The 64,954-nt window shown below is 34.8% G+C and overlaps 4 protein-coding genes and 2 pseudogenes across 4 annotated transcripts; 3 read left to right on the forward strand and 3 right to left on the reverse strand.

The window, feature by feature from the left end:
• The first annotated feature begins 7,850 nt into the window (after window positions 1-7,850).
• Window positions 7,851-11,253, forward strand: LOC120216929 (uncharacterized protein At4g37920-like). The gene is made up of 6 exons (XM_039214205.1): window positions 7,851-8,064; window positions 8,465-8,880; window positions 9,302-9,470; window positions 9,681-9,925; window positions 10,439-10,626; window positions 10,989-11,253. Exons 1-6 carry the CDS (start codon window positions 7,908-7,910, stop codon window positions 11,146-11,148), a joined length of 1,335 nt encoding a protein of 444 aa, XP_039070136.1. The 5' UTR covers window positions 7,851-7,907; the 3' UTR covers window positions 11,149-11,253.
• Window positions 11,254-37,297: 26,044 nt separating this feature from the next.
• Window positions 37,298-38,563, forward strand: LOC120216932. Its single transcript, XM_039214206.1, has 2 exons — window positions 37,298-37,776; window positions 37,876-38,563. The coding sequence occupies exons 1-2, from the start codon at window positions 37,420-37,422 to the stop codon at window positions 38,500-38,502; spliced, it is 984 nt and encodes a 327-aa protein (XP_039070137.1). The 5' UTR covers window positions 37,298-37,419; the 3' UTR covers window positions 38,503-38,563.
• Window positions 38,564-39,400: 837 nt separating this feature from the next.
• On the reverse strand, window positions 39,401-43,764 carry LOC120216931 (annotated as a pseudogene).
• A 737-nt stretch (window positions 43,765-44,501) lies between these two features.
• Window positions 44,502-46,564, reverse strand: LOC120216933 (protein GrpE-like). Its single transcript, XM_039214207.1, is given in 3 exon segments — window positions 44,502-44,884; window positions 45,529-45,882; window positions 45,884-46,564. Coding segments are annotated over 3 exon segments (633 nt in total). The 5' UTR covers window positions 45,956-46,564; the 3' UTR covers window positions 44,502-44,677.
• Window positions 46,565-47,198: 634 nt separating this feature from the next.
• On the forward strand, window positions 47,199-52,626 carry LOC120217017 (annotated as a pseudogene).
• On the reverse strand, window positions 50,537-55,571 carry LOC120217019. The gene is made up of 5 exons (XM_039214255.1): window positions 55,296-55,571; window positions 55,126-55,215; window positions 52,583-53,196; window positions 50,955-51,051; window positions 50,537-50,698 (listed from the first exon to the last, which is right to left on the reverse strand). Exons 1-5 carry the CDS (start codon window positions 55,344-55,346, stop codon window positions 50,537-50,539), a joined length of 1,014 nt encoding a protein of 337 aa, XP_039070186.1. The 5' UTR covers window positions 55,347-55,571.
• Window positions 55,572-64,954: the final 9,383 nt, after the last annotated feature.

Raw genomic sequence — 64,954 nt, forward strand, 5'->3', positions numbered from 1 at the left:
GGAAAATCCTTAGTGTGGATAGCTAAGGTAGTAGACGTAAACTTTGGTTGATAAAGTCGAATCACTGTAAATCACTGTGCAATTACTTTCAATTTTCTGCAAAAGCTTCCACCAAAATTTTTATTGCCAATTCACCCCCTTCTTGGCCGATTTCATCGATCGATTAACTCAACAATATAGGGTAAAATCCACGAGCAACGGTATAAGAATTTCACTATGAGAAAATAGGAATTACAACTTCTCTCGATCTACCAATGAGAAAACAATGATAATTCTCTCTTGATAAAAAGGAGAAAACAACTCTCAAGAAACTCTCTAAATTCTCTAGTATTGGGAGAAAGCTAGAATGATTTAGGATGGTTTTGAAGCTAAATGAGCTAGGGTATTTATAGTTGAAGCTTAAGGACTAATTTTTAAATACCCTAAATTACAATGACTAAAATTGAGATTTAATCATTGTCCAAATTCAACAATTGTATACTACCTTTTTGACAATTGTATTCGGTGGATTAATTAATTTTTTTTTCTTTCAACTTTTGTATGCTACTTTCGGTGCATGCTAAATATTCAACAATCTCCCACTTGAAGATTTGATTGGAATAATCATATCTTCACACCATTCTTTCTACCTTGTACCATCATGTTGCTTACCTCTCTGACAGGCCACAAGAAGATCGACACCAAGTAAATTTATCAACATTGATCGCCTTCGTCATAAAATCTGATATGTTGTTTTTGGTATAGATCTTCTACATATCTATTGTCCCTTCTTCCACCTTTTCACGAATGAAATGGTACTGAACTTGTATATGCTTTGTCCTTGAATGAAATGTTGGATTCCTTGCTAGATGCAAGGCGTATTGATTGTCACAAAACAGAGATACATACTCTTGATTGTGCCCAAGCTCCTCCAATAGCATCTTCAACCAAATTGCTTCTTTATTTGCTTGTGTAGCTACTACATATTCTACTTTTGTTGTGGACGTAGCCATAACTGACTGCACTTTTGAAACCCAGCTTACAGCTCCACTGGAAACTTTGAACACATATCTTGTAGTAGATTTGCTTTTATCCAAATCCCCTGCATAGTCAGAATCTACATACTCATTAATTAGTAAGTTTGATCCTCCGTAACATAATGCAACATTTGAGGTCCCTTTGATGTATCTCAAGATCCTCTTTATTGTATTCCAATGCTCTTTGCCTGGATTCACCATGTACCGACTAACCACTCCCACTGCTTGTGCAATATCTGGTCTTGTGCATATCATAGCGAACATTAAACTTCCCATTGCTGATGCATACGGTACTTGAGACATCTTCATCCTCTCTTCTTTACTACTAGGACACATACTGGAGGATAATTTGAAGTTAATAGGAAGAGGGGTAGAAATTGGCTTACAATCTTGTATGTTGAATCGTGACAAGATCTTCTTCAAGTAATTCTTTTGTGAAAGCCAAATCTTCATATTACTTCTGTCTCGGTGAATTTGCATCCCTAGAATCTTGTTTGATGGTCTCAAGTCCTTCATTTTAAATTACCTAGCCAGTTGTGCCTTTAATTCTTCAATATGATCTTTGTTGGGTCCTGCAACCAACATGTCATCCACATACAACAACAATATAACAAAATCGTTATCACCAGACCTCTTGAAATAAGCACAAGGGTCTGCATTAAGTCTGTTGTATCCAAGGCACGTAATGAAGGAATCAAATCTCTTATACCAACACCTCGGCGCCTTCTTTAGACCGTACAAAGATTTATTCAACCTGCAAACCAAGTTCTTCTTTTCTTTTTCTTCAAAACCTTCAGGTTGGAGCATGTAAATCTCTTCTTCAATATTTCCATGAAGAAAAGATATTTTAACATCTAGCTGCTCTAGATGTAAGTTCAATGTAGCACACATTGCCAAAACTAGTCAAACTGTTATTAGTCGAACCACAAGAGAAAATATTTTATTAAAATCAATACCTTCTTTTTGAGCATATCCTTTGACTACTAGTCTTGCATGATATCTCTCCACTTGATCGTCACCATTTCGCTTGATTTTAAAGACTCATTTGTTACCAATTGGCTTCCTTTATTGTGATAGTGGCACAAGGTCCCATGTATTATTTTTATGAAGGGCTTCAATTTCTTCTTGTATTGCCATCATCCACAATGAAGCATCTGAGTTGTTTATTGCCTTGTGGTATGTTGATGGCTCACCGTCCTATGTTAAAAGGCAGTATGCAACATTTTCTTCTATAACATAATTTGAGTGCCAATTGGGATGTCTTCTCACATGATCTGATTGACGAGTTATTGGAGCTTCAGAACTCTCTGGTTCTTGTTCATCATGTGATGGTTCTGCTTCAGAAGAATCTCCTTATTCAACCTCCTTTTCCACATGTATCTGTGTAGTCTCTGACTTTTTAGCACTATCATTGTCTTCTTTTCTTTGTAGTTTATCTTCTACAAAGATAACATCTCTGTTGATGATCACTTTGCGGGCAGTGGGATCCCACAAATGATACCCCTTTACACCATCAGCATACCCCAAGAATTTGCATTTCCTGGATTTTGGATCCAACTTTGAAATTTCTTGGGAGTTGTACATCACGTACAAAATACTTCCAAATATATGGAGGCTTGAATAATCAGCTGGTTTACCAGTCCACATCTCTATTGGTGTCTTTAACTCTATTGCAGTTGATGGAGCTCGATTCACCAAATAAAAGGCAGTATTGACTGCTTTTGCCCAGAATGATTTTTCTAGGCCTGCATTCCTCGACATTGCTCTTGTTCTTTCTAACCAGGTTATGTTCATCCGCTCTGCCACTCCATTTTGTTGAGGAGTGTTCGCCACTGTGAACTATCTTTTGATGCCTTCTTTCCTGTAAAAGTCATCAAATTCTTCGCTTGTGTATTCTCCTCCATTATATGTTCTGAAACACTTGATCGTATTTCCATAATCAAGTTCCACCCGCGCTTTGAAGTTTTTGAAAGTTGAAAACACATCTGACTTCTTCTTAATAGGGTACACCCAACATCTCCTAGAGTAGTCATCAATAAATTAGACAAAGTATTTTGCTCTGCCTAAGGATGTAACTGGTGCTTGCCATACGTCAGAGTGAACTAATTCTAGAACACTTTTGCCTCTAGAATTTGACGTATTGAATTTCAACTGGTGTTGCTTACTTGTTATGCAATGCTCACACAAATGAAGTGATGCATTTGTTAAGCCTGGAAGTAGCTTTTGCTCCACAAGGAATTTCATTTCTTGTTCTGACATGTGTCCAAGTTTCTAATGCCATAACATTTCAGAATCTGAACTACATGAGGCAACAGAGGCTTCTGCTTCTAACACAGTCTCTCCCTTTAGCATGTAAAAGTTTGTTGCTATCTTTTCGCCTTTCAGCACCACAAGCGCTCCACGGAACACCTTCATGATGTTTTTCCGTGTTTCAATCTTGCTTGCATTATTATCCAGTAATCCGTAGGATAATAAAAAATTTTTCAGGCCTTTCACGTGCCGCACATCTCGAACAACTTTAATTGTTACATCATACATCTTCAATTTGATAGTTCCCACGCTAACGATCTCTAAGGAATGATCATTGCAATTATACACAAATCCTCCTAAGATATGTTCATAATGATGGAATCATTCTCTTCTCGAGGTCAAGTGATATGTTGCTCCCGAATCAATGAGCCATATATCTGCATATCTCTTTCTACCTTCCACGGTGGTTGACGCTTCACAGCATAGAGCATCTCCATCATCTGAAGTGTTTGCGGTATTACCTTGTGGATTGGAGTTTTTATTTAGACTCCAACAATCATTCTTCAAGTGATATTTCTTTCCATAGTTATAGCACTTTAAATTCTTCTTGCTTCTCGACTTTGATATATAATGTTTGTGACTGTTGCTTTGGCCACGTTTCGTTGATCTCCCTCTCATCGTTGTCAACATTTCTGCTTGTTGCATATTTACTTGTTTGTCTTCTTTGTTTTTGAGCTGATTTTCTTCTTGTAGAACAACAACTGCAACGTCATCGAAGACTAGACTGGTGACATTACTGTTTGTCAAGTTGATGATGAATTGATCATACGAATCAGGTAGACTTTGAAGTAGAAGTTCAACACGTTCTTGTTCTCCTATTGTACATCTTAAGGATGTAAGCTGAGAAAATAAAGTGTTCAGTGTGTTTAAATGCTCTGTCACTGAAGTAGATTCTGGCATACGGAAAGTGTACAATTTCCTCTTAAGGGAAATTTTATTGTGCAACGATGTGGCCTCGTACAATTTGGTGAGATGGTCTCATATCTCCTTAGCTGTCTTATTCTCCTCGATGATTGACAATATTTCATCTGCTAATGCTAGATGAAAGTTTGCCATAACATTCCCGTCCATCTCGATCCATTTGTTGTTATCTGTGAAATCTACCGGCCTTTCACTGATAGCTACTAGACAACCGTCTTTCCTCAGGATAACCTTCATCTTCAAATTCCACAATGTGAAATTTCTCCCATTGAATTTTTCAATATCAAATTTCGTTGCCATAGCTTCTGTTACAGATATCTCCCACTATTTCACTATCGTGGATAGTTCTTTGGAACCTTCAAAGAATGAGTAATACCTTCTTACTTTCTTATGTTGGAGGATCCACCTTTTGGTGGCAACCAAAAAGACAATAAGAAGATATTACACACTCAAATTTGGCTCTGATACCATTTGTTGCGGAAGACGGCTATCGGATATAGCAAAATCACAATTGATAATTTGAGAAAATAAAAATGAAGATAAAAGAGACACAAAATTTACGTGGAAAACCCCTAAATAATATAGGGTAAAAACCACGGGCAACGATAGAAGAATTTCACTATGAGAAAATAGGAATTACTACTTCTCTCGATCTACCAAGGAGAAAACAATGATAATTCTCTCTTCATAAAAATGAGAAAACAACTCTCAAGAAACTCTCTAAATTCTCTAGTATTGGGAGAAAGCTAGAATGATTTGGGATGGTTTTGAAGCTAAATGAGTTATGGTATTTATAGTTAAAGCTTAAGGACTAATTTATAAATACCCTAAATTAAAATGACTAAAATTGAGATTTAACCATTGTCCAAATTCAACAATTGTGTACTGCCTTTTTGACAATTGTATTTGGTGGATTAATTAATTTTTTTCTTTCAACATTTGCATGCTACTTTTGGTGCATGCCAAATATTCAACAAAATCTGCATTTGAGCTTTCATGGGAAGTTGAAACATTGGTTAAATTATCGAATTCGGGTAAAAACATGAATCTTTGGATGGAAAACAAGAAAATTGGGATGGATTTTTGGTGTTTCTGAGTTTGGACTCGTTTTTTAAAGTCGAAAAATGAAATGAACTCTAAATGGAGGAAAAGGGAGGCCATTGAAAGAGTGTTAGTTGAGGTAGAATCACCGTCAAAGAAAATATTGGCTAAATCTTTTGCCTTCTTGTCACGACCTGACCGCAAAAATGGAGATCAAAGAAAATTGAGAAGGAATGACGTAATTTTTTAGAACTCGGGTGCAAACGGGTGGTGTAAAAAGGTTTAATTGTTTTTAAGTGTTTTTAGTATTACTTATTTGTTAACTAATCCCTTCATCTTTGCCAAATTGGAAAGTGAAAATAAAATTTAATAATAAAAAATAGAGGGCCATTCACTTCTATTCAAATTGTACTGTCTATTTAATCCATTCTCTCAACAAAACTTTGGGTAAACTATACTATTGACCATCAACTATAGTCCTTTTTATTTTGACCATTGTTTTTGAACTTTTGTCAATCGGGTCACTCAACTATTTAAATGCATTTAATTAGGTCACTTGTTGTTAACGGAAGTACTGACGTGACAGTTAATAAAATTAGTATAATTACATATTTGGTAACTTTTACTTATATATTCTATCAATTTAATCCTAATTTTTATAAATTTATTTTAATTCAATTTGATGGTCCTAATTTTTTAATGTTAAGATAAAATATATTTAAATATATAAAAATATATAAAAATAAAAAATATATTTTAAATATATGGATTTAAGATATATATATTTAATGTTAAGATGAGGATTAAATTTAATATGTGAATTTAAGATTAAAATAAAATTTATTTTTCAATGTTAGCTTGGGTTCGATTCCAAACAATTAGCTTTAACTTTCTTGACCTAAGATATAAGATATATATTTTATGTAGTATACTTTGAACCAAACTATTAGTTTGGCCGATTGGTTATCTTCCTTCTTCTCACCTAAGCGACATGGTTTTGATTCTTATCCCCTCTTCTTTGTGCTTTATTTTTCTTTCCACTTGAATGTGACATGTGTCACCCTTTAATTGATAGAAAATAAATATATTAAATTAAAATAAATCAATTAAAATAGAATAAATTTAATCATCAAATTGAAGGTGACAAATGGCATCATCTCATTGGAAGGTTAATTTTATTTTAATTTATTAAAATTAGGACCAATTTGATATAATATATAAGTAAGAGTGATCAAATATATAATTATACCAATTTTACTAATTGCACATCAACACTTTCATTAACCGTTAACGACAAGTGACCTGATTGAATGCATTTAAATAGTAGTGTTGAATCATGCTTTAAGATTTTGATTTACCAAAATAATTTTAAAGAATTTTTAAGATTAATTTTAATATGATTTTCAAGTTGATATTCGATTCAACCATTTGAATATAAAAATTTCTTTTAAAGTCAAATACTCTATTTTTACTCCTTAATATTTTGAAAAACTCAAGTCATTTACTGGAAATAATTTTCAAAGGTTTTTACAAAGAGTTTCGGATCCTAAGCGAGTCAAAAATCAATTTTTCATAACAAAGTATTGATACTGCAAGAACAATATCGATATTGTTCATGTAGTACCGATATAGATACTGATACCAATGTGTAAAAATACATTACAGTACCGATACTCCCTTTACATTTTTGACAAAACAAATTCCAATAAGTTATTTTCGTACCGATACTCTATGAGTATCGGTACGGGTATCAATACTCTAGCTGAAGTATCAATACTCTCCTCTTCTCAACGATTATATTTTTGTAATTAATGCAGAAAGTACAAATACTCCAAACCCTAGTACTGGCACTCAAGACTTCTAAGCAACATTTATTACGAGAAAATTCTTTCCAACAACTCTATTAATTTTCACAACAACCCAAACGACTAGAATTGAATAAAAGGGTATAAAAACAAGATTTCAAGTCATATGTGAAGACAATAGAATATAGAGAAAGCCAAAGCAATCAAATTGAGCCAAAAATCAAGTCAACATTCTTGAATATTCTTTTTTCTTTCAAAGAACACTTGTGTACTCCTTTGTTTTATTTGTTAAGTGATATTTTTGTTCTTGAATTATGCAACACATTCCTAGTGAGCGTTTTTCTAAGTTTGCTATTTGGAATTTCTTCTTAGGAATGGTAACCTTAGACTTTGGGTATAAATCTAAGTGTGTTGTAAAGTTACACCATGTCCTAAAAGGTTTGAACAAATTAGTGAATTTGTTGAAATCGTTAGTGTGGAAGCTAAGGTAGTGGATATAAACTTTATTGAGGAAGTTGAACCACTCTAAAATTTCTTGTGTCTAATTTTTCATTTTCTTGCAAAAGGCTTCCATAAAAAATTGGTTCGATTGACTCAACAATTAGATAGCACAATTGACAAAAATTTAAAAATGATGGTCAAAATGAAAAGAGGCTATAGTTGGGTGGTCAGTAGAATAGTTTATCCCAAAATTTATAGCTTGCAAGTTACAACAACGAAGTCTTTCAAATATCACTCTTCTTTTGCCGGTCTAAAACCTTATTCCAGAACCCTCCCAAAACCTTCACAAATTATCCCCGTTAATTATTTTCCCATGGAATTGGCTTGTTTAAATTTTCAAGCTTCTTCTTTGTGTCCTGTGAGATTAAAATCTTCTAAAGCTACAAGTCATGGATCTTCTTTAGCATCACTTTCTTCCGGTAAAAGTTCAAATTCATCTCGGATTCGTTGTCTCTCTTCAACGTTCTCAAGTAAGTTAATTCTTTTACTTATAATTTGCAACTGAATATTATTAATATAATGATTCCTTATCTGTTTTTATCTCTCTTTCTTGCGTTGTCCTGTGTAAATGATGGTTAAACCTTGAAACATTAATAATAGTGGTAATTAAGTGCTAAAGCTGAAGTATTCTATGATGATTAGCTCGATGTTTTTGTTTGTTCATTTGTATAGTCCCTGGTCTTATTGGGTATGTTTTGGTTTTTTTAACTTATATCAAGTTTCTTTTTATTTTGTTTAAGTCCTTTTAGTTTAAAAGTTTCAAGTAAGAAAATTGGGAACTTTTGTTAGATGATGATTTGGGAAAGCATTGTTTCTTGTAAAGATACATATATTATTTTTAGGATAATTGTATTAACTGATAAATAGCAGGTTGCGCTGCATTGGGTGTTAATCTGGTGAGGCGGAGGCAGCAGTTCTCTCTTGCCGCTGTTGTAGGCGACAAAACTGTGGTGTCAGATAATTGTGATGAAAAGAAGGTTTCAAGCCCGGATTCTGCTGGTTCCTTGCCTATTAATGATGAGGTCACCAGAGATGGGGACAGTGAGAGTGAAGGTAGTGTTGAGGGGTCTGATATCAATAAAATGATCAGAGTTTGTGACAAGTTAATTGAGGTTTTCTTGGTTGACAAGCCCACACCAACAGATTGGAGAAGATTACTTACTTTTAGTATGGAATGGAACAACATCCAACCTCATTTCTTTCAACGTTGTCAGGATCGAGCTGAGCTTGAAGGTGATCCCGGAATGAAGCATAAGCTTCTTCGACTTGGAAGAAAATTAAAAGAGGTCGGTTATTTGATTTATAATGATCTTTTTCAGGCAGTACCTGTTTTCAAAAAAAAAAAGTTCTGTTATTGTAGATTTTTGTATGAGATATTGTATCTGGAGAATTGTGCAGCTGCACATTGCTGATTCTAGATCGATTATTTGTATTTAAACTTTCTGGTTAACACCCTCCTACATTTGGACTTATAGAGAGAAGCAATGAGGGAGAGAAATCTGCCTGCTTCTACAGTTCTCACATGCTGAGCATATCAGCATATACATGTGCAATGAAGATTCCTAGGAATCAAACTTCTTATACCTTTGGATGGAATGTTAATTCTACATAGATATATTTGCAATAGTTAATAATCGAGGCAGGTCTGATGCATACTGCTCTTATTTTCAAGTTGGTGATGATGTCTTGGCGATTCCTTTTATACAGATTGATGAAGATGTGCAAAGACACAATGAACTTCTTGAAGTGATCATGGGTGCACCGTTGGAGATTAATGAAATTGTTGCCAAACGTCGTAAAGATTTTACGAAAGAATTCTTTGTACATATCCATACTGTAGCAGAATCATATTATGACAATCCAACTGAACAAAATGGTAAGGCCGTATGATCAAATCATTTAGTTAACCAAACTAATTGATAATTAGTAGTACAGATTTTTAGTGTGTGTCGGTATAAATTTATATGCCTGAAAATAAGCTGTGTGGTGGGTTTTTATGGCCTGAGATCGGAGTATTTGGTTAATGTACTTGTTACCTTATGCCTTCCAGAGCTTGCTTTTTAATTTATTTGTTTATATATGATAGCTGTGGCAAAGCTTGGGAACACTTGCTTGGCTGCTGTACAAGCTTATGATACTGCTGCTGAAAACATTGAGGCAATTAATGCAGCAGAGTTGAAATTCCAAGATATTATCAATTCTCCTTCTATAGATGTTGCTTGCAGAAAAATTGATAGTTTGGCTGAGAAAAATCAACTAGATTCAGCATTGATGCTAATGATCACTAAAGCTTGGTCAGCTGTCAAGGAATCTAACATGACAAAAGACGAGGTACTGTTGCTGATTTCAGGGAGGAAAAACCCTCCTGCTTCTGTATAATCTTAGGATGAATGAACCATATGTAGTGTTTTTTTATGACTTCGTGACTGCACAAAGAAAGAACCCTGTGATGATCTTATAAATTAATGGAATGACAATCAGATTCAGGGAAGAAAATTCTCCAATGGCCAATAATTTTAGTTTTTTATTCACTCTATCTTAAAGAAAATGGGAGATCGATAAAAAGCTTAATTGGTTTCAGGAGGTGGAATCATATAGTCATTTGTGGGAAGCCAACTGATGTATAACTTTTGAAAAGCAATATTGGCTGCCTGAATTATGAACCTTTACCCTCTTATTTTTCTTTTTGTTTTCTGTGTTGTGCATTCAAATTTTCGATAGGATTGCTCATTTGAGCACTTGCAGCCAATAGTTTTTGAAAAAAATTGAATGTTATGATAAATTAGCACGTATCTCAGATCAATGCTTTAAAATATCTTATGACACCTATTTTCTCAATTCCAGGTAAAAGACATATTGTACCACTTGTATATGACTGCTAGGGGTAATCTACAGAGGCTCCTACCAAAAGAGATTAGGATTGTGAAGTATCTTCTTACGATTGAGGATCCCGAGGAGCGACTGTGTGCGTTAAATGATGCGTTTACACCCGGAGAAGAACTTGAAGGGGTGGATGTGGACAACCTTTACACGTATGTCTCTTGCTCTGACTTAATTTTTGTCAAAATTTAGTACCATCTAGGAATTGGGCTTTGCAATGCATTGGCCTAATCTTCCAAGTCAGTTTTCCACCTTCGGTGCCCTGTTCTTTTTTCTTTTAAAGAAACTCACCTTGCGAGAGTTTTTAAATTGTTTTTTCCAAGGGAAAATGTGGAATGATTCATTAATATTCAAGTGCAAATCATAAGTTGGGTTGGTACTAACCCCTGAAATTGATGGCATTAATAACGGGTTGCTTGCCATTTACGTAAACATAATATCGCTTGATTTTTGTATTATCCTCGTTGTTGGATAATTATGTGCCTTTGTTTAACTCATCATAATGAAATTTCAGGACCCCGGAGAAGCTCCATACCATGATGAGAGCTGTGGTGGATGCTTATAATTTCAGCCAAGAAGGCACTCTCTTAAGGGAAGCTAGAGATTTGATGAATCCAAAGATAATCCAAAAGCTGGAGGAGTTGATAAAGATCGTGGAGAAAAATTTCATGTGACACGAGCTAAGTTGTACTTTCAATAGCTTTACATATATTTCTTTGTCCTGGAATGATAATCTTTAATGTCTGACTTGAGAATCTGAATACACGAGTGATAGCTCTAAATTTTGGGTTAGCTTTTCTGCTAGATAGAATGAACTAGATTACGTGGTTCATAGCTCAAGCATTAATACCGTCGTACCTGAAAGCATCAAACTGATGTTACCTAAATATAAATATTAGCAATAGAAGAATGCAGTCTCTAGATGTGAATGTTGAACAACTATATAGGAGAGGTACCAACGGTCTCCTCTTTAGATTGATTTTGTGGCAATCCTATAATTATTTAAACCGGATTTTATTTGCGTTACTGCTAATCATTTGATACATTGCTTCATATATTGCTTGTTAAGAGCTTTATGTGAATACCTTGTAATGCAGGAAATTATTTGGTTTCATAGTTAAGCAATATTTGAAGAATATCAATTTCCGAGGGTTATTAGATTAGAATATATGAACTCGTTCCTTAAAAAATATAAACAAAAAACTTTGTTAATAGTTTAGGGTAACAAAAAATTATAAAGTTCAAAAGATTTGGGTCATTTGAATTGTTCACATCATCTTGGCCGTAAGAAGGGTCTTCTTCTTCCTCCTCCCCTTGTCCATACCCCCCATTATCATTGTTGTCTCCATCTTCTCCAGCATCAACTACTGCTTCAGATTCATGTCCAAAGAAGATCACTTCCCTAGCTTTCACCTTGCGGGGTTGCTATCAACAGTTGAACCAGATTCTGAATTATTAGACCAATAAAGATGGAAATCAAGTGATTCAAAGTTCTGAACTGAAACAAGATTACCGACCCATCAAAGATGGAAAACAACGCTCGTATGTTTCATGGGTTCCTTCTTGGGACATGTAAGGCCCATTATGAGTTTCTTCTTGCTTGCTTTAGATTAGATTAGTAACTGGTTGGGTTTGCCTTTCATCCATGGTCATGCAAACCCAACCCCAATCATCATCTCATATTTATATATCTATGACAAATTATAAAGTATACAGTGCAAACCGCAAACAAAGATGAAAATGCCAAATTTGTATTTGTTGGGGAGCTAACATTTGTTTGTAGAAATAAAGTACAAGTTTAGCATCAAAATAAATTGGCTTATCATATTAAAAAACTTTCTAAGGTAATACATATTGGTGGCCCCATAAGGTTTCGATTTCAGTTCCGAACATTGTACACTTCAACAACAGCAGCAGTACAAGTTACCAATCACAGATAAATAAATTAACTTTATGGACTTAATCCGTAATTAGTTAAAATAAATAATACAAAAACCTTAATTGAGATGAAAAAACAAGTCTGAAGCGTAGCCGACGTAACCTTTTTCTGGTCTCCATTTGCACGGCACCTGCAAAAAAAAATCCTAGGGACAGAGAAATATTATCATCAATCAATCATACTACAGATAGATCTGATAACTGTCATCTCAACCGTAAGATCTACACAGTCTTCCTCCAAATTTATGAAAATAATGGAACTTGTAGCAAAGTTATAACAATACAGTAAGAGGAGATAAGAGAGGTAAAAAAATCATGTACGTATCTTACCGGCAACAGTTAAAAGTTAGTTAACAGAAAATAAGAAAAGCAAATATACCCGAAAATTTCTGTATTTTTCAAGATATCCAATTGAGAGCGTGATACACATGGTAAATGCAATCTTTTTCTGTATATACCTAAAACTGAAATGTGGTGGGAAAAAAACAAGATATACTTATGTAAATTAATAAAAAAAATATAGTCTTACAGATGTCATCCAAAAACCTTAATGCAAAGGATAGTCCTTTAACCCAAGGGGGCTGAATGGCAGAAATTATAAACAATCGATCATTAATGGACCTAGCCTAAACAATATTTATGGTTTGGAATGTCAGCAGGCCTGTTTTAGTATTTACCACAAAAGTTCAATTATGTTGCAGCAAATTCAGCTGACAAGCTGCCAACTAGTCTCTGAACACACTTAAAACCAACAGTAAAAGGTCAAACGAAAACAACTTGAAAATTTAAAAATAAATCATCAGCCAAGAACGTGACTTAAATCCATAAAGTTTTGACCTATCAAATGGAGCATGAGTTATTATTGAAAATCCCAAACTTATCTCTGAGATTTTACTGAACAGGAATTCAAGTGGCCCTAAGGCAGGCGTTAGGCCACCAAGGCAGAGGCGGTCGCAATGCTTTACCAATCTATAGACAAGTTTCTAACCGTAAAGGGTCCCTAACCCATCAAAAAGTTATTCTCTTGCCTTTACAGCCTTGACTGGACCATAAGCCGAAACTATAACATCTTGCACAATGGTCACTTAAACCATAACCAACATTAAATAACAGCTGGCCAACTTTGAAGAGAAAATTGTCAGTCGTGAAACAACATTCATTGCTTAACATCTCAAGAAAGAGACCAGTTCTAAATATATTTGAAAGTGGGGTGTTCATTAAAGTCAATGGCTTAAGATATGCTGTACAAGAATGGCTTCGACTCACAAAGGATTGAGTTGAGCTGCATTCATGGATCCCGGTCATGGTAACAAAAATTCTTTGTCTATTATTTACAGTACTCATAACCAACTGAAATCAGATTTATATATGCTTCATTTTACTGAACAAGCTTTTCAGTTCGGTTGTGTTTGGATATTTTTGGGATTTAAGATTTAACTCAACTTGAACCTACTGAATTTTACAAACATGTGACAAGCTGCCACTTGGAACATGATGAAGTAAGGTCTTTGATCAGTATGGAATTGCATAAAGGAAATGAAATTGTTGTTAATCAAACCCATAATCATGAAAAGAGAGATTATGCCCTTACACAGATTTCAATGGATACACTTTTCCTTTCTAGACCCTAATCCCTAAAAAGCTCTAGGTACTACCCTCACAGTACCATAAGGGTGCGTTTGGTTCACGGAATATAAGATTACCAGTGGGAATAAAAGATTACCAGGGAATAGGATTACTGGGAATGTTGTATTTTGTGTTTGGTTGGTTTAGCAGGAATGTAAGATTACCGTATTTGGTCAAAGGAATAAAAGATTATTGGAATGTATATTTGACCAAATTGTCCTTATTATATATTTGTATAATATTACAAATTGTAAAATATTTATATATTTTCTTTAAAAAATTAAATTCATAATATTTATATAATTTTTTTACAAAATTAAAAATATAAAAAATGTTTAATGAAAGGGTAAAAAAAAATTTAACCCCTAAATTTCATATAAAATTTTAATTATAGACTTTTTTTGTAAATCTAAAATAATTTAAGGATAAATTTGTAATTTAACATTCGTAGAATTTTTATTATTTAATGACAGAAGAAGGATATTTTTGAAAAAAATAAAAATTTAAGGGCATTTTAGTCCAAAACGCCGGTAATGTTACAATACCTAAGGGAAGGGAGGTAATGACATTCCCGGTAATATACCCCAAAAAATCTACTATTGGTAATAAAACATTACCGGGAATGAGATTCCCGACCAACCAAACATGGGAATGTGGGATTCCCATCCCATGGGAATCCCACATTCCTTGAACCAAACACCCCCTAAATGCTAAGCTGATATGTTCTTTATATTAATGTACCACTATCAAAAAAATTTATTTTTAACGACTCATTAATTGACTTTAATAGTAACATAAAATATTATATTCAAGCAATTATAGTAGTGTTGTAGAGTATATATTGTTAATTTATTAAAAAATATATAAATAAATATTATTTTATAATAATTTTAAAATATCTAAAAATATTATTTTTAAACACGATATTTATGTATACTTGTTTTAAAAATAACATCTATTTTTGAATCTGTTACAATTTTTATAAAAAATAACATATACAAAAATATGAACACACATTTATGATTTAAATTTTATTTTGATAAATAAATATCACGCCACAGTAATGATTAAAAACATATTTGATTAAAATTACTTAATATTTTGATTGTTGTTATTATTATTTTTTTATTAATTTGAGATAAATACATGACAACATCTGTTTAAAGATAGCTTTCAATAATTTGATATTGAATACTCAAACCTCACATTCATGGTGTTCGAATTTGAAATCTCAAAAATAATAATAATTCGCTTACGACTGAGGACACTCGATTTGTGGGACTGTTATTATTATAAATTAGGGGTGTTCAAAAGGTTAATTCAGCTACCGACCGAATCGAATGACCATTAACAAAAAAAAATTAACCGTTTACCGAATTGAACTTTTTTTTGAAAATATTAACCAAACCGAACAAAGTTCGGTTATTTCGGTTGGTTATCTGAATTAATCAATTTTTTATAATTTTTTAATTAGATTAGTTTGATTATAATAAATATATATTTTTATTTGGGTTAAAATTTAATTAGGTATTGATAATTTAATGAATTTAGTGTGATTAAAAAATAATTGGATGTTAATTTTTAATGGGTTTAAGCTTAAAATATAGATTTAATATATATAATATATTTAATATTTGATAATTTTGTTTAATTCGGTTAATTAATCGATTTTAAACTGAATTAACATAACTAATTTAATTTGATCGGTTAATTTAATTAAAACCGAATATTAAACACCCATATTATAAATAATTATTTGTACACAATTTTAAAATGTTCCCTAGGATGAGAATGTGCTACAAGATATTCTATAGTTGGAAAGACTCCGAAAGAGGAGGATTTTGTTAATAAAAATTGTTTGGCTAAGGAAAGCGGTGCAACTACATGTTCCCTCATATTTCTCACCATCAATGTTAACTAGGCTATAGGGCCTATTTCCCTATAGGATTTTTAGCCTCAAGTTGCCTTAAAAAAATTTTTTTGGGGGGGGGGGGGGGTCCATGGGAGAGATGCAAAAATTTAAATCAGTTGTAGTTTAATTTCCGATGGATAAACTATATAGATAATCCTTTGATATGAGGGTATTTTAGTTGGGTCACTTGAGTTATCATAAATTATAAAATGGTCACCAACCATTAATTTTTAGATGAAAGATGACGTGACAGTTATAATGTTAGTATAGTGATAAATTTAGTCCTTAGTCTTTAAATATTCTTATAATTTGATCTTAATTCTAAAATTTTAACTTTTAATATTTAAATATTATACAAATTTCATTCACGTTATAACTCATTTTATAGCAAACGATGGAAGAAAATGGTGCTGGGGAGAAGAAATAAAAAATGGATTATATGAGAGAATAAATTAGCATAACATTTAAATAGTGAAAGCTAAAGTTTAAGAGTTAGGATAAAGTTATAACAATATGTAATAAGGACTCATTTGTTATTTTGTAAATGTTATTAATTATTATTGTCATTATTGTCTAAAAATCAATGATATGTGGTTATTTTATAACGTTTAATAACTCAAATGATTAATTGATACTGTATTATACTCAAATGACCCAACTCAAAATAGCTTATAATTTTATTAATTTAAATATTTAAATTAATATATAATTTTTTAAATTCTTCAAATTTTATTCTCAGTAACACCCTCTTATTTTATTTTTATTTATTGTCTTTTACTCCCTTTTTTAGAAAATGAATATTTGAAACAATTATTCCGTATAATATCATTTTCATTTGTTTAGATGACATTGGACCATCCATTTGTATCCATCTAACACCGTTAAGAAGAAAATCTACTTATTATGGGGCCGATGTTGCATTATATTAGACTTGTCAATTTTCATATACAATGTATTATTATCCGATCAACAAACTTATTTGGACTTTTCTTCTGGAACAATAATTCCTTTTATTAATAAAATATTTTTTTAATAACATAAACATATTTAAGTAAATGCAGCTACAGTGTCGACTTCTTCACCATGATCATCCCTTGGATACTCTGTACCAAAAAGTAATATTAATTTTTTAGTAAATTCAATTTTATGTGAATATATTAAAATTTATAAACGTAGTTTAAGGGTGCAATAATTAAAGAAAAAAGTCACACTTGGTCCTCTAGATTAGGAATATATATATATATATATATATATATATATATATATATATTAAATCACTTAAGTCATGATATAATTGACCGTGGTGTGAAAATAAAACAATAACATCTGATCTAAAAATCAAACTCGGATTTTTGAGAAAAAAATTCTCACTCTTAACCACTACACCCTATTATTTTATTTGTGAAATTGTTGACAATATCTATATTTTTAGGTTGAAATTATTGTTTAAAAAGATAAAAATAAATAAATTAAATTAGAGTTTACAATTTTAAATACTATTTTATGAAATAATTTTTTTGGTAAAAAGATAATTAAACTAATCAAGTAAATACTTTTTTCGTGTAATGAAAAAATTACTTTATTGTTTTATTTTATGAAATAAAGTTTTCAAAGTCTAAAATAAAATAAATTTATAAATAATCCGAACGTTTACTTAATTTTAAAATTTATTTTCATATTATCTATATAAAATAGGGGTTCGTAAGCATTTAATAATTCTCACAATTGTATCATATGTAATAAAAATAAGGGTAGAAATATAAATGGTCTTTAGAATTTAGGGCATTTGTATCTGTTCATCAAAATTTTAATTTACTTTCATTAAATTCACTATCGTTAATTGATGTTATAAAATATAAACGTGGAATGATAAAGGCATATTCTTCCCCTAAAAACCTAAAGTTTCTCATACTAGTAGGTAGTTGTCGTAATGTCATCGAAACCCTTTTGCATACTTCGTTATTGTTTGATATTCTTCCGATTTTTTATTGTCTTTAAACATAACACTTAGGGGTTGTTTGTTTGGCTCTGAATGAAACCATTCAGCGTTGAATGTTGAATGTTGAACCGTTCATCATTCAACATGTTTGTTTCGCTCCTCTGGATGATTCAGTACTGACTGATTCAGCAAAATAGTGTTGAATGATTCAACATCAAAGTACATTCTGAATGATTCAGAGTCATTATCAAACAGCATGTCGCATTCAGAGCTAATTTATACAGAGCCTCTGAATCATTCAACACTTAATCATTCTGAAGTAAACAAACAATCACTTACTATACTCAAAAGTTTCATCGTATTTTCATGATCTCTAAGCTATTCATCACAATCATTTCATCAAAGTCACAAATATCACAGTTACAAGTCACAACCACCATCAACGACTAGATCAAGCCCGAGCCACCATCACCAATCTCATTCTATCGTAATCTATAATCACTAATAGCAGTAAACAATAAACAAAAACAAAAGTAAGTAAAGAAACAAATAAAAATAAGAGAAATAATAAGAAAAAATGAAAGCTATCTATCTTGGTCTTGGCGAGCTTCTAATTAAATGAGCGGTCATCAATCAATTCTAACGGTAGGAAGGTCTTATTTGATCATAACTCTAATATAATTTAATTTTAAATTGATCCAATGATTGATAGTGCTAAATCATAAAGTTTTAAGGCTTCATTTCTATTGGAGTTTGAAGGAATTGCAAGGTTTTTCAACGAACTTGAACCAATGAAAATAAAGAAAAATGAATACAATTAGTTGATAGTTCAATAATCTTTTCAATCAAAGAAACTACTAAACAACGACAAAAAATTACGAAAAAAGAGTTATCAATGCCAATCTTAAGTATAAGAAACATAGAATTTTTAGGGGAAAAAATATAACTTTAATGTTTCGTATCAACCTTTTTAGCAACACCAATGGATATTGACCATAATAAAAATGAATTAAAAAAATTAGTGATGGTATTGTAGATTTTAAAAGTTTAATATTAAAAAATGCAAATATCCAAAATTTGAGAGTCAACACTTAAACTAATAGACTAGAGAAACAATGAAGAAAACATGAATTATACACAATATGAAACCATATTGCTTATAAAAAAACTAATATTTTATATATAATTGATGTAAATAATTTTAGTTTAATTTTTTTGTTTTATTTAAACACTACTTTCGATCTAAAATATAGGAATTGTCATTAGCTAAACTAAAGAAACAATTGAGTGTAATGGTTAGGTCTGGGAAGGTTTTTTTCTTGGATGCGACATTATTATTTTTATTTTTGCCCAACCATTGGACTTACCATATGATATCAACACGTGACACTAACATAATTTATCATTGGGTGACTAACATTAACGTAATATACCATATTGTAAGTTTCTAGAATTTGAATGATCCAACTGATTTTTTTTACAATTGAGTGACTAATAGTATAATTTACTCATCTAGAAATTTAAAATAAAATAAATTATGATAATTATTATTTAAATCTGTTTCTTGGAAAAGAATATGGTAATGGAATAGAGAGAGAACATATATATTATACTTCAACATTATATTGCCTTTGATTAACAAATAGGTGGATTAGATTTGGATACATAATTCACGTTCGTGGATAGATTTTCATGTCGTTCGAGTCTGATTTTGTAGTTTATCGGTGGTCTTTCAATAGTTTGATCCCTTTTCTGGTTCGTTTGCCGATGCGAAAAGATCTGTTTGTATCTATCTTTGTTCGAGTTTCTTGGTAAGATTTAATTTTTCTTTATATGGTTCTTATATGACCTTAAGTAACTAGTTTTGTTTCAATGATTATAGAAAATTTTTCTTATTATTATGTGCTTAATTTACGATTGTGATTGTATATATTTATTATAATTTGAGATATTTTCTATTTTAAATTTACTTTTATAAAAAAAGAAAAAAACAAATAATCATTCGGAATTTGTTTGGCCAAATGTAACGAAAAATTTGGGTCCCAACACAACATTGTATAATAAGCCATAATCCATAAGTAAACAAATAGATATTTTAATTTTATTTATTTTTTGGTAGTTTAGGATCCGCCGTTTGATGGGTCCAAAAGCTGGTGACAGCAACGGTGTTCGATTAAATCATGACTCATTAGATTGGAAATAAATAATAATAATAATAATAATAATAATTACTAATAAAATATTATCTAAAAATAAAAATAGTATTGCCTAAAAAGACTGATTTTGCATAGAAATTAGACCAAATAAATAATAATAATAATAATAATAATAATTACTAATATTAGTATTGCCTAAAAAGACTGATTTTGCATAGAAATTAGACCAAACATACAAACGAACCTAATCATTTCAATTCCCCATTCTTTCGAAAAACAGCGAAAAATGGATCTTTTCAATTATTATATCAGTTTATTACTTTGTTTTTCTTATATTTTAATATTAATTGTAAATAATAATTTTATTAAAATTTAATTATAAAATAATTATTTATATTATATTTTATTATATAAACCATTTTAAAATCTATTATGTTTATTAAAAAAATTATTACACAACGAGTTATTGACATAATATTTCATATTCATTTCTTTTATAGATTTATTTTCTTTAATTTTTTTTTATTTTTTTGATAACTAAACAAAAATAAATAAATAAATAAATAGAGATAATAACATATCACCTTTCCACCACATTCGTAGTCTCTACCATCCATTTCATCAGCATCAAATTTACAATTCAAACTCTAAGATCTAAAAAATTTACAAATATTATGATATGAGAAACTCTCAATTTTTTAAAATTAATTTTAATTTTGTTTATTATGATATGAGAAACTCTAAGATCTAAAAAATTACAATATTAAAACCGAAAATTTCATTAACAACATATAGTAATTTTTTAAATGATTATAAAATAAAAATGAAATATTGATTTTGATATATATATATATATATATATAATTTATTACAAATAGTTTGAACAGAATGAACTTAAATCTATAAAGTCAAACTTTCAGAATTCATGGATACGTGTGGGTTGAAGTGAAGAAGCTGCTGGAGGAAGAGAAAAATGATGGGGAAGCAGCCAAAGGAAGCACGCAATTCAAGCATCCCAAACAGCTTGAAAGAATTACACGTTTTAAAAAGAGAAAGGCGGCAGAATCTCAGTCGTTAGATGCCAAACTTATTTAATTTACCCTTTCCCCTAAAATATATTATTCGGACCGAATTCCTATAAAGTATATTTCGGGACGTTTTGTTATCAGAAGTTTAAATTCCTACTTCGTTCGTTTTAAATAGTTAACCCTGTTAAAAAAGTAAGAGTAAATTACATATTTAGTTACTCATTTATTATATTAATTTCATTTTGATCATTCAACTATTATTTTTTCTAAAACTATAACTAAACTTAGATATTTGTTACGTTTTAATCACCTAATTTGATTCGATTTATTTTTAAAATTTATAATGTGTAAGAATCGTTTATATCGTAATAAAATTAATATAAGAACTCATTTATCTTTTAACACATTAATATTATGATATTAAACTTAAAACTAATTTAAAAAAAGTACACTTATATACTATAATAATATCTTGTATATTCAATTATAATGTTCATCCCTTAGTTAGCTGGGAATTTACTTCAACAGCACGGAGAACAACGAAGAAAACTATAAAACTTCACTCACAGTTTTGACAAAATATATCTGAGAGCTAAAACAATCTTATTATAGCACTGCAAAACCTGACATTCATTTTCATCCGTAGCTGCAGAATCCAACTGCGATGTTTAAAAAACCATTATAATACCCAATCAAAATCAAAGCAAACACAGAAATAGGGAAGAAAAAAGATTTGCAATGGAGAAAAGGATAATCATTACGTTGGTATCCTACTTCAACAATGAACAACTCTTCCTCAACTCTTTCTTAGCTTCGCGCCATGCCTTAGATTCAATCAAATCTTTGGCTCGTATTAAAGCTTTTGCAGGATTTTGGATCCCATTTTTTGCTTCTTCAATAGTCTAGTCTGCTACCACCATTTCTTAAGATCAAGTCCATACGCAGTATTTTCTTCCTTTTTCATTAGTAAAGAAGAAACCACTGTTATGTTAGGATTGGAGAAGAAGAAGAGGAACGACGAGAAAATATCGAAGAACAATTGGGAAATGAAGATCGGGGGTTAGGGATTGAAGAAAGAAATTGAGAATTCAATCATGTGAGAGGTACGGGGTTACTTACAGAGCAGGCTGAGCAAGAGGAAAGACTGAAGGAGAAGCCTAAGACAGAAGGCCCAGTACCTATGAAAGAAAAGAAAGAGAAGAATCAAGTAATTACATAGTTGGGACAGCTGTCAATTACTGAATGGCATTTGTAACTAAATAATTAACAGACTCTGGTGTAAAAAATGCTTAGGCAATGAATGATGAATTTTCTTCTCTATCATCTCTCTCTCATCTAAATTCTTCTCCTAAATCCTTTATTTTCTCTCAAACCATAACAATTGGTATTCAGAGCTTCAATTCTGGAAAAAATTTCTGGTGGGCATGACAAAGAAGAACCAATCTATGGCGGAAACTGATTTATCTGGGATCCAAAAACAGATTGAAGACTTAGCTGCATTGGTGAAGAAGGGGCAAGATGAAACTAATCCACCTAAATGGTGGGAGACTCAAGAAAATAGAATCACTGCATTGGAGTCCAGAATGGCCACTAATCAGGGTTATGTGGAAGAACTATTAAAGATTCTGACAGGCAGGAATGAGGAGCAGGAGCATTCTACTGATGAACATGTACAATCTCCTGATACTTCTAAAAATAAGGACAAAAATATTGTTTTGGTGACTGTGGTGAATGACAAGTCTAGATTTACATATAAACCGGATGAACCTGGGATATTAAAGACTAAACCTGATGCTTGTTTAGCTCTTAAGAACAATTTTAGGCCTGAAAATCAAGTGGGTGAAAACAATGACTCTAGACCTAATCTGTTTGGACTGGAAGCTGAAAAAAGGGGTCAGGGGGTTCACTTAACAATTTAGGAACTATGTGGCACAGACCTAAGATAGAACTATCATTTTTGATGGGGTTAATCTTAGGGGATAGATTCAAAAATGCTTGAAATATTTCTCTATTTGTAGTGTTTCTGTTAAGCAAAGAGTAGAGGTAGCTACTATGTATTTGACAGGCAAAGCAGAAATATGGTTTGATGGGTATATAATGCAAAAGCACCATGTAACATGGCATGATTTTGAAGCTGATATCTGTCACAAATTCAGTGATAGATCTTTCTGTGATATTGTTGAAGAGTTCACTAAATTGACTCAAAAGGGGTCAGTGGAAGATTATCAGGAAAAATTTGAGGAGTTACAGCCCTATATGTTATTGCAGAATCCTACCTTAACTGAGGAGTTCTTTGTATCACTTTTTATTAGTGGTCTACGAGATGATATTAAGCATAGGGTCAAGGCTTTGGATCCTAGGAACTTGTTTGAAGCATGCAAACAGGCCAAGCTTTATGAACTTTCTGTGGAGTTTGAAAATAAAAGATTAAGGCCTTCTTTTAAAAGCCCACCCTACCCAAACCCCTTATCTATATCTAAGACACCTGCTTTGCCAATGTCTATAAAGCCTACTTCATCATCAAATCCAAAACAGAATCTTATGGATTATAGAAGGCAAAATAATCTTTGTTTCAAATGTGGAGAGAAATATTTACCAGGCCGTCAGTGTAAAAATAGGCAGTTAAATATGATGACTGAAGAGAGTGATAATTTTCCTGTGGAAATTAGTGCCACTGATACAGAGCAGATTCAGCAGTCAGAAGAAGAAAATCTAGAAATTTCTATGAATGCCATTACCAGTTGTATTGGCCATAATACTTTGAGAATTCAAGGTACTATTCAAGGGAAACCCCTGATTATCTTAATTGATAGTGGCATCACACATAGCTTTTTGACCCCTAAATGGGCTGATGCTGGTATACAGGTTACTACCCCTAATCCTCTGGCTATCACTATGGCTAATGGCCAGAAATTATTCAGTTATGCTCAGTGCAATAAGGTAGAATGGCAAATGCAGGGCCATACTTTTTTACATGATTTTAGGCTGCTTAAATTGGGAGGAAGTGACATGGTCTTGGGAGTTGATTGGATGAAACTATTCAGTCCAATACTAATGGACTTCAACAACATGACCTTAAGCTTTGACCATCAAGGGGATCATATTTGTATTCAAGGTCAACAACCCTCTAATGAATTACTACAAATTTCTGGAGCTACACTACTTAAAATGTCTGCTTGGGATTCAGATATTTTGGGTCATGTTGTTTTATTGAATATGGAAGAGAATTCTACTGTTATTCCTACTGAAATTCAACATGTGTTGGAACAGTACAGATCAGTTTTTGCTGAACCTAAAGGGCTACCTCCTCAGAGAAGTCATGACCATGCTATTCAACTCAAATCTACTGCTACACCTGTCAACTTAAGGCCTTACAGATTTCCTTATAATCAAAAGGCTGAAGTGGAAAAACAGATAGCTACTATGCTTTCTTCTTCTTTCATTCAACCTAGTAAGAGCCCATTTGCATCTCCTTGCCTTCTTATTAAAAAAGAAGTATGAAACTTTGAGATTTTGTGTGGATTACAGAGAATTAAATAGTATGACCATCAAAGACAAATTTCCTATTCCTATAGTGGAAGATTTGTTGGACAAGTTACATGGGGCAGTCTACTTTTCAAAATTTGATTTGAGGTTAGGTTATTGGCATATCATAATTAAACCTGAAGATATTTACAAGACAACCTTTAGAACTCATCAAGGTCATTATGAGTTCAAGGTAATGCCTTTTGGTCTTACTAATGCTCCTGCTACATTTCAGGCATTTATGAATGAATTATTCAATTCTTTCCTCAGAAAATTTGTTTCAGTTTTCTTTGATGATATATTGGTATACAGCAGCAGTATGCAAGATCACATTGAACACTTACAGCTGGTTTTGGAGGTGTTGAAGGTGAATCAGTTATTTGCAAAATTATCCAAGTGTTTCTTTGGACAGAATCAAGTGGAGTATCTTGGCCATATTATTTCTGCTGCAGGGGTATCTACTGACCTAGCAAGGTAGAGGCTATGCAAAATTGGCCTAAGCCTAAAACTCTTAAATCTTTAAGAGGATTTCTAGGCCTAACTGGATATTACAGGAGATTTATCAGAAATTATGGCATTATTAGTAGGCCTTTGACACAGTTGTTGAAAAAGGATGGATTTCAGTGGACTGATGCTGCTTATAAAGCTTTTGAGGATCTTAAATTAGCCATGTGTTCTGCTCCAGTTTTGGCCTTACCAGATTTTTCTAAAACATTTTATTTAGATATAGATGCTAGTTTTGGAGGTATAGGGTCTGTTCTGTCACAAGAATGAAGACCTATTGCTTATTTGAGTCAAGCTCTAAGTCCAAAAAATTCAGCATTATCTATATATGAAAGAGAATACCTTGTTATTCTCTTGGCTGTTTCAAAATGGAGACATTATTTGGAGAGTAAACCTTTTATTATTAAGACTGATCATGAGCCTCTAAAGTTTCTTTTAGAACAGAAACTGACTACCACTATTCAAAAGAGAGGGTTGACAAAGCTCCTGGGGTTGGACTATACTATACAGTATAGAAAAGGGAAGTTGAATGTGGTTGCTGATGCCTTATCTAGAAGATGAGAGGATCGGGCTCACTACTTTGCTTTGAGAGCTACTGTTTTGATACATGCTTGGGTTCAAGAGGTGGAAGAAAGTTATCAAGAGGATACTTTAGCTCAGTACTGGATTTCAGCTCTTACTATTAATCCTACAGTTGACAGTAAGTGGAAATATTCTAAAGCTATCCTTAGATATAGTGGTAGAGTTTATATTGGGGATCATGGCAGTCTTAGATTGAAGATTATTAAGACCTTACATGACTCTCCTCAAGGAGGACATTCATGTTGAGTTAATCGATTGACGGAATCGGCCAAGAGGGGGGTGAATTGGCAATAAAAATTTTGGTGGAAGCTTTTGTAGAAAATTGAAAGAAATTGCACAGCGATTTAGAGTGGTTCGACTTTCTCAACCAAAGTCTATGTCCACTACCTTAGCTATCCACACTAAGGATTTCCCACAAATTCACTAATTTGTCTTTCTTTTGAGGACAAAGAGTAACCTTACAAACCCTCAATAATTATACCCCAAATTCTTGAGAACACTCTCTCCCAAAGAGAACAATACAAATTTACAAACTTACAAGGAAATCCTCATAAGGTAGATTGTTTGTACAATTCTAGAACAAAGAAAAGAACACTCAAGAATAAATACAATTGAGCACAATAAGTGTTCTTGAAAGCAAAATAAATATTGAATGAAAAATAGGCTTGAAATGCTCAAACTTGAGGTTTGATGCTTTCTCTTTGATTCTCTCTTGATTCTAGTTGCTTGATGTTTTCTTGTTTTTGATCAATGGCTTTTAAGCTTGCTTAAATACACCTTGAATCACTTTTAAACATTGGGGATCATTAATGAAGATAATATAGCCGTTTTAGTGTAAAATCAATTAATAAAACAATTTGGAGCGTGGGGGGAATCGGTACCCCTTAAGGGGAATCGGTTCCCTAAGTGTAAAATTCAAATATTTTGACCGTTAAACAGGGGGGAATCGGTACCCCCTGGGGGGAATCAGTTCCCTCCGAGTATATTGGAATTCTTAGAGCCAAACCATTCAGGAGGAATCGGTACCCCCTTGGGGGGGAGTCGGTTCCCTCTGAGCAATCTGGAATTTTTGGCTTTGAGATGGTTCGAAATATTTTGTAAAATCGTTTTGAAATTGTTTTAAGATTAAAACTTAATTTTACACTTGAGTAAGGATTAAAAATGACACTTGAAAGATTTTGAGTAATATTTTGATATTCGAATAATTATATCGAATATACTTAGAAAATCTTTTTAGAAAATCTTAAAATTCATTTAACTTAATTTGTTATATCGAAATATCAAAATGTTTTCAACAATCTCCCCCTTTTTGATATAACAAAACATTTTAGTAATTTTAAGATTTTGAACTCAAGTTTTGAAATTACTCCCCCTTACTTTAACACTTCTCCCATTTAAAACATTTAACACACTTCTCCCCCTTTTTGTTAAATCAAAAAGACATTTTAAAAGAATTTAAACAAGGTTTTCAAATCACATAGCCAATTTGATTATATATAGTTTCAGCTGCTAAGATCACAATCAAGAGAAACGTTAGCCATTAGTTTCATAATCAATATTCAGAAACAATGTGACATGGCAAAATTTGTCATATATCTAATATGATTTAAATGATGCAATAAATTTAACTAAACCAAATATATAAATTTAAACATCCCAACAAATCCAAAGTCTAACAATCCTCAAAATCAAACATTCCAAAATATTCAAAATGTTGAAACAATAATCTTTTAGTTCAAAGTTCTAAAGCTAAACACAGAATTAAACATCCGGATCGGGAGGAGGAAAACGAGCTCGCATAGCGGCCATCTCATGTAAGAGTGCATCAATACGTTCATTCATGGAAGCGTTGTTTGTGCGCATCTCTCGGAGGATTTCTAATTGTTGAGCTCCCATTGTGGATAAATGAGACTCTATAGAAGTAAAGCGCGAATCCATGGTAGCATATCGGAAATCGAATGTCTCCATAAAAGATTGAAAATATGGAGGCATTTGATGAGTTTGTTGTGCTTGCTCCTCGGGCTGTTCAGGCTCATCTTTGGCTTCATCGATGTCTCGCATTAATTGTTGAAGCTCGGGATCATCGTCACCTTCTGGTGGAGCTCGTGAAGAACTAGCTCCCGGAGTATTTTCAGACGATCGAACCCATTCACCGGTTTCCTTATCCTTTATCCATCCCGCTCTCGTTAAGGAAAGAAGATTAATTTGTTTCATTAGAGGAAAGGAGGCATCTAGACCAACTCTAAGCCCGACTTTAGTAAAAAGATTACTGAAAATGCAACTGTAAACTAGAGATGAACAGAGTTTCTTGTTATGAACAAGATTTACGGTTTCAACAATTTAAGCAAAAATGATATGAGGTAGGTTTATTTTAATATTGTTTTCGAAACAATGTAACCACCAAAGATCCAAGGCTCTAAGAGTAGAATAACGACCTCCGGATGGTCGAAACCACCAAGAAATCATTAGGTGAAGAAAACGTTCATGAAGGTCTAAGACACTCGGCATTAGAATAAAAGATTCGAACAAGTTGATGGTAAACAATAGGTTCAATGTCACAAAGTTTATCGAATTTCCACTCTTGTAAAAGAGGAAGATATTTAAAATTAATATCTAACATAGCTTGACAAGAAGGAATACGTTCTTCTCTAATTTTATAAGAGTCAAAATATTGATAATACCAAAAGCGATGATTTCTGGGACCAGGATGATTGAAGCATGAATTTTGGATAGTTAAATTGGGATCAACTAGATTAGGATTAGGAATTGGAATTTCAGGAATAGTATGAGGATTTGGAGGTGGATTTGGTTGACGGTGTGAGCGACTAGATGATGACCTAGCACGTTTAGGATTGGACATGGTTTAGGAAATCAGAATTGAATGGATAACCTGCAATTTAGAAAACACATGTATGCAATTCAATCAATCCCAAAACTTAATTGAGTCCTCAATATTTCAAGGTTCACTAAATCAATCCTAATGTGCAAACTTTTTGAAAACTATTGAAAAATAAGATTTTGAAATATATGTATAGTTTTCATAACAACAACATAATTCAATTAAAACACAATAATTTGAAAAACATTTTTTTTATTTCAAAATTTTCTAAATTTTTGGAAAATTCTTGTGTTTTTGATGAAATTAGTTGTAACTAGTTTCTAATCACTAAACAATCAATGCCCGATCACTATTTCTATCTAGAACTAATTAAAACTATTTCTATGTTCAAAATCAATGAAATATAGAGTTTAGAAAAATTTACCTTGAAAGATGAGATTGAGTGGATTTTGATGTTGTTTGCACGATTTTAATGATGCTAGCAGGTTTAGAAGATGATATTTGAAGTGAATTTTGATTAAAAACGTTGATTTGAGGCAAAATAGAGATTTGAGAGAGTAGAGGGGAAGAACGGTGGAAGAGAAGAGAGGTTTTGAGCCAAAACCAAGGGTACTGCCCGATAAAACCAGAACCCCAGGGGGTATCGATTCCCCTATGGGGGGAGTCGGTTCCCCTTCAAAGGGGGGAATCGGTTCCCTCATGGGGGTATCGATTCTCTCTGCACCAAAATGCTAAAATCCGATTTTAAACACACAAAATGCTAAATTAATTTTCTCTAGTGGTATTGGCAACTCATATATTGAAAATTAATCACGTTCAAACAATCAAATTAAATTATATTTGAACATAAAATTAATTTTCATCAAGAATCATAAACTCCCCCTAACTAATATCAATGAATGCAATAAAAAAATTAAGCATTTTTCATTTAGTCTTAAAAGTGCTAAAATTATTTTAAACACTAAGTGAAGATAGGTTGGTCAAACCTAATTCTCTCCTAAGTGTCCAAAATCTTTCCTTGTCTAAAGGTTTTGTAAATATATCCGCTAATTGGTGCAAAGTATCAACAAATTCTAGAACTACATCTTCCTTAGTGACATGATCTCTAATTGAGTGATGTCTTATTTCGATGTGCTTAGTTCTAGAGTGTTGGATGGGATTTTTAGTGAGACAAATAGTACTAGTATTTCACACTTGATAGGAATGGTACCTACTTCAATTCCATAATCAAAATGTTGTTGTTTCATCCATAAAACTTGTGCACAACAACTACCAGCTGAAATGTATTCGGCTTCAGTGGTAGATAATGCAACACAATTTTGTTTCTTTGAAAACCAAGAAATTAGCATATTTCCAAGGAATTGGCAAGTACCGGATGTGCTTTTCCTATCTAATTTGCATCCTCCATAATCTGCATCAGAAAAGGCATGCAAGATAAAGCTAGAGTCTCTAGGATACCAAAGTCCTAAACTAGGAGTGTCCTTAAGGTATCTAAAGATTCTCTTAACAGCTAGTAAATGTGATTCCTTAGGACATGATTGAAATCTAGCACATAAGCAAACACTAAACATAATGTCTGGTCTACTTGCAGTTAGATAAATCAAAGAGCCAATCATTGACCTATATAATTTAACATCTACACATTTACCTCTTTCATCTAAGTCAAGCTTTGTTGAAGAGCTCATTGGAGTGTCGTGAGGTTTGCCATTTTCCAGTCCAAACTTTTTGAGCATATCTTTGACGTACATAGCTTGATTGATGAAGATGCCATATTTTCTTTACTTGATTTGGAGTCCCAAGAAAAATGAGAGCTCCCCTATCATGCTCATTTCGAATTCACTTTGCATTAGCTTAGAAAATTCTTGGCAAAGAACATCATTAGTAGAACCAAATATTATATCATCAACATAAATTTGAACTACTAATAAATCTTTACCTTTATGCTTTAAAAACAATGTAGTGTCAACCTTCCCTTTTGAAAAACCTTTTTCAATTAAAAAATTTGACAATCTTTCATACCAAGCTCTAGGAGCTTGTTTTAAACCATAAAGCGCTTTTGTCAATTTAAGAACATGATCCGGAAATTTTGAATCTTCAAAACCTGGAGGTTGTTTCACATACACTTCTTCCTTTATAAAACCATTTAAAAATGCACTTTTAACATCCATTTGATATAATTTAAATTCATGAAAACATGCAAATACTAATAACATTCAAATTGCTTCCATCCTAGCTACGGGAGCATATGTTTCATCATAGTCTATGCCCTCTTCTTGAGTATACCCTTGAGCAACAAGTCTAGTCTTGTTTCTCACTATATTACCACTCTCATCAAGCTTATTCCTAAATACCCATCTAGTACCTAAAGTAGATTTATTACTAGGACTTTCAACTAATGTCCATACTTTACTTCTCTCAAATTGATTTAATTCTTCTTGCATAGCCATAATCCAATGTTCATCTTTTAATGTTTCTTTAATATTCTTAGGCTCTATGCATGAAATAAATGCAACATAATTACAAATATTTCTAAGAGAAGATCGAGTTGTTACCCCTTTGGATGGATCACATATAATCTCACCATCCTTGACATAATTGTACTCTCTTGGATAAGATACTTCCCTTTCTTCAATGGTTGGATTCTCAAGAGGATCATGAGTTACCTCATCTTTTGTTTCTTCCTTTGATGATGATTCTTCAACGTCATGTCTTAGTTTATTTGTATTTATAATACCTACATCATCATTCACACAAGAATCCTTCCTCGGAAGGAGATTATCATCGAAAACAACATGTATAGACTCTTCTACAACTAAAGTTCTTTTATTAAATACTCGATAAGCTTTAAAATTTAAGGAATAACCCATAAAAATTCCTTCATCACTTTTAGCATCAAATTTGCCAAGGTTTTCTTTATCGTTGTTTAAAACAAAACATTTACATCCAAAAGGATGAAAATAGCTAATGTTAGGCTTTTTATTTTTGAAAATTTCATATGGAGTTTTCTTTAAAATAGGCCTAATCATTACCCAATTTACAACATAACAAGCGGTATTTGTGGTTTCCACCCAAAAATATTTTGGCAAATTATTTTCACAAAGCATGGTTCTAGCCATTTCTTCTAAAGTTTGATTTTTCCTCTCAACAACTCCATTTTGTTGAGGGGTTTTACGTGCTGAAAAATTGTGACTAATACCATTAGAATTACAAAACTCAGTAAATCCAAGATTTTCAAATTCAGTGCCATGATCACTCCTAACACTAGTTATAGAGTAACCTTTATCATTTTGGATTACTTTTGAAAACGTGATGAATTTTTCTAATGCTTCATCTTTAGTACTTAAGAATAGAACCCAAGTATATCTAGAATAGTCACTTACCAAGACAAATGCATATTGTTTTCCACCCAAGCTAGTAGTCCTAGTTGGCCCAAAAAGATCTATATGGATCAATTGTAATACTCTACTAGTTGATACGTCATTAATGGATTTAAAAGAAACTCGCTTTTGTTTTCCTTTAGCATAAGCATCACATATTTTATCATTATCAAATTTAAGCTTAGGCAACCCTCGAACTAAATCACCTTGAGTTAGCCGTTGCAAAACACTCATACTAGCATGTCCTAGTCTCCTATGCCATAACCAACTATCATGTTCATCCTTAGCAACTAGGCACAAATTAGTCATATCAATAGAATCTAAATGCACCATGTATATGTTTCCTATTCTATGACCAACAAGCATAATCCGATTAGATGCAATGTCAATGACTTTACAACCATTAATATCAAACATGATATTGAATCCCTTATCACAAAATTGACTAATACTCAATAGATTATGCTTTAATCCATTCACATATAAAACATTCTTAATTTGTATGGAAGAGGTATTACCAATAATACCAATACTTTTAATGTGACCTTTTGAATCATCACCAAAAGTCACTTCTCCTCCATTTTTGGCGTTAAGCTCAATGAACCGGTTTTTGTCTCCGGTCATGTGTCTTGAGCATCCACTATCAAGGTACCATGAATTTGGATTTGTTTCCCGTGCCTTGTAGCAATGCTCATTTTCCTACAAACATAGATTAATTTCTAATTTTTGGTACCCAAATTCTTTTGGGTCCATATTCATTAGTTTCCAAAATCCTAGTCCCCTTAGGTATCCATTTGTGTAGGATATCCTTATCTTTAGTAGTAATGAGCTCTTTAGGAACCCATATACTTCTAATGATTTTTCCATTAGAGGTTCTTTGGGGACCTCTATGATTGTAGTTTTTAAAACTTTTTCTAACAAAGTTGGATTTTGAATTTTCTCCATTTTCAAAACGTTTTGTTCCAACTTTATCAAAAGAAGTTTTAAGATCATCAATTTTCTTTTGATGATCATCATTGACCTTTGAAAGTAAATTTTGCAAATCCAAAATTTTCTTTTCAAACTCTTCTAGTTTGATTTGTAAATCTTTGATTTTACTTTCAAGATCGTTGTTGGTTTTGGATATGAGTTTATTATCATTTTTCAATTTTGAAACATCATTTTTATATTTTAAAAACAATTTCTCATAATCCGTAGCCAACCCATTATATTCCTCTAATAACTCATCATAGGATAAATCATCAAAATCAGATGAGTTAGAGGTTACCTTAGAATCTCCTCCGAATGCCATCAAGCACAAGTTTGCTACTTCTTGTTCCTCTTCATCGGAACCTTCTTCATCACTCCATGTAGCCACATGAGCCTTGTGCTTATTCTTTGATTGACCCTTTCTCTTCAGTTGTGGGCAATCATATTTGACATGCCCCTGCTTTTTGCATTCATAGCAAATGATCGGGTCCTTCTCTTTTGGTTCATTTTTGAGGCCTTCATTTCGTTTGAATTTTCTTCCTCGGTAAGGTCTCATCATTTTTCTGAACCGTTTGGCAAACAATGCCATTTCCTCGTCATCGTCATCTGCATCCGAATCACTCTCATTTTTTGTGGATTTGAGAGCAACTCCAATGTTTTTCTTCTTCTCATTCTCCTTTGGTGTCTCTTCAAGCATCATTTCATGAGTGAGGAGTGAACCGATTAGCTCTTCAAGAGTTAAGGATGTTAGATCCTTAGACTCGATGAATTTCGTCTTCTTTGACTACCATGATTTTGGGAGGGAGTAGACTAACTTCCTCACAAGCTTTTCATTTGAAATGATCTCTCCATATGATTTGAGACAATTGACAATCGTTGAGAATCTATCCGTCATAGCTTTGATTTCTTCATTTGGTTTCATCCTGAAATTTTCATAGCTATGCGTTAGAATACTAATTTTAGATTTCTTTACCTCATCGGTACCTTCATGAGTGACTTGAAGTTTGTCCCATATTCCTTTGGCGGTTGTACAAGATGAAACTCTTTCGTATTCATCTGGTCCAAGAGCACAAAATATGATATGGATGGCTTTGGAGTTGAGCTGGAACATTTTTGTCTCTCATTCACTCCATAATCTTGGATGAGTGAGAGGCTTGAAGTATCATTCTTCTACGACATTCCATGCTCCCATGTCACTTGTTTGAATGAAGTACATCATCCTATTTTTCCAATAGGCATAATTAGCCCCATTGAAGAAAGGAGGCTTGTTGATGGGCATCGAATCGAGACCGGAGTCGAAGTTTGAAGTAGAGGCCATTGATGACTTTGATTATCGATGTAACTCTTCCCGAATCGACTCAAGAGGCGATTAAACCTTCAAATGAGTTAGGCTCTGATGCCAATTATTGAGTTAATCGATTGACGGAATCGGCCAAGAGGGGGGGTGAATTAGCAATAAAAATTTTGGTGGAAGCTTTTGCAGAAAATTGAAAGAAATTGCACAGCGATTTAGAGTGGTTCGACTTTCTCAACCAAAGTCTACGTCCACTACCTTAGCTATCCACACTAAGGATTTTCCACAAATTCACTAATTTGTCTTTCTTTTGAGGACAAAGAGTAACCTTACAAACCTTCAAGAATTATACCCTAAATTCTTGAGAACACTATCTCCCAAAGAGAACAATACAAATTTACAAACCTACAAGGAAATCCTCACAAGGTAAGTTGTTTGCACAATTCTAGAACAAATAAAAGGACACTCAAGAATAAATACAATTGAGCACAATAAGTGTTCTTGAAAGCAAAATGAATATTGAATGAAAAATAGGCTTGAAATGCTCAAACTTGAGGTTTGATGATTTCTCTTTGATTCTCTCTTGATTCTAGTTGCTTGATGTTTTCTTGTTTTTGATCAATGGCTTCTAAGCTTGCTTTAATACACCTTGAATCACTTCTAAATGTTGGGGATCATTAATGAAGATAATATAGCCGTTTTAGTGTGAAATCAATTAATAAAACAGTTTGGAGCGTGGGGAGAATCGGTACCCCTTAAGGGGAATCGGTTCCCTAAGTGTAAAATTCAAATATTTCGACCGTTAAACAGGGGGAATCGGTTCCCTCCAAGCATACTGGAATTCTCGGAGCCAAACCATTCAGGGGGAATCGGTACCCCCTTGGGGAGGAATTGGTTCCCTCTGAGCAATCTGTAATTTTTGGCTTTGAGATGGTTCAAAATATTTTGTAAAATCATTTTGAAATTATTTTAAGATTAAAACTTAATTTTACACTTGAGTAAGGATTAAAAATGACATTTGAAAGATTTGAAGTAATATTTTGATATTCGAATAATTACATAAAATATACTTAGAAAATCTTTTTGGAAAATCTTAAAATTCATTTAACTTAATTTGTTATATCGAAATATCAAAATGTTTTCAACAATTCAAGAGCTCAAGCTATATGGTCAGCCTAAAATGGATTTCATTGAAGGTCTACCTACTTCATTTAAGAAAAATTGTATTTTGGTGATTTTGGATAAGTTTACAAAGTACAACCATTTTTTGTCTTTAGCTCACCCTTATTCTGCAACAGAGGTGGCTAAGATATACCTAGACAATGTGTATAAGCTATATGGTCAGCCTAAAATGGCCATTTCTGACAGAGATAAGACATTCACAAGTGTGTTTTGGAGGGAGTTAATGAAACAGTTGGGAACAAAGACATTTTTCAGTACTGCTTACCATCCAGAAACAGATAGACAAACAGAGAGAGTCAATCAATGCTTAGAACAATATTTGAGTGGCCTTTCCTTCTATCAACCTAAGCAATGGGCTAAGTGGTTACCACATGCAGAGTGGTGGTACAACACCACTTATCATACTGCTCTAAGGCATTATATGAGTATAAACCACCTATTATGGTTTGGCCTATTGAGTCTACAGTACATACTATATCAAAAATGATGAGCAGTAGAGAGACTACCAGACAGTTGCTAAAGAATCAGTTGCAGATAGCAAGCAATAGAATGAAGCAGCAAGAAGATAAGAATAGAACTGAAAGAACCTTTGAGATTGGGGATTTAGTTTACCTGAAATTACAGCCCTACAAACAGACATCGATTGTCCTGCGAAAAAAATTAAAGTTAGCAGCAAAATTTTTTGGTCCCTATCGTATTTTGGAAAGAATAGGAGCAGTCGCATATTGCTTGGACTTACTCGATTCCTCTCGATTGCATCCGATTTTCCATGCCAATTTATTGAAGAAGTTCATAGGCGATTCCTCTATTGTTGCTACTGATCCTCCTGCAGTAGATGAAGAAGGAGAAATACAGATTAAACCATTGAAAATTATGGCCAGAAGAATTATAAACAGGAATAGTAAACCTGTTACTCAACTTCTGGTTCACTGGGAGAATCTCGCTGTAGAAAACGATACTTGGGAGGATTACTCGACTCTGAAAGGGCAGTTTCCGGCATTCGATCCTTGGGGACAAGGCTCGTCTCGAGGGGTGGGTATTGTCAGGATTGGAGAAGAATAAGAGGAACGACGAGAAAATATCGAAGAACAATTGGGAAATGAAGATCGGGGGTTAAGGATTGAAGAAAGAAATTGGGAATTCAATCATGTGAGAGGCACGGGGTTACTTACAGAGCAGGCCGAGCAAGAGGAAAGACTGAAGGAGAAGCCCAAGATAGAAGGCCCAGTACTTGTGAAAGAAAAGAAAGAGAAGAATCAAGTAGTTACATAGTTGGGACAACTGGCAATTATTGAATGGCATTTGTAACTAAATAATTAACAGACTCTGGTGTAAAAAATGCTTAGGCAATGAATGATGAATTTTCTTCTCTATCATCTCTCTCTCGTCTAAATTCTTCTCCTAAATCATTTCTTTTCTCTCAAACCATAACATGTTACTATGAGCTGGACTCCCACTCTTCTACTCATGTTTGAGTGAACAACCATTTTCACTGGTTTTTTGTTGCAGTATTTTATCCTGTTAGATTTTCCTGAATGAACAAAATTCTTTTAATGTTATATTTTTTAAAAAAACATTCAACTTAAATCATTTTAAAAACTTCATTGAGTGTTCAAGTTATAAGATTGAGAGAGAAATATCACTTGTCCGTTTTCTCTATCGGTGGATATGATTTATAGATAAATGTATAATGTTTAGCTACAGCCTATACCAATTGTTTTTGAAGGGATAACCTATACATATTGTGAAAGCAAAGCAAAGGAAGTTAATGAAAAACTCGTTTCTTTAAGAAAGGCATTAGCCAACCTTTCCTCTCATCTTTCTCTTTAAACTAATTTCCAATTTGGTAATTTTATTTTCTTCCATGCAATTTTTTTTCTTTCTGCCAATTAAACAATGAAAATGGCAAGTTACCAATCATCCTTTCCCCTCTATAGGAAACACCCATCATTGCTACCAATAATCCCTTTCCATTTCAAACTTTGAAACCTGAGCTTCCAAGATATTCCTCCCACTTCTCCTCTTCCTTTCTATTTCTTTTGCCTCCTCTCCCACTTTTCCTTGTTGTTCAACAATGGATGGTTCTTCAACAAGCTCAGTCAATGGATTCTACACCTTCTTGACTCGCAGCATAGATGATCTCGAACGTGTTTACCTCTCTAGCAACTTCATGTCCATCCAGTTCCTTCAAAGGGTCCTTTCCCTTCTCCGATCTTTCCATTCCCAGCTACTCCTCCTCGTCCAAAAGCTCCATCTCCCCGTTGGTGATAAGTGGCTCGATGAATACATGGATGAAAGTTCTAAGCTTTGGGAAGCTTGTCATGTTATTAAATCGGGTATTTCCGGCATCGAAAATTATTACTCTGCTGGGTTCAATATCATTTCCTCTTTTGATAATCATCGTCATCTCAATCACCAGCTTTCCAGACAGGTCCTTAAATTCTCACTCCTTACAACATTTTAACATTTTTTTTAGTTTTTGGCGTTGAATTCATGATCTGATATGGCTTTCAAAACTATTTGAAAACAGGTCATCCGGGCAATTTCAGGGTGCCGAAGAGAAGCTGTGGGATTGGAGGAGGAAAACAGGGCTTTAATGGAAACGAGAATCCAACCACTTTCGTTGAGGTTTGATGAGAAAGTTTCGATCGAATCAAAGCTGAATGGATTCCATGGGTTCCGAGGGGTTCTGTACGCAATGAGGAATGTGAGTTCATTGCTTTTGATGATCTTGCTGTACGGACTAGTTTATTGCCGACCGGAATCGAGTTTCCTACGAGGATACGAAGGCTGTTTAATTTTCGGATCGGCTTTTATGATCTCAACGGCGAGATTGCAGCAAAGGGTGGCGGCAGAGATCAACCAAATGAATGGGAGGCCGGGGGGGATATTGCTCTACGAGTTCAGGAGATCAAAATTGGCAATGGAGGAGTTGAGAGGGGAGCTGGAGAGGAGGGGCGGTGGCTGTGGCGGAGGAGGAGTGGAGGAGTGGGAAACGGAAGTAGGAGGAGGGATAAAGGAAAGGGTGGAGAACTTGAAAGGGTGGTTCGGGGTGTTGAGATCTGGTGCTGACAATATAGTTGTGCAACTTGATGATTTCTTTGATGAGATTGTTGAAGGGAGGAAGAAGCTGTTGGACTTTTGCAGTCATAGGTAGAAGAAAAAAGAGAGGATTAAATCATAAAAAAGAAGAAGAATGTAGGATGGTTGGAAAAGAATAAAAAAATACTAGATGGAAGTAGGATGGTTTGACCCTTCTCTTCTCTTCTTTCTTTCTAAAAATATTTTCTTTTTTATTTGTTTTATTCAAACATCATGCATGCATTCATTGTTTCTACTGGAGATGGCAGTTCACCCCCCCCCCCTTAAAACCCAAAGGAAAATTATTTTAATGCCTACAACAAAAGGGCATAGAATCTTCTATATACTTAAATTATATGTATAACTGGAGAGGTGAGTATGAGAAGTACATATATAAATATTTACTAGGTAATTAATATATTGAAAGTGATTTCCCATTTGTCAATTTTAGAGGTGAAAATACAAGATGAAGCAGAGGGTAGTTTCGTTGCTCTTGGGTTTTGTTTATGTAGTTTTGTCTTGTCTGATTCGGGGGTTTTCAACTTTGAAAGCAACGGAGTTCAATGATGAATAGCTTCCAACTTCTAATCATATCTCCTGACAAGTCTCCATCAGTGGTAGCACAAAGTCTTGTGGAAAATCATGAAATTTGGGCTACCCTTAACTGTTTCACCAACACCAGAGCAGAGCAAAGCAAGCCCCTCTAGCAACCCAAATCATTTTCTTCATAAACAGATTTCAGCTTTTGTTTCCTCTTTACACCCTGGTTACTCAAATCAGACATTACCAACAATGAGTATGATCCGACAAGAGCAGCAGATATATCAACTCTTGTTACTCGTAATCAAATGAGAATATTTTACGAGACACTATATTCATATTTAAAAAAAAGTTTTCCTTACAACAGAAACGAATAGCAGGTGAACACCAACATCAACTTACAGTACCAAGTTTGAGGTTGGCTTGCTGAGGTTCTTCCGGTATGAAGATATCTACATTCTACAGTTCTATAAAATGATTACCTCACAAACATTTTTATACTGTTCTGAAAACAAATGACTATATTCTTTTACGGAGCCACACAAGTGAGAGACAACTGATTCACGTAAGTGACTTTGACCTACGCCGTGTAATTTACAAATATAGAATGGGAAAACATGGATGGCCAAAATTGATTGAATTACCAAGGGTGTCAAGTAGTACGCAGACATCTTCATAGAATGTTCAATCATCAAATTCTGGCTTTGCAAATTGGACAGCAAATGTTTCAACTCGGTTCCGAAGATCAATAATATCTTTGTTATTGTGAAGACCCTTGAGAAAATCTTTCTGCAATTTTCCATGATCTCTGTACAGCACTTGTAATCTGAGCTGCTCTGCAAAGAAAGCTGGCGATTGTCTCAAAATCAGACTCTAAACAACCCCTCGATGTCATAGCAGGCGTACCTGAGAGAAAGTTAGCAAAGTTGGGAAATTAATGGAACAAGATGACCAGCACTAGTACGGCAACCAAGCACAAACCGAAAACATAATATGTTCTCTTTTTAACCCATTAGCATCTTTAAATGACCTTGCTTGCTACTCTAAAACTACCATGAGTTAGCCACTTCTAAATATGTTATTAGGGTATATAGAACAAATTAACCCATTAAAAAGAACTGATTAATATAAGCCCAATTAGATCATTCAACCAACTAAAATAATTGCAAAATGCGATTCCCTAATAAAATAAGGCATAATCTATTGTGATCCTTTATGAAGCTGTCTAAAAGCAATAGAAATTTATGCAAAAGAGAAAACAAGAATAGTCCTTACCAATTCTGACTCCTCCAGGAGAAATAGCACCATTATCACCAAAGATAGCAGTTTTATTCAGCGTGATGTGGCACATCTCACAAACTTTCTCATAGCATTTACCTAGGTAACATAATAGGTGAGAGTTATTTATAGGACAAGTTTAAGGAAGCACAGGTCATAATATGAAGGAAATGCACTGTGTATCAATAATTGCACATATATGTTGTTTGTCATGGTAATAAAATTATTAGAATATCATATTGATTAAACTAAAAAGTATGAAACAATTTTTAGCTTGCCAAGTAGACAAGTTGGTGAGACTTAGACCAAAGAAAAACTTGCAGCAAATATGGTCTACAAGCCATTGGCTCTCTTATGATTCTCAGGAAGACTGAAGTATCAAATTCTATTTTCACTACCAAGAATCTATTATTACAGTTAATTTCTTAGCTTTTCTAGACTGAATTTCTAAGAATTAACTTATCCATACTCTTTAATTGTAACAAAATACATATGCATAAGCTATCCCCTTTTAAAAATCCATTAAGAAGTCCAATTCCAACCCAAAAACAAATTTAATATGTTAACATATATTTTCTGAGCTTGTATATGCTCCAAATGTTTATCATACTGAGGAGGCAAGATTAGTGTACCTGTCAAGCCTAGAGCAGTGAGATCCCAGAGCAACAAATGGTTGTCGGTGACCCCAGTAACCAACTTGCATTTTCTTCTCAACAGAGCAGATGCTAATGCCTGAGCATTCTTCTTCACCTGTTGCATATATGCTCTGTACTCTGGTGTAGCCACTTGCTTCAAGGTTATGGCAAGAGCGGCAATATGATTATTATGAGGTCCCCCTTGTAATGATGGAAAAACAGAAAAGTTTATCTTCTCCTCAAAATCATACTGGCCACTACTATCACCATTACTGAGACACATGCCTTGTTTTTTCGATTTTGCACCCCTCCTATAAAAAATTATACCTCCCCTTGGGCCACGCAGACTTTTGTGAGTTGTTGAAGTAACAACATCACAGTAGTCGAATGGACTGACACATTCCTGTGATAGATGAAGGACAGGAGTGAACGTGCTAGTAAGAGGAAAGAAAACACAAAATTTACCTTGCATGAAAAGGAAAATATCAAAAGATTTTATCAATATGAAGTACGATTACGTTACAAAAGCTATTAAACTTCTTTCAAGGGTTAAAGCATAGATAAGGGATTCTTTTCTTTTAACTCTTTTCCTGGGGAGTTTTTTTTTTCCTTTTTTTTTGTGTGTCTCTGTGGGGGGGGGGGGATTGCATGTTTGTTGTTCGGTGTGGGAGATTCAACCCAAAACCTCAGTGGAAAATATTACTAGTTCCAGACCGACACCCACACAAATTCTTCTGGTTATTTTGTACCCATATAACCCAAACAAATTAGATTTGAGAATTTCTATTGAATAGGAAAACACCTTGTAGAAAATTAACAGCATATAACTTCGAATTTCATGCGTACCTAGGATGAGCTAGCAACATATATATATTCAAATGACCAGAGAACCCCCAAATGTATTCAGCATGAAGACAACTAGAAAATTAGCTATCAAAATTATATGATTTACTAGCCAACCAAAAGGAAAAAAAGGAAAGAAACATATACTTCCTTGACTAGAAGGGCTGATAAGGTCTATGAGCATTTACATTTGCATAAAATCAAAGATATGTGTGAGTATCCATGTCTAACAAGGTCAAGGTTATTAGAAAGGAGAAGGGTAAGATATGAAAATATTAGATGATGCATTATGGTCATAAAGTCAGACCATTTGTGAAATGTAGATGATAAATCAGTCCATCTCGCACAGGTTAATATACAGGTTTAACCTCCGCTCAACTTCAATAAGCCGTAAGTTACAAATGTTGTTTGGAAATAAAAATTCAACAATTGAATTTGCTTTCCACCAAATAAAGCTTAAGCTTTCTCTCTAAAGCATAAGTCTGATGTAGATTCTTTTTGCTATTTCTTAAATGTTTAGCATGTACGTTTAAGTTGAGTCCAGTTGCATGAAATTGAAGGTTGTGGTGCCTAAATCGCATGAATATTTGACAGGCCAACAGTTATACTCCTTTAGAATTTACAAACAGCGATTATACTTAGTAAGTTAACCTAAGTGGTATGAAAACAATGAATAGTTTTATAGATTAGACATGTGACTTAAGTCAGGCATATATCTATCCAAATGAATTGCAATCAACCAAACACAGTGCCAAAAACTGCAAGAAACCTCAACTCAGAGAACAAATATTTTATATCAGAATCGGAACATAAAACCTAATACCATGTAAAACAATAAAATTTCAAACCTGAGCTGCCACAAGACCACTAATATGAGCCATATCACACATCAACACCGCTCCACACCTATCCGCAATCTGCCTAAACCTGGCATAGTCCCACTCCCTAGGATACGAACTCCCACCACAAATAAGAATCTTGGGCCGATAATCAAGCGCCTTCTCCTCAAGCTTATCATAATCAATATACCCTGTTTGAGGATTCACCTTATAAGGAAACTCTCAAAAAATATAGAAGCAGCAGATACTTTCTTCCCACCCGGCATATGCCATCCATGGCTCATATGCCCTCCGGACGGTGAATCAACCCCATGATCCGCTCACCGGGCAACAAAAGTCCAGTATAAACAGCAAAATTCGCAGAGGTACATGAATAAGGCTGCACATTGACACCCCATTTCTCGGATTCAAGATTAAAAGCTGCCAATGCACGGTCGTGGCATAGGGTTTCGATTTGATCTATAAACTGGTTGCCCGTATAGTACCTGGCTCCAGGCATTCCTTCGGAGTATTTGTTCGTTAAATGGCTTCCCAATGCTTCCATCACAGCTCGGAACACAAAATTTTCGGAAGCAATAAGCTCAATTCCTAATATTTGCCTTTGCTTTTCCTTTTTCATAATTTCATCCACATCTGGATCCGCCTCTTCTAGCCGTTGGTTTCCCCATGAACGGATGGCTGCTCGCCGTTGCTCCAGACTGGGATCGGCAGCTAACCGTTTGCAAGGGTTCGAAACAGGTTTAGAATCCCTTTGTCTTTTGAGGCACATAGATTGTCCTAGAATTATAATTTCTTCATCTTCGTTGTTGGAGTCTTTTTGCTCTACGTTCTCGAACCAAGGGACACCGTCTTGCTTTTCATCGAAGAACTGTAAAGGAACGGGCTGGACCGGGTTGGATGAGTTGCGAAAGCTGGTGTCGATTTGTAGCGAAATCGAATCGTCTCCAATGGAATTTTTAGTAAAACCCAAAGACAAACCCGATCGAACCTTGGATAAATCCATTGAAACCCTTAAAAAGCTGGAACCTTTGAACTGAAAAAAATTGAAATGTTTGGGAGAACTTTGTAGGGTTCGGGAAGAACAGCTTACAGCACTTGAGGGTAAGTGTATAAGCGACAGAAACAACGGCAACACATCCTGAAGTAATTACAACGCAAATAAGGAAGCATTGCCTGATTAAATTGTGAAGCGAGAGCAGAGAAAGCAAACTGGAAAAAGGTGATATATTTTTCCTTCTTTTTCCAGGTTAAGTGTTTGAAGCCTTGGAAAATTGAAATATAATATACAATTCAGAAAGCGAAGGGTTTAACTCGTGTATGTCGACTGAACCACAGCTAGGTTCAAGCTTGTTAGCGGCCCAAAATTGAAGCCAGGCCCATAATCAAAATTAAAGAGGTTTCGTGTATTCGAATTCAATGCTTATTCTCAACCTTTTGTCGTCGTCAATGAAGTCGACTTCCTTGAAATTTCTGTCTTATGGGAATTATCTCCATCTTTTATTATTCCGTCCGGTTCTCGCTGTGCTTTTGTTTTTCTCCTTTATTATTCTCTCAAAACTTTCGCGATTCTTTCTTGCCGTGGATGCTGGCGTAGAAGTTGGTTCTGGTTCACGTCGCATTGGTTAAATCAAAGCCTCCGATATTATAACAGCATCAACGCTCATAATTCCACTTCTCAATAGGTATTTTATTTATTTTTAATTTGTTGCAGTATGTTGTGTTAGCTTGAAAGAGAGATTGAAATGTTTAGTTTTGGATTGATTATCTGCTCATTAATTAAGCATTAATGGAATCAAAAAATGGATTAGAGGGTGCTAATGCAATGTGAACCCTTGATTAGTGTGATTATTTACAGATATGATTGCAGACACGAAATCAAACACATCCAATGGCACGCAACTACCAACAAAAGAAAAGAAATGGTAAAGATGTTGCTTTGGCAAATTATCTTATCTGAAAGAATATTCTTAGCTGTACAAGTGTTTTATTGCCTCCTTTTAATACCAGAAATAACAAGATGTGGCCCGTGAAAATTGAATTTGACAAACAATAAAACCAAAGTAAATGGAAAATATATCCGACAGCAAATGCCTTCACATTTGATGCCTTTCTAGACTTACTCATCATCTCCAGCTGTTGTAGGTTGGCCAGAAGATTTGTGATCAGAGGCAGCAGTTGCTTTCTTACTACCTGGTCCTGAAGATACTTTAACCATCGCTGGCCTTATTAGCCGGTCCCTAAGGAGAAACCCACGGCGGAATTCTTGGATGATTACCCCTTCTTTGAATTCTAGAGACTTTTCCCGTGCTATGGCTTCGTGTAACTGTATCCGACAAGAGGGAAACCAAGTGAATCAATAACAAAACTTACAAGGAATGTACTCTGACTATCACTCCAAAGCCTACAAATTTACTGTTCAACCACATTTATGGATGGCGTATGTGTATTTTGCTTCAAGGAATATTCCTAAAAATCAAGAATGTATTCCAAACACCAGCTTATGCTAACAGGTATATGCATCTGATCATTGTAATCTTCTTATTCAAGATTTTAGAATAAATCCTAATATGGACTTGTCCTCTCAATTCTAGGGGCAAGTCGAAACATTTTCAAGCTATCATGTGTACCCAGAATTAGCAGAAATTTGCAATATAGTTTCCGAATGGGATAACTTAAAGCCTCAAAGATAATCAGGCTAGTAATGGAGTTTGAAAAATATTAAATACAAATTGAATAAAAAAATCCGAAAAACGGGACAAAACCATCAATTGACCAAAATGTTTACTTGACTGAAGATTTGGTTACTATAAGTACATATTCTCAGAAACCTTACACAATTAACTTAACCATGTCTGTGTACATAATTTATCTCAGTATTCAACACTTGCAATATGTTCTCCAATGTACCTATAAATGGTTTGCAACAAAGAAGAAAAACAGACATTATGGGGGCATTTAAACACTTACAGAGGGATCAAAGGGCTTTCCAACAGTTGGGACGACGGCCACTTGCAAACACCTCATGATCTCCACAAATTGCTTGTATATACCCTGATAACTCGTATCGATCTTCTTTTCTTTCTCGGTTTCCGGTTTTACTTGTTGCTTGGCTCTCCCAAAACTGTCAATCATGGGAAAAAGACTCTCAATCACTTCTCCTTGAGCATCAGACCTTGCCGTAAGTCTCTCCTTCTCCGACCTCTTCCAAAAATTATCAAAATCAGCTTGCAGACGGATATACTTCTCTTTCCCGGAGGTTATCTCTGCTGATAAATCCATAACTTGTTTTTCCAACCCATTCTTCTCATTTTCCAAAAATGCTTATTCTATTCTCAATCTCTGATACAATCCTATCATCTCCCTTTAGAAGAGCCTCCTTGTAAACTCTAAGCATGGCCTTTAAACTGCCTCCCGATGTTTGTACATTTCCCTGATAAAATTCCTTAATGAAATTATCACTATTACAAGCAATTAGACAATAACAAGCTTCACTTAACAATTCAATTTTCACCTCCAGCTAATTTTCTTCTACTATGAAAACTAGGAAATTCTACAAAATCATTTTCTCGATCTAATGCTACAAATTAATAATTAGTGGATATAGTGCAAGGGAAAAAAATGAACCCATTAGGCCAAAAAATAACTTAGAGTGCGAGCAGATTCCTGGGAAGAAAGAGAAGCCTGAAAGTCGACCTATTGGAAAACTTTGTCCTGTTCATAGGGAAGGAAAGGTTCGATGGAGAACGCCCAGAGAAGGATTTTGAAAAACGAGGTTTTCGGGAAGGAAATTGAACTCGTGATGAAGATGATATGGTGTGGATTGAGGGTTTTAAAGAAAAAGCTGAAAATTGAGGAGACAACACGGCGTGATTAGAGAATGAAGCAGCCATTTGCATAAGTATTCGTGTTAACAGATTTTAGTGAGAGAGGGTCCTCGGCGGCCGCCCAACCCTTTGGATTTGTTGCTCCACCTCCGTTTGTGCTTTCTCTGCTGAATGATTTGATAATTTGGGCTGCGCACGTGGTCTGCCCCTATTCCCTATGTTTTGGAGAAACAAAAAGGGTAAAGTTTCTCAAAATAACTTTCTTAGGCACTGAGCTTTCAAGAATTATAAAATGAGTTTTATTATTTTTTTACAAAATGGGATGGCATAGCACTTCAACTAATGGATAATATACCATTTGGTTCTTTAATTATAATTGAAATTTTATTTTGATACTTTTTGAAGTGCATTTAGGTACTTTTTTTCAAAGTCATTTTGCTATACCTGGTAAGAACAAAGAGAATATAGGGTTTGTAGTTTGCTTCACGATGTTGACCCTCTCTTCATACCAAATTAGAATATTATCTCTTTCACTATACTATAATCTATGACTAAACTCTCTCTCTCTCTCTCTCTCTATATATACATATATATATATATACATTGTCCTGGAATAAAGTATTTCTAAGATCATTTTGTTTAAATAATCTACTTTCTTTCAATTAATAACAATGAAAAGTTACAAAAAAAAATTGTATAAAATCTAAAAATAACATTTTTTTCCAAACATGAGCTTATTAATAAATTGACCTAAAAATAAAGACAACCAGTTCAAAAGGGAAAAAACAGGTCGGGGTAAGGTAATCAGGACACATGCATGCAGAAACTCCATACGTAAAGGCGGCTATTCCTTAGTTGCCTAACGTTCTCAGAATTCAGTTGGCTCCTCCACCACACCGCGCCTAAAATTCCGTTTACGGGAGACTTTCCTCCAAACTTTGTTTATACATCTTATCTTCTCATTCCCTCTTCACGTCTCCAGGTCCTCCATGAAGCAACGTTCCACCAGGATAATCTCCGTTCTCTGCATCTTCTTCTTCACCCAAAGGCACCGTACCTATCTACTTTTTTTTTTAATTTCATTGATTGATGAAATGGTGTCAATGCCCCTCCTTTTTAGTTATTTTTTTCTAGATATTGAATTTTGATTACAGGCTGTGGAATGTAACTACATCCAACGATCCGCTCGTCTCAAAACATCGACGTGAACAGGAGGAGACAATCTCGGACGATTGTGACCATAATATGTTTCTTTTATATTCACAGTCACAGATTCACAGTTTAACCACAATTTTTGTTTTGTTCAACATTTTTCTTTCAAACAAAGCTAAAGCTTTCTTTTCGTCACAGAAGCCTTCTGGCGAAAATGATGTAATGGGTCAAGTTTTGAAAACCCACGAAGCAATTGAGTGAGTATTAAATTGCCTTCTTATTATCTTTGTTAATGGTTATGTTTTTTTTTTTGTCTTGGAAGGTCTTCTCTCTTCCCTATTAACTTCTGTTCTTTCTGGTAATAGATCTCTGGACAAGACAGATGCAATACTTCAGAACAAGTTAGCTGCCTCCCGTAGAAATAAGGAAATAAAGAACTCGGATGCCACCGGTGCCTTGTCGACCTTGGCTCTCGCTCATAACGGCTCGCAGAGGGCAAAAGTGTTCATGGTCATTGGGATTAACACTGCGTTTAGTAGTAGGAAGCGACGGGATTCCATCAGAGAAACATGGATGCCTCAAGGTCTTTTATAGAGCACCTGATATGGTTTGTTGTTTGTATTTAATATCTGAAATGAATTCTAAAGTTTATGTAAGAACAGGGCACAAACTTGTTTAGTTGGAGCGTGAGAAGGGGATTATTATCCGATTTATGATCGGGCACAGGTAAATTTGGTTTCCGGTCCATTGTTCAATACATACATATGACAACTTTGGTTTGAAATTGGTATGGAATCTGAAGTAATTGCTAGTGTTCAAGTGTGATGAATATGGGAAAAATATGCTTGTTTCAGTATTAAATTTGAATTGGCATATGTTTAAATCTGCATTTTTTCACCCCAGTGCAACATCCAACAGCATTTTAGATAGCTATTGATTCGGAGGATGCTGAGCATAAAGACTTCCTTAGACTGGTTAGACAAGCGCCCCTACGCTAATGTCAACAACTCTTATGAGACAGTATGGCATTTCTTCCCAATAACTGGTTTAAATTTTCTAATACAGGAGCATGTTGAAGGATATCATGAATTATCTGCAAAAACAAAAACTTACTTCTCTACTGCGGTCACAAAATGGGATGCAGAGTTCTACATCAAGGTGGACTATGATATCCATGTTAATCTTGGTAGGTTTGCCATCCTATATAATCTCAGAAATATTTAGCACCCAAAAGAATGATGAAGAAGCCTTAGATCGTTGCATTAGTGAATTTTTTATGCATGTTTTTACATAGGTAAGCTAGCTGCAACTCTCGGCCGAAACAAGCCCGGGGTCTATTTGGGTGCATGAAATCGGGACCAGTTCTTTCTAAAAAGTAAATATTCTGGTATTTTTTGGTCATGATGATCTAACTCTCCAAATTGCTTTGCTCCCTCCTGAAAATTTTCTTACACAACTTTCTCTTAAAATCTTTTGTGTTCATTAGATATGTCAAGTACCATGAACAGGAGTACTGGGAATTCGGAGAAGTCGGGAACAAATACTTCCGACATGCAACGGGGCAGATATATGCAATTTCCAAGGATCTCGCAGACTACATTGCCATAAATCAGTGAGATTATCGGTTTTGTGTGAAAGTAAACATTTATTGGTTGTATATTGCTTTGTCTTTGAGAGTTTTGGTCACATCTTCATTGCCAACTCAATTGAATTTGTATATAGTTTAGATCTAGTGACTGCACTTTGGACTCCTATAATGATGATAGTTTCCCTTGAAAAGAAAGGCATGTTTAATAATATTCAGAGTGATTCTGACTAATTGCAGGCCAATACTGCACAAGTATGCTAACGAAGATGTGTCCCTTGGTTCATGGTTTATCGGCCTCGAGGTTGAGCACATAAACGGTAGGAGCATGTGCTGCAGGACGCCATCAACTCATACGTACTTGAAGAAAGGTAATTTAGTCAAATGTCTTAAACGGTATACCAGATTGAAACATGCACATTGTCCCTAAAATCATTGTTCCTTCTATATCTGTATCCATCACACCGCAGATTGTGAGTGGAAGGCACAAGAAGGTAATACATGTGTTGCATCATTCGATTGGAGCTGCAGCGAATCTGCAAAATCGTTGGAGAGAATGCAACTCGTTCATCAAAAGTGGGGTGAAGGGGATGCGGTGGTTTGGAGTGCGTTAATTTAAACCGATATAAAGGTTTTCTTGGGTGGGGGGAACAAGATTGAAACATCCATGAGTGGAGGGAAAAACAGGTTTTTGCTGATCAGAGGGACAAGACGAGCAATTTGCAAATAGATTTTCTCCACTGTTTGCTTAGAAATCGGAAAGCAAAGGAGGCATTGTTCAGTAGTTAGAATGTATTTTTATGAACACGTTTTTCTCTCATAGAGATGTATGACCACATGTATACACTTCAATTCAATTGATGAAAGTATAATAAAATCAAACAAAAATCTTTAGTTGTTTTGTCTAAAGTTTATAATAATTGTATACAGTTGGAGGGTAACGAGACAGATACGCATGTCATTGATAATTGAATATTGAACAGTTATCAGGTACTTGCAGAAAGGTAGAAACTGCTTCTTATGTTTAATCCTTTACCCTTCTACTCCTAACTCAAAATTAGACTTCTCCATGTGTTGAGTCACCGACAAAAGCATGTCTTTTAGTAATAGATCAATCAAATCTATATTAATCAGGAAGCTTGATAAAGTACCATACTAAGTTCATATGTTGACAAGTCAAAAACTTCCCGACTTTGAAACCTTCTGCTGCTGGTCCTGTGTCCCATCTCCTTTATTTCTTAAAGGAACCAAATGAGCTGACATAGGAAATACATATAGTCGCCGTCAGAATCTGCATTTTAATCATAACAGCAAGGGAAGTATGTTTTTGCTGATCATGTGTTCGAAAACATCCATTGATAGAGATGTGGTGAGGCGAAAGACAAGTCATCCGATGACCCTCTGTCTCCAAAGATCAGTTGCATGGGACAAGTGAAGAGGAGCAACAGGATTGTCGGATTCTCCGCACACGATCACCGCCAAGATCACCAGCTGCGATACTAATAAAAGTAATGATTCCAAGTATTTCAAGCTCAGGAGGCTGTTTTCCGGCAACAATGGCAGAAGCAAACAAGGGCTAGAACATGGTGGAAGAGAGAGATGTGGTTCGAATTCGATCAGCAGCATTGAAACATGGACCCCTTATCCGTGATGAAGAGAGTTACAAAACGAGGTGATAGAGATAAGGACGCTCGTTGGCAGAGGAGATCACGTGGAGCTTCGTTGGAAAGCTTACAGCTTCAGCGTATTCAACTTAATAGACATCAGGAACCGAACACTGTTTGATAGAAAGAAAAAGAAAAGAACGCAGTACAAGGTCAGACAATGTATACCACTTGTTCTTGAAATTTCCAGTTTTGGTCGATAGCAGTTTTCAATTCGGCATTTAAAGAGAATAATCGAATTGCTGTGATGCTAGTCAAGATGTATCTGAATTATTCATCAAAGTTCAATGATTTAGACATTTATCTCTATAGAAATTATTGATATGAGAGCCCATCAATTATATTAATTATTGTTGTTGGCTTTAAATATATGCATGCCAAAATTTTCAAACTTCACAATTCATCACCGTGTAATTGGATTAGTACAACTTTGGAATGGTTAGATATGTAAACAAATCAATCTATAGACCAAGTTCAAGTTGAAAGAGAGGAATTATTCTAATTTGAACTCAATTTTTAAATTTAAGGTTTGAAACTAGACCATCACCTAATCAAGTTTCATTTTTAAAACTCAAAACGTGCAAACTTGTTAATACAAGTTATTGTGATATGCTCAACTTTAAACTTGATTGTTTATGATTAATTTCAAATTCAGATTTTCCAAAGCTAAATTAAAAAAAAATCCAAGTTTGCTATTGCCACGTTTCTGTTGTGCAGACTGAGAAACACCAGTTGTGGATAATGTTTTGAACATTTTTAGTAGGCGATTTGGGGTCTAAACAAACATGTCTTGAATGGATAACTGAAGTACCATAAGCCCACCCGAAGCAACGGTTGATGCTTATTGCCTGTTGAGAAGATCAATGCAGCCTAGAGATGGCAAACGATACAGTTTCGTGGATTCCGTATCGCATCCGCTCCAATTGGGGCGGGGATGGGTATAATTTTAGCGGGTAGAGGCGGGTGTGGATTTAGAAAGTGGTATCCGTCGGTGGGGGGGGTAATGGGTTGAGACATTACCCGCCCCGCATCCGTCCGCCCAGCTAAATACGATTAAATTTTGGACCATTATGAATTTAGGTGTAATTTAGAGACTAATTTATAATTCTAATATTATAAGATATAACATGTAATTTATCCAACTCTCCAACAAATGCAAAGATATTTTGGCATTCTTGTCTCCACTGTCCCATCAAAATCTGCATTCATATAGGTGGAATAGTAATTGGTCCTTATCGTAGTCTACTACTTCCGGAGACGATTGAAGCATTATGTATGCTCAAAATTGGTTTTTGGGCCGATATTAAAGGTAATATTCTTATTTAATTTATATTAGTTGTCAAATTGTGCTTAATTATCTTATTAAAGTTTAGTTACTACTTATTAGTTTTTCTTTCTATATATGTAGGTAGTAGTGAATTTAAATTGGAGCGCTCTAGTTGGAGGAATAGAGAATGATGATTGTAATACTAGAGTTATATGTCACAATATTGCCTGAAATTTAGAAATTTGTGCCAAAGAACAAAAACATTATGTGTTTGTCATTTATGTTTCTAGACTTTAATATGTCATTTTATGATGTTTTATGTATTTTAAGATCTATATTAACACCTAACTTAGATAATCCTTAGATTATTTATTATGTTTAATGGACATGTTTTTTTTTATGTTTATTGCTTATGTATAACTTAAATTTGCTGTCAGGTGGGTCTAGATGGGTACGTCGTTAGTGGTAGTGGTGTGGGGATGGATTTGAGAATATACCCGCGTGACGGTGTGGATTTGAAAATTTGTACCCATCATGAGTGGTGGGAAGGTGGTTGCTAGTTGATGCAATAGCATGCTCATTAGCATGAGCTGTCACAAAAGCACCAACTACTTCCTTTGTAACTTCAGATTTCTCAGTGGGAGAAGATGAAATATGAGGGTCTGAATCCGAGGAACCAGCAGAAGAGTTTGATGAGGTCTTCTTCTTCAGGAGATTAAAAAAATCATTTCGGCTCTGGGTTTGAGCCAAAGAAGGCCTCTTTTCCACAGTGAACCCAGCTATTGGATTCAAGGCAGCTGCCTTGCGCTCCCCAGTAGAAAGCTTCGAGTTGTTTGAGTTTCTGGCAGAAGCCGATGAAACATGAGCAATGGCATGTTGGCTAGTAATAACTCTACTGTTTGCAATTGCTGTTGGGCTTGCAGTGTCTTTTTGAGTAGGTGATGAGACCCCATTCTCCCATCCTGGTTTGAGAACCAAAAGCTTACCAGATGCCTTTGGCATATCAGATTTGACGTGCCCACTATGAGATTGCTTACCATTATGAATAAAAGAAGGATGCTGCAGCCCACTCTTCAAAGCAATATTCACCTCACTTGTTCTCAATGCTGGTTTTGTTTTTGATTTATCCACTGAATTGGGAACCTGATCAGAAATTAGGTAATTATTACCTTAAAATTTTAAATGCCTATTACCTGGAATTTCTAACTATTAATAAGTGGTTATTTTATCCATGCAGTGGCTAGGTAATGCAAATAAAAAATAAAGCACTTCAATAACACTTCATGAGCAGACGGCATACTAGCTTACTTCAGTTAATCTTAACATTTAAAATTTCAGTGAAAATATACAAAAGCAGCACAAATCTATATCACAAAAGTCAGATGATAAAGAGAAGTCCTCATGTTCTTCCAACCAAAATCCAGCATAAACAAAACCAGTTTTGGAAAAGGCATGGGTTGCATAGGTGATGGATGAATAGGTAGTCTAGCATACCTTTTTTTTCTTTTTAAATTCTAATAGTGACTAGGCTCCTTGAAAATTTATACTGATAGAGTGATAGAGAATTGACCGTATTTAATTGATGATACTACTTAAACAAATTGCATCAGACTTAATGAGGTTTTCTCCAGAATCTAATTCTTTTTCTTCTATTGTGATCGGAGAAAATGATCAAGACCAACAATCTCAGCGTACTCTTGAAACACAAATGATGTAAATCCATATCGACTCTAAATAAAAATTTGCTGCAACTTAAGGCAGCATCATATATATCTGGCAACATATTCTCATGCAACTGTTGTTTTAAGAACATTCAGAGAATTATGGAACTTCTGTCAAATCAACTAATAATCTAAATCAGATAAAACAAGAACATGTCTGGATAGTACACTGTACACTTCATTAAAAAAAGTGGTAAGTTGAAAACTACAGAAAAACAAACATAAGGGAGGAATGGCCAAGAATAAAAAAAATGCAAAGGGGAGGGAAGGAAGGAGCAAGCAAGGGAGAAGGGGGTATGATGGACAGGAAAAGGAAGTGCCATTTTTTCCAATATTCTCATCAACATAATATAGTCCATTGAATTTTTGTTTGTTTTAACCAGTAGAAAAAACAATAACCGATAGGGAAAAAGAGCGGCAGGTTGCAATAAATGAGAGCATGTGATTCTGATGTAGGAGGACAGGGGATCAAGACAACTTTGCAGGCTACAATTTCAAGTTACAGACTAGTGAAGGATTTGGGAGAAGGTTTGAATTAATATTCAGTTTGATAAGAAAACTACAGATCTACAGACATTTTTGGGTGCAACTAACAGCAGTCAATGACATAAATAATTCTAATAATTTAAGTGCAAACATGAGGGATTGCTGATGATAAGGGTTACAAGAATGTATATACAGAACTAAAATATCATACGTAAGCTAATATTCAGGTTTAAAAGCAGCTAAAATCTAAAGACCAAAAATGATCTAGCTTGACACATTCAAGTCTTCTATGGCTGCAGAACGACATTAAATGAAGAACATAAATTCAGGTTTTCATAAATTTAATCTTTCTATTGGTGTATCTAACTGATAGAGGAAGACTAGCATTCAAATTCCAAGAGAAATAAAATCAAGGAAACAAGAACAAAATCGTGTATCTAAAGGATAAAAATCAGAAAGAAACAAGACATAAGTGATTGCAAATAAGAAACAACAAAAAAATGGTCATCATAATGCATCTCAAACCAAAAACAGTATATTATTTTCACCAAGCCATTGTAAATGTGAATTAATATGACCAACAACAAGAACATACATCATTTTTGTTTGATCAAAATTTTGGTGATACTGGATATAGTCCAGCACAGAAGAACCAACATATAGCTTTCACATAACATATAAAACCTAAATGCAGATAGACAGGCATTAGATATAAAGAAATATTCGTTATACAATGTCTGATTGATATAAATTATGTAAAAGGCAGAAGGAATAGGGAGGGAACCAATATTGTTTAATAGGAGTAAAACTACAAATCAAACAGGGTAAGCAAACTATATTTTTCTGAAATCGAAGGCAAGCTTACCGAACCCTTAGGCATTGAAGGTGTCACTGGTATTAGTTGCCTTGATTGCTTAATGGCGAGCTCCTCACGCCTTTGAGTATTGATTGATAGCTGTACCATATACAACAGTCTAGTTAATCACAGATAAGTTTTAATTTATGCATGCAATAAGAACTGTCTGAGCCAGTTACCTGGGGAGCAGAACATGCTCGTGAAGGAGATTGAACTAATGCCACTGCCATATTAAGACCAGATGTGACACTTGGAGCCCCAGAAACTGAGGTGGAAACAGTTAGGGGGGCAGAAAAGGAACCTGTGCTACTACTTCCAACCACACTAGGTGATTCTGCCAGAGCTGAGGTCCATCCTTCCCCATCAATCAAAGATGAATTGCCAATAGATAAACACTGAGAAACTGAGCTCAAACCAGGAGATGAAACTCTAGCTGCCTCAGGCACCGACTGCCTCTCTTCAGTTCCAAGTGACGGAAAATCTTTCTGAAAGGCAGCCTTGTGGATGCAACTCCAATAGCATCCCCAGAAACCAGACCATGGTCATTGTTATTGCTACTATTGCCACTGTCTCTTGAGTCCACTGCAGTTCTTTGAGGCAAAGGCTCAGTGTGTTTCCTAGAGACCATAGAATTAGACCGCCAAAATGTATTTATTTCCACCCTAGATGTCGAAATACCTCCTAATTTCTCAACTCTACTGGTAAAAATACTTTCTAAAGGGTCAGAAGAATTGAAGTCCCAACGATCACCAAAGCTTAGCCTCTCCTTGCTAAAGCTACTATAAGCATGCCTTGAAGAACCATTATCTCCCTGAATTCAATGGAGATGCCCGATTCAAAAATGCTAAACAAGGGGAATCAAAATCACTGATACTCCTAGAGTTTCTACTTCTCCCATGATGTACTGGTGAAGAAACATCTAACATAACAAAAAGAATGCAGTCAGCATATGTTTCCAAAAACAAATACAAAAGTTGATACAATGACAACTACTCAGTATCAATGCAATGAAAAAGAGACAGGGCATCATATTACTAAATTGCTGTTGCGGTCAACGTTAACCATTATTTTATATTGCGGATGCTGTTGCGGCGACCTTGAAAATGGTTAAGATGCGGCCGTTATACACGTCGTTAATTTAATACTATGCAGGGCATAAAAATGGAAAGAAACAGTATATGGGAGATACATATTCAAAAGTATCATTGTAGTCAAGTATAAATGGAAGGATTAACGCAATGTGTTTACAAGGGTACCTGAGTGAGAAGAAGAGGAAGCAAAGAGGTGGGCTGAATTGCCACCCCCACTAACAGTGCCAGCACTTCTCAACCATTCTGGAACTAATTCCGGTTCAGTTTTTTTCATAATGGACACTGAACATGGCCGACAGGGCGGAGGGCAACCCTTCTTCTTCAACCTTCGCCAAACCTTAACCACCAAATTAATTTTTATTCAATATTCATAGACAAATGAACTCTTTACCCTGCCCCTAGTCACTTAACTAAACCAAGGTTTTAACGGGTTATTCAACAAATTGAGAAGAGCAGGAATTGTTTGATCAAGGGGAACAGAATTTGAACACAAGTTTGAATCCATTGCAACGAAAGCAAAAACAATGGCAATAATGAGGTTGTATTTCAATCAAATCTCTTCTTATATCACCATCTTTGAATAAAGATTGGATTCGCAGATTGCTTATTTTCCGGTATCAAATGACCCTCATATTTCCCAAAAAGCGACACAAAAAGAAAGATAAAAACTAATTAAACACTCATAAACCAGTTAAATAACAATTAACTTTGAGTAAGATTAAGAACCCTAGATTAAATTTCAATTATGGGTTTCCAAAGTGACAAAGAAGAAATTCCCAAGTTCTCTAGACAAATGACAAGACGGCTGATGAAAGAAAGGAGAGTCCTAACTGCTACCCTAGCCCTTCTACGATTCTGGCGATTGCCTGATTACGTAACCGTTTTTTAAAGAAGTCACCCCAATCCAGATAATGCGTTAATTTTTCCGGGAAGATAAAAAGGGGTAATTTCAATGTAAAATAATGAGAAAGAAAATGAGAGAGCTTCAGTAGGACTGGAAGTGAAGTAAGCGAGCGAAGTAATTGACGATGGATTATGTCAGTTTTTTTTCCTTTTATGGAATGGCCCAAAAAAAATTAGGGTTTTGTTTCTTTAGTTTGTTTCAAAGATGGTGGCGTAAATTTTCTCTTTTTGTTTATTTTCGGTTGTTCTGATAAAAAAGATCCAATATATTAATATATTGATTATAATTATTTCTGTTACTATATTCGGGTTGTTTTGATAAAAATTGTTAAGAAGGTGATTCGTACCTCTTTAAGATTTTGAACATGAACATAACATCTATATAGTCGATGTTTATTATTAAATAATTAAAAGTTTGAATAAATTAATTGAAAAAACTTTTTATATTAAATTTGTAAAGAAATATAAAATAAATATTAATTTATTAATTTTATTATAAAATAGACACTATACAATTATTTAATTAATTGAATGTTGAAACATGTTAACTTAATAAATAATATTTAATTTAACCTTTTAATTATAATTAATTGATATTCTAAATAATATTTTTTTAAAACAATATAATTTATTTTCAGAAACTATAAAGATATATTATTATAATTATAAAAATATGTAGAGAACCTTTGAAAAAATATTTCCCATTCTTATTAATTACAAGTTACACTATTAAATGAAATCCACACACATGCAACAACTAATCAACTAACTGCCTCTAACAACTCCAACGAATATACTTCCCTATTTCTACACTCTACCTCAAGTTGGGAACTAAATATTTTTTATTCTCAACTTGAAAACTAAGTAGCTATGATGCTGAGAACAAAGTGCTTTAGTCATCAAATCTGTCAACTAATCAATAGTATTCACATGTTTTGCTCGTATTAAACCCTTTTGAATTTTCTCTCGAAGAAAATCATAATCTATCTCGATGTGTTTGATTTATTCATGGAACACAAAATTAGAAGCTATTTGTAATGTTGCCTTGTTGTCATAAGAAAGTGTAATTGTATCTTCTCTATAGATCCTGTAAGGTATGGCTCATAAATATATCGGTAAAGAGGACAGGGGATGGAGCGGAGTGAGTGAAGCGAACATCAACTGTTCTTACAAAGAAAGTCTCGTAGAGGGGGTTACGATTATGTGGGTTGGGGGTGCGGGGGTTGTGCCCCCGCGGTACGGTACAGGGTTAATTTTGTAATTATGTACCAGGGTTTTCTATTATAAATAGAGATGTAACCTAAACCTATGAGAATTGAAAAAAAAAATTTCTAGCGCCACCTAGGCATCGAGGACGTAAGCACATTGCCGAACCTCGTTAAAATTCTTGTGTTCTTTCGTTTACTTTGCCCGATTTATCAACAATTGGTATCAGATGTCAGGAGCAAAATTCGAAGTCGCGAAATTCGATGGTCTGGGTAACTTCGGATTATGGCAAACGAGGGTGAAGGATATGTTGGCACAGCAGGGGATCCTGAAGGCTTTGCGACCTACAAAGCCAGCGTCGATGGAGGAGGAAGATTGGGAATAATTGCAACAACGAGCGGCATGAACCATACGATTATGCTTGGCGGACGAGGTTATGTATCACGTCATGCATCTATCGTCTCCAGACGAAATTTAGAGGAAGTTGGAAAGTCAGTTTATGTCCAAATCCTTAACGACAAAATTGTATCTAAAGCAGCGACTGTATGGGCTGAAGATGCAGGACGATCATGATTTGGCGCAACACGTGAATGTCTTCAATCAAATCGTTTCTAATTTGGCTCGGCTTGATGTAAAAATTAAGGATGAAGACAGAGCAATGATTTTGTTGTGTTCGTTGCCTCCCTCTTACGGACACATGGTGACTACTATTACATATGGGAAAGAGACTATCAACGTTGAGGAGATTACTGCAGTCTTGTTGGCTCATAACCAGCGGAAGCAGAATGCAGGGGAAAACTCTCAAGTCGATAGCTTATATGTCAAGGGTAATCGAGACCGTGGACGGAAGCCAGAGAAGGCAGGGTCTGGCAAGCGGAATTCCAGATCCAAATCTAGGGATAAGAAGACAATTCACTGTTACAAGTGCAAGGAGGCGGGACATATAAAGCGAGACTGTCCGAAGTTGAAAAAGCAGACTGATGAGAAGCGTGATGTTTCATCCAAGTCTGTGAACGTGGTCGAGGATGACAATTCTGATTGCAGTGAGGGTGATATGCTTTCTATTTCAACGACTTAATTGACGGATGCGTGGATTCTTGATTCTGGATGTTCTCATCACATCACGCCAAATAGGGAATGGTTTTCGACATACAGGTCGGTTAATTCTGGTTCTGTTTATTTGGGTGATGATCGATGTTGCAATATTGTTGGTATTGGTGATGTCAGAATTAAGATGTATGATGGCTCTGTTCGGACGTTGAGTGGTGTTCGACATATCCCAGATTTGAAGAAGAATTTGATTTCTTTGGGCACTTTGCACAAGAATGATTTTATCCATAAGGCTGATGAGGATAGAGAAACCATTCGGATTGTTAAAGGTGCTTTGACTGTGATGAAAGGAAAGATGACTGCAGGAAATATTTATAGATTGTTAGGGAGTACCGTTGCAGGTGGAGTTCATTCTGTTGAGTCCTGTGATGATACTATAAAACTATGGCATATGCGTCTTGCTCATCTTAGTGAACGTGGTATGACAGAATTACACAAAAGAAATCTGTTGCATGGTGTCAAAAGCTGTAAGCTCGATTTTTGCAAGTATTGTGTTCTTGGTAAACAGACTAAAGTCCGTTTCAAGAATGCGAGGCACACAACTCAAGGGATTCTTGATTATGTGCATTCTGATGTATGGGGGCCTTCCACGACATCGTCTTTGGGTGGATCTAGGTATTATGTTACTTTTATTGATGATTTTTCACGGAAAGTTTTGGGTGCATTTTTTGAAACAGAAATCTGAAGTTTTTGAGAAGTTCAAGGTGTGGAAAGCTGAGGTAAAAAACCAAACAGGACGAAAAATCAAGTGTTTGCGGTCTGACAATGGTACGGAGTACACAGATTCACAGTTCTTACACTTCTGTAAGGAGCACGGGATTAAGAGACATTTTACAGTGCGCAAGACACCACAACAGAATGGTGTTGCGGAACGGATGAACAGGTCGTTGAATGAAAGAGCCAGATGTTTGCGGTTGAATGCGGGGCTTCCCAAACACTTCTGGGCCGAGGCTGTTAACATGGCGTGTTATCTTATCAACAGATCGCCAAGGGCATCATTGGCTGGGAAAGTTACAGAAGAGGTATAGAATGGTCATGATGTTAGTTTTGATAACTTACGGATTTTTGGTTGTCCTGCTTATGTGCATGTACCTGCTGATGAGAGATCCAAACTTGATGCAAAATCGAAGGAGTGCATTTTTCTGGGTTACAAGAAAGGTGTCAAAGGATTCAAGTTCTGGGATCCAGTTGTGAAGAAAATTGTGATCAGTAGAGATGTTGTTTTTGATGAACAATCCATGTTGCAACAGAAGAAAGACATGACAGTGGTGGATTTCGAGCAGTTTCCAGTTGAGAAACCAGAAACTTCTCAACCGACTTCTGGTGGTTCCACTACGGATGATTTGCAGGATTATAGTCTCGCCAGAGATAGGGTGAGACGGATGAATATAAAGCCTCCGAGTAGATTGGGGTTTGAAGACTTGATCTCTTTTGCACTTATTGTTAGCAGTGATGATCCGGTTAATTTTCATGATGTTGTTACTAGTCAGGAAAACAACAAGTGGATGGCAGCCATGGTTGAGAAGATGGAGTCTTTGAATCACAATCGTACATGGGAGGAGTTGGTTCGCCTTCCTGAGGGTAAAAAGCCGATTGGTTGCAAATGGGTGTATAAGAAGAAACCAGCAGTAACAGAAAAAGAGGGGGAGAAGTTCAAGTTCAAGGCTAGTTTGGTAGCAAAGGGTTTTTCACAGCAGAAAGGAGTTGATTATGATGAAATTTTTTCTCCTGTGGTCAGGCACACTTCAATCTGAGCAGTACTTGCATTGGTGGCCAGTTGGGATTTACATTTAGAGCAGATTGATGTTAAAACTGCTTTTTTGCATGGTGATTTAGAGGAGCAGATCTACATGCGGCAACCTGAAGGTTTCACTCAACCTGGAAACGAGCATTTAGTTTGCAGATTGAAGAAATCTTTGTACAGGTTGAAACAGTCTCCGAGACAGTGGTATAAACGGTTTGACTCATATATGATCAAGATTGGCTAAAACCGATGTGAGTATGATTGTTGTGTCTATATTAAGAGCCTTGATGATGGTTCTTTTATTTTTCTATTACTGTATGTTGATGATATGCTGATTGCTGCGAAGAACATGGATGATGTTATCGGTTTGAAAACTTTATTGAGTCAGGAATTTGATATGAAAGATTTAGGTGATGCAAAGAAAATTCTTGGAATGGAAATTTGCAGGGACATAGACTCAAGGAGACTGTGGCTATCTCAACGGGGTTATGTTGAAAAAATGCTAGAAAGGTTTGCGATGAGCAGCGCAAAACCAGTTAGCACTCCATTGGCGAACCACTTTAAGCTCTCATCAGAACAGTGCCCTAAGACAGATAAGGAAGCTGAAGATATGGCAAAGGTTCCGTATTCTAATGCTTTTGGCTGCTTTATGTATGCAATGCTATGTACTCGTCCTGATTTAGCTCATGATGTTAGTCAAGTTTGTAAGTACATGTCTAAACCTGGTAAGAAATATTGGGAAGTAATCAAGTGGATCTTTCGATACTTAAAGGGTACTGTGGGACATGGAATTGTTTTTGGTAGTCAACGAGATAATCCTTTGGTTGTAGGATATGTGGATTCAGACTATGCAGGTGACTTGGATATTAGAAGATCTACAACAGGGTATGTTTTTACTCTTGGTGGAGGACCTATTTGTTGGAAGTCTATTGTTCAATCTGTAGTGGCACTATCTACAACTGAAGCTGAGTACATGGCAGCGGCTGAAGCTGCAAAAGAAGCTTTATGGCTCACTGGGTTTAGTGAAGGAGTTGGGTGTTCAACAAGGTGGAGTTCAGCTTCTTTGCGACAATCAAAGTGCTATTCACTTAGCTAAGAATCAGGTATATCGTGCTAGAACTAAGCACATTGATGTATGTTTTCACAAGATCAGAGAGTTGGTTGCATCTGAAGAGATTTTGTTTCAGAAGGTACACACTGATGAGAATGCCGCTGATATGTTCACCAAGCCAGTTACGACAGACAAGTACAAGCATTGCTTGGACTTGTTGAATGTTTAAAGTTGTTAAAGAACTAAGGTAACCCAACCCACATTGAATGTTTCCTAAGGGGCAGGATATTTGCTAAGGTGGAGATTTGTAAGGTATGGCTCATAAATATACCGGTAAAGAGGACAGGGGATGGAGCGGAGTGAGCGAAGCGAACATCAACTATTCTTACAAAGAAAGTCTCGTAGAGGGGATTACGATTATGTGGGTTGGGGGTGCGGGGGTTGTGCCCCCGCGGTACGGTACAGGGTTAATTTGTAATTATATACCAGGGTTTTCTATTATAAATAGAGATGTAACCTAAACCTATGAGAATTGAAAAAAAAAAATTTCTAGCGCCGCCTAGGCACCGAGGACGTAAGCACATTGCCGAACCTCGTTAAAATTCTTGTGTTCTTTTGTTTACTTTGCCCGATTTATCAACAGATCCCGAGATCCTGTAGCAAGCCCACTAGCCAGACTATCTCCGATGTAGAAGCTATTATGCTTCTGTACTCAGCCTCAGCTGATGATCTTGCAATCGTTCACCATTTTTTTTAGATTTTCAGCTTACTAAGGATTCTACTAGTTTCACACAAAAATCAGAAACTGGTCTCCTTGTCATGAGACTTTATTCGAATCATAAAAAACAGTTAGCTGGACTTTATTCGAAACGTTAAACAAAACCCCCAAATCAGACTCTATTTTTTACATACCTTACTACCCTTAGAGCTGTTTCCATGTGAGATTTCTTGGGTTCTTGCATGAATTGACTCACATGATTTACTACAAAAGTGATATCGGGTCTCGTGTGTGTTAAGTATATTAACCTCCCCACAAGCCTCCTAAAAACAAACTTGTCTTCCAACCAGTTTCTTTAACAAACTACTGTGTAACTTGATCATGCCCTGCTTTAGCCAACTTTAAACTCTGCTCAAGAGGCATTACAATAATCTTTGTTTCTCCCAATTGAGTGTCTTTAATCAACTCTAGGGCGTACTTGCTCTGATTCATCAAAATTCATTCCTTAGATCATTGAACTTTGATACCAGTAAATATCGTAGTTCACCTATATATTTCATCCTAAAATTCTAATTCAAAATTTTCTTCAAGTCTTCGATCATCTCATAGTCATCTTCAATAATCAACAAATCATCGACGTAAACCAGTAGTATCACCATCTTGCCATTATGTTTTTTGAAAAACAATGAATAGTCGTATTTTCTCTATTCATACCCAACATTAACCAAGGCTTCTGTTAGCTTAACATTCCGCTGCCGAGAGGCCTACTTGAGACCATATAACGACTTGTGCAACCTGTATACCAACCTCTCCCCTTGGCTACAAAAACCCTCAGGTAAATCTATAAAAACCTCTTTATTTAAATGACCCAAGAAGAAGGCATTAAAGACGTTCATTTGATACAATGGCCAATTAAAAGCAGCAACAAGAGCATGAATTAAACACACAATCACTATCTTCACAACATGAGAAAAAATATCACTATAGCCCAGACGGCAGTGAACTCAACCAGCCTCGTGCTTTGTCACGCATCGAGTAGGGAAATAGTTTCAGTTTCAAAGCCTTCTCCGAAACTCCTTGTTATATAAACGAATCACAAACCTCCATAAAAGCTCTTAAATGGGCTCTAGGATCTTCAGTAACACTTCCTCCATACTATCCCATAGATTGTAGCATCTGAAACATGACAGGCTTTGATTCAAAGTTCGCAACATTAATCACTGGCCTCACAATATCCAGATGCAAATCATTCAAAGTTGGTACCACATGCTCGTGAATCGGGCGATTCTGGCCATCAACATATTGATTTGGTTATCTAGCTGGAAAATCTTCATTCTCTCCATGTGGCATCGGAGGTAAAACATTGTTATTATTCCCAACTTTCATGTTTACTCGATTCAGTGAATCTTCTCTTCGACTTTGACGAAAAGTACGTTCTATCTCTGGATCAAACGACTCTAGCTCATCATCACTTCTGGACATAAACTAGCAACTAAAAACTAACAAGTACCTACAAAAGCAAATAAAAACAAAAGCAAAATAAAATTAAACTCTAAATAAAATCGATGGTCTCGACAACGACACAAAAAACTTGATTTTGTGTAAAATGCTATAGAAATAATACAAGTGCACATGTCGCAAATCTAGTAATAAAAGTGGTAGTGGTTAAGTTAAGTATTAAGGGATTCAAGTTTCAAACAAACAATAAATATGATTTCTATGCTATTAGAAATGATTAAAACATGTTGAATTACTTTATTCACTTTCATAAATCAAAGATCCAATATTTTAACAATGTTAATACTAGGTTGCCTACTTTTCAGTATGCACAATACTACTTAGCATCAACTAGGCTATCAAAAGTAGATGACAAGTTAAACGAATATATTTCTAGAAGCATTTAAAATAACCATTCATTGATTACAAATATTTATACTCATAATATAATCATCAAAGCTCATAGAAACAAAATCATAATAGCATAAAACCATAAATCCAAAATATAATCCAATACA

The sequence above is a fragment of the Hibiscus syriacus genome, unplaced genomic scaffold (genome assembly GCF_006381635.1).
Source record: "Hibiscus syriacus cultivar Baekdansim isolate YM2019G1 unplaced genomic scaffold, ASM638163v2 tig00110174_pilon, whole genome shotgun sequence".
Classification (NCBI taxonomy): domain Eukaryota; kingdom Viridiplantae; phylum Streptophyta; class Magnoliopsida; order Malvales; family Malvaceae; genus Hibiscus; species Hibiscus syriacus.

Bases quoted from the DNA above. Each gene is read 5' to 3' on its own strand.
- LOC120216929 (XM_039214205.1), top strand. From the start codon at position 7,908: ATGGAATTGGCTTGTTTAAATTTTCAAGCTTCTTCTTTGTGTCCTGTG. The intron at 8,065-8,464 runs GTAAGTTAATTC...GATAAATAGCAG, and splicing joins TCTCTCTTCAACGTTCTCAA to GTTGCGCTGCATTGGGTGTT. The intron at 10,627-10,988 runs GTATGTCTCTTG...ATGAAATTTCAG, and splicing joins GATGTGGACAACCTTTACAC to GACCCCGGAGAAGCTCCATA.
- LOC120216932 (XM_039214206.1), top strand. From the start codon at position 37,420: ATGGATGGTTCTTCAACAAGCTCAGTCAATGGATTCTACACCTTCTTG. The intron at 37,777-37,875 runs GTCCTTAAATTC...ATTTGAAAACAG, and splicing joins ATCACCAGCTTTCCAGACAG to GTCATCCGGGCAATTTCAGG.
- LOC120217019 (XM_039214255.1), bottom strand. From the start codon at position 55,346: ATGGCAGTGGCATTAGTTCAATCTCCTTCACGAGCATGTTCTGCTCCC. The intron at 51,052-52,582 runs GTACAAATTTTC...TGAATAATTCAG, and splicing joins CTTCCCACCACTCATGATGG to ATACATCTTGACTAGCATCA. The intron at 50,699-50,954 runs GTATACATTGTC...ACCATGTTCTAG, and splicing joins GGAAATTTCAAGAACAAGTG to CCCTTGTTTGCTTCTGCCAT.